Source organism: Medicago sativa, chromosome 3, assembly GCF_051527215.1.
Source record: "Medicago sativa cultivar Bolivia chromosome 3, Bolivia_mono, whole genome shotgun sequence".
Lineage (NCBI taxonomy): Eukaryota > Viridiplantae > Streptophyta > Magnoliopsida > Fabales > Fabaceae > Medicago > Medicago sativa.
In genome coordinates this window covers 35,033,060-35,105,148 of record NC_140751.1, presented here as the reverse complement: position 1 = coordinate 35,105,148, position 72,089 = coordinate 35,033,060, and the positions used below count along the sequence as shown (strand labels likewise).

General features: G+C 35.3%; 4 long non-coding RNA genes and 1 pseudogene across 6 annotated transcripts; 3 read left to right on the top strand and 2 right to left on the bottom strand.

Moving 5' to 3' along the window:
* Positions 1–25,825: 25,825 nt before the first annotated feature.
* Positions 25,826–27,997, top strand: LOC146937328 (uncharacterized). Of its 3 annotated transcripts, none has more exons than XR_015030916.1 (3): positions 25,826–26,016; positions 26,139–26,473; positions 26,875–27,997. It is a non-coding gene; the product is annotated as an uncharacterized LOC146937328 (long non-coding RNA). The 3 variants fall into 3 exon arrangements; XR_015030915.1 differs by having other exon boundaries at positions 26,126–26,473; XR_015030917.1 differs by having other exon boundaries at positions 25,848–26,016; positions 26,266–26,473.
* Positions 27,998–28,608: 611 nt separating this feature from the next.
* LOC146937327 (protein FAR-RED IMPAIRED RESPONSE 1-like) lies at positions 28,609–41,605 on the bottom strand (annotated as a pseudogene).
* A 9,539-nt stretch (positions 41,606–51,144) lies between these two features.
* Positions 51,145–54,594, top strand: LOC146937326 (uncharacterized). Its single transcript, XR_015033270.1, has 2 exons — positions 51,145–51,844; positions 54,361–54,594. It is a non-coding gene; the product is annotated as an uncharacterized LOC146937326 (long non-coding RNA).
* A 4,520-nt stretch (positions 54,595–59,114) lies between these two features.
* On the top strand, positions 59,115–60,381 carry LOC146937325 (uncharacterized). Its single transcript, XR_015033269.1, has 2 exons — positions 59,115–59,262; positions 60,091–60,381. It is a non-coding gene; the product is annotated as an uncharacterized LOC146937325 (long non-coding RNA).
* Positions 60,382–61,840: 1,459 nt separating this feature from the next.
* On the bottom strand, positions 61,841–62,533 carry LOC146937324 (uncharacterized). Its single transcript, XR_015030914.1, has 2 exons — positions 62,393–62,533; positions 61,841–62,202 (listed from the first exon to the last, which is right to left on the bottom strand). It is a non-coding gene; the product is annotated as an uncharacterized LOC146937324 (long non-coding RNA).
* Positions 62,534–72,089: the final 9,556 nt, after the last annotated feature.

Sequence of the window (72,089 nt, the reverse complement as noted above, 5' to 3'; positions counted from 1 at the left end):
GCTTGGAGGAAACATCTTCTTGCAGCTTCGATGTCTCCGCTGAGAGAGGCGATGATGTCGTCCTTCGCATGGTATTTCAACTTCAGATGAGCGGTTGAACATGCGGCCCCCAGCTGGGCAAACCCGGTCCTCCCTATAATGTAGTTATAGAGAGAAGGGCAGTCGATCACCAAGAATGGGACCTTTATTGTCTTTTTGGCCTCCTCTACGCCGAAGGTGACCAGTAGCTCTACGTACCCCCACGGTTGAGTAGATGAGTCGTTGAAGCCATAGAGTTCATCCCCAACGTAGGGAGAAAGGTTTTTCTCTGTCAGTTGGAGCGTTCTGAACAGGCTGGTGTACATGATGTCGCATGAGGCCCCTGTGTCTATCAGGACTCGTCTGACATCTGCGTTGGCCATCAATGCTCGCACTAGCAACGGGATGGCAGAATTTGAAGCTCCACCAGGCAGTTCGGAGTCGTAAAATGCCAAAGGTGGCCTTCCTCCTCAAGTGGAGGGGGCCATGGCATTGACGTCCATGAGCTCCTGAAATTTCCTCTTCATGCTGCCCATGGAAATGTTCAGCGTTCCTTCGGTGATGATGTCGGCGGTCGGGAACTGTTCCCAGGTGCATGAGTAGGGGGTGATTTCCACGTTGTCAGGGAAATCACCGAGATGTTCCACGGACATGGCGATGGTCCTTCCGGGCTCAGACCCGTCGCCTATGAGCTCGACGGCTTTCCATTCTGCTTCCGGATTTTTCACGTACTGCTTGAGCCGACCCCTTTGGATGAGGAGTTCGATGGGGTCCTTCAGATGGATGCATTCGTCGGTGGTGTGTCCGTGGCACTTGTGGAACCGACAATACTTTGTCTTGTCGATCCCTTTCCTCTCCTGAGATGGAGCCTTTGGTGGCTTGATGCCAACTTCTGCTAGATCGGCTACTGCGATCTCGGCGAGGATCTTTTTCCTTGACATGGCCAAAGGAGTGTACTCGGAGAAGTGACCCCTGGGCCTCTTGCTCTCCCGAGTAGCTTTTCCTTCCTTCTTTTTCTCATGGAAGGGCTTTTTGGAGGATTCAGCAGTAGGTTCCTCCTTCCTGACCTTGTTGAGGCTGTTCGCGTACAAGGCCTCTTCGCAGGCGATGTAGATCTTAGCGATCGCTAGGAACTCGTTGAGAGTCCTTGGGCGATCCAGAAGGACAACTTTCTTCACGTCCGTCTCGTCGCGTAGGCCCTTGGCAATGAGGTACAACTTCATTGTCTCATTGGCGCCCCGGACCTGGACGGCTTCTTTGTTGAACCTCTCGATGTAGTCTCGGAGAGGCTCGCTTCTTCCTTAGACGATGGCTTCGAGGGAAGTCACCGTTTTTGGTTGCGTCCTTGACGCGGTGAAATGGGTGGTGAACTCGTTGCAGAGGTCACTCCAAGAGTTGATGGAGTTTCTCCTCAAGTTCTTGAACCACGTAACGGCTCCTCGTCTCAGAGTAGTGACGAAGAGCTTGCATTTGACGGCGCCCCGCACCGATCGGTAAGTGAGAACTGCTTCGATGTTCTCGATGTGCTCATCCGGATCGGTAGTCCCGTCGTATGAGTCCATTTACGGCGGCTTTTCCAGTCCGCGAGGGATAGGAGCTTCCCGGATACGCCGTGTGAATGGACCGTAAGCGTTACGATATGTTCGGGTATCGCAAGTGTCCAATGAACTGGAAGGTGACCGTGAACGCCCGTTGCGTCTGGGCGGAGACCTCCTGGGTGGAGTTCGACGTAGAGGGGATCTTCGCGACGGGGCCCTTCTAGGAGGGGATCTCCTTGGTGAAGACCGTCTTGGAGGAGATCTTCTAGGTGGAGACAGCCGGGGGGATCTCCTTGTTGACCTCCTGGTGAATGAAGGAGATCCGATGCTCACCGAGTACCGGGGGGATCTGGATCGTGATCGGCTGGGGGTCTCTCCTCTTCTGTTACGTGTTGGGGAGAGAGATTGTCGGGTTTGGATGGTTGGACATGCTTGCTCCAGATCCATCAGTCGGCGATTCTGTTCCTCGATTAACGACATATGTTGTTGAACCGTGCGGATCAGGTTACCAATGAGCACGACGGTTGATGCATCTTCAGGTGTCTCTGTAGGTTGATTGGGACCTTGCAGAGGCCTATGTTGGAGAGGAACTATTTGAGTTGGTTCCTCCCTGGGTGTATCCACAGGTGAAGGTGAGGATGTCATGCCATCTCGTTGAGGAATGCGCACTTCACTTCGTAACTGGGATTTGGCACCGTTGGCAGCCATTGTAGTTTTTTTGTGAAAAGCTTTGGTTTTTAGGGATAAAAACGGGGAAGCTTATAGATTTCCCACAGACGGCGCCACTGATCGTACCTGATCAGAAGGAGACTGTCGGTGCTTTGAATGCGGTGGTTGTGACGGTGGTGGAATGCGTCAGAATGCTTCTTGGAGCGGATGGGGGGTGTGTACCTGCAGGCACTCCGACGCTCAAGTCAGTAGAGATCAGAGAGTGAGGGTTTTTAGGAAGAAAAGATTTCTACCTTGGGGACTGCAATGAGTCCCTATTTATAGAGGTGGAGAGCTGCAGAGCCGTTGAGGAGGCACACCTGGCTCTGGCGGTTACGAAATCATGGGAAGTGTAACCGCCAAAGATTTTATTGTGGGAACGTGCACAAGGTGCAAGAGAGACGTTGGGGTTCGTTTGAACCGGTCTCTTTGCTTCGTGCACCTCCGTTCAGGAGAGGGGGTATGTTGTGAGCAATAATGCGAAACGTAGGGTTTGGGCTTGGAGTGATATTGGGCCTAAGCGAATGGGCCAAGAATCCTTTTGGCAGGTCCAGAACAAGTTCCTAATATATAAATATATCGGTAAGAAAAATGAGTACAATATTTAAAAAAAATATACATACAGAATGTGGTGAGCATGAAAGACAACCAAAGTAGCGAGCTTAACATAAGTCATTGTTTGATCAAAAGAAATAATAAGCTAAAATTATTTGTTGTGAACTTAGCTTAGTTTTTTTGAGGGTTTAGGTTGTTTTAGTTCCTAACATATAAATATATCGTTAACTGTGCCCTTGAATTCTTTTGGGGACGTTTTCTTAGCACTATATTATTTATTTGGCAATATTTGATAATTGTCCCCTTATATACTTTTTGGGACAATTTTAGGTTGCCACTTTAGTTCTAACAAAAGACAAAATTTCTTCAAACTAGTATAAAAATATCAGCAACGTAAAATTTTTTGGGGCAATTTTTTCTACAAACTTGTTCGCCGCTTCAATGACGAGATGGAGGAGAGAAAAATTATTATTGTTATTTATTTATATTTATAAATTATTTATAAATTTATAAGTATGTGCGTTTTGTGATTAATTTTTTATTTTGAAAATTTGTTATAAATTTATTAAATGTAATTAGAAGACATAATTTTATTTTGATATTTATGTTATAATTAGTAGAATAAAATGTTCTAATGTATTAATTTTATAGTAAGAAAATAAATTATTACCATTTATAGAGAAAAATAACTATTATTGTGTGTAATTTATTTTATCTAGTTGAGTTTTATATTTAATTTGATTTTAAAATTACTCTTAATTATAGTAGAGTATCTCAACAAATGTCATCCCAATTAAGTTTAGCTCAGTTGTTACAGATAATGCATAATATATGCAAGGTCTGGGATTTGAATCCCGACCACCTCTAAAAAAGAGTATCTTAACAAATATTATAAATTTTTCTTGTCAAAAAAAGTATATTGTAAAGATTTTATTATTATTACTACTATTACTAGCGAAAAGACGACCACTTCTACTCTTTTTTTGCGCTAACGTTTGAAAATTATGTACGGTATTTTTTTAATGAAATTTTGATTTTAATTAAAAGTAAAAATATAAATGATTTTTTCTTTCAAATTATAACAAATAAACTAACATGATTAACTATTTCAATGACACTAACCATATAACAAAAAATATATAATCTAAATTCATATTTATTTTTAATGACACCAATAACAATCTTTATTATAGAAAAAGTTGTTCAAGGGGTATAATCACGATAATAAAAAAGGAAGTATAAATATACTTATCTTGTTTGTTAAACTTTTTAAATTATATTGTAAAGATTTTATTATTATTACTACTATTACTAGCGAAAAGACGACCACTTCTACTCTTTTTTTGCGCTAACGTTTGAAAATTATGTACGGTATTTTTTTAATGAAATTTTGATTTTAATTAAAAGTAAAAATATAAATGATTTTTTCTTTCAAATTATAACAAATAAACTAACATGATTAACTATTTCAATGACACTAACCATATAACAAAAAATATATAATCTAAATTCATATTTATTTTTAATGACACCAATAACAATCTTTATTATAGAAAAAGTTGTTCAAGGGGTATAATCACGATAATAAAAAAGGAAGTATAAATATACTTATCTTGTTTGTTAAACTTTTTAAAGATAAAGGAATAAAAATTGAACATATATATACTCATATCGTGTTTGTTATATTTTTTAATATTTAAATTTATTCTTATCTATATGTTACATGTGTTATTTGTATTGAAAATTAAGGGCATTTTGAAGTATATTGTAAAGATTTTATTATTATTACTACTATTACTAGAGAAAAGACGACCACTTATACTCTTTTCGTTGCGCTAACGTTTGAAAATTATGTACGGTATTTTTTTAATGAAATTTTGGTTTTAATTAAAAGTAAAAATATAAATGATTTTTTCTTTCAAATTATAACAAATAAACTAACATGATTAACTATTTCAATGACACTAACCATATAAAAAATATATATAATCTAAATTCTTATTTTTTTTAATGACACCTACAACAATCTTTATTATAGAAAAAGTTGTTTAAGCGTATAATTGTAACGCCCTATTTCTATTAAAACGATAAAACACGCGAATATAACAAATATTCAAGAAATAGACGCTACATCTCATCAAATAACAACAGTCATGCAAATATATATATAATATCAGTCGCAGCGGATATAATCATACATCTCCAAATCAAAACAATACATATGTGATGGCCAATCATCAACATCAACATAAATTCCTCCAAAGTCTCAACAATGAGTACATCTCAACATAAATAAAATCCAACAAAAGTAAAGGGACATCGACTCGACCTAATCAGAGCCCTAAACTATAACTCCAAAATGATAGTGGAGATAGCTCCCACTATCCAAGCAAAATATCAAGCAACTCACTGAAAACTAACTAATCCTGCACAACGTCTACCCATCCATACAGACAGGTAGGCGGTCAAAACCACCGAAGGTTAGCATTACATTAATCATAATCAATGAATAATAATTGAAATGAATAAAACAAATTCAATTTCCAAATAGTTCACATAACAGTTAACCTCCAGATAAACATTCATACAACGAATCCAATATCACAACAAGCAACCATCATTGCATTTATCACCAACAACATTATTCACATTCACAACCATCAATATGCAATGCGCCTAAACTTGACACATATGCATGCGGTACCGAAACAACAGTCATTAGATGCGAACCGCACATCTATGTAAGAGTACACCTCCTCTTACATGTAAGAGTACACCTCCTCTTACATGTAAGAGTACACCTCCTCTTACAACAACTATGTGAAAGTACACCTCCTTTCACATTTCAACATATGACTCAATATGATATGATGCATGGACATACAACAACGACCCGATAATGCACAACAACTACCAATGACAATGTAAAAGTACACCTCCAATTACATTGACTATCTCAACAACAATTGCATTATCAAGTATTCATGTCCACACACATTCAACAAATCACAATTCACATATGAGTCATCATCATCGCATAAATCATCATCAACCACACAATATCTCACAACAATTCCACATACTTCTCATAAACCAAACAAAGTGGAATGATACAACATTTATGATAAACATCATATTCAATTAATCATATAAGGTCATTCACAAAAGATTTACAAGGTAATTGGTTCAAGAAACAGTTTTCAACAAAGTTCGTCTATCGATATCTCATTTTCAAAATATTTGAAGTTATTGAACCAAACCAAGTAAACAAGATTCAATGCCTCAACTAAGTATACCTTTCAACTACATATACATGCAGTAGAGCATACCTTGGCGTTTCACCGGCTAAACACGACGAATTCATGAAAATTACAAAGTTCGTCTCTAATATTCATTTTTCCAAAATAATGCTATTTTCAAAGGAAAACATGTCAAAACTTGATGAAACCAATCACAACCATTTTTAGAAATCATATAAACATTATACAACTTTAATCCTACTTTAATTTCCAAAGAAAAACGAGTTTCCGGAAAAATCGGCGTTCTTGGACCATTTTTCAAAAGTTAAGAGAATTTCACAAATCCAAGTCCAATTCGATTCAAATGAAGTTCCAGTAGGTTTAATTCTATAAATAGAGGTTAAAAAAGTCAAGAGAAACATTTTAGAAAGCCCGGATTGGTCCCCAAGTGCACAACGCGAAGAAATAAAAATGACTGAACTAGGACTTGCACGCTTAAGCGTCCTCTGCACGCTTAAGCGTCCAACTTCCAGAAACTCCAGGAAGTGCACGCTTTTGGTACGTTGTTGGCTCGCTGGTGGGTCGCTTAAGCGTCCTAAGCACGCTTAAGAGTCCTACACCAGAATTTCAAAACTCAGTTACGGGTTCCAACCCATTTTCATCCAAAATCCCCATTTTGATTCTTCCAAACCCCAAGACTTAATCCCAAAGATGTTTATAGGTCACATATACTTCAAAACACTTAAACATGCATAAGTTTTGAGATTTAAACATCAATTTAACAAAATTCACCATTTCACCAACACTTTCTCAACTTTCAACAACAACAACAATTTTCACCACCAATTCATCAAATCATGATACCCAATGTATCAATTCATGAACAACACATGTTAAAACAACAACAACAACATTTGAACATGATTTCATCAACAATTCAACAACCACAACATTATTCATCATCAATTTCACCCAAAGCCCATCATGTTCATATATACCCTTTTTTAACATACAAATTCAACAACAACAACACAATTATCATTCAATTCATATATATAATCATATCATCACAACTAAGCACAGATTTCTACATCTAAAATCAATTAACCACTTAATTAAGGAATTAGGGAAGAACAACTACAATTAATTATGATTAAAGCCTAATCCCCTTACCTTAATTCTTCAAATTCAACACTAGGGCTTCACTTTAGCTCCAATCCTAGCTCCAATTCTTGAAGCTTGACCTCCCTCTAGCTCTTTCTCTCTCTAGCTCTCCTCTTGAAACCCTTGTCTTCTCTCTACCTCTATCTCTATCTCTTCTCAATTGTGAAATGTTGGTGAAAACCTATTTTCTCTACTAACAAGAGTTTATATAGGTCCTATTTAATTGGGCTCAACTCACAACAACTTAATGGGCCTAACTCATTACTATTCTAACCCAAAAATGTTACTACTCACTTAACTGTAAAAATGTAATACTAACGGTCACTTACCGGTAAATAAATAATTACTATACTCCGTCTAGCACTTAGTAAAATAACCACTCTCACTAAACACTAAAAAAATAATCCTCTGCAAAATTACAAAATTACCCTTACTCTCAAAATGACCAAAATACCCCTAAATCCAAAATGACTAAAATACCCTTCTAACACCGAATTCTATAAATCCAAACCAAAAATACACACAGAGGCAATTAATCACATAAGAGCACATATAACACACATAAATAAATAATAAAATAAATCTAACGAAAAATCGGACTGTTACAATAATCAGGATAACAAAAAATGAAGTATAAATAGACTTATCTAGTTTGTTAAACTTTTTAAAGATTTTTTTTTTGATAAGCAAGGAGCATGAGCGAGCATCAAGCGGTATCATCGACATCCCAACTAGGTTGGCACTCCGAGACACCTCCATCCTCTGCCGCCACACTCGAAAATATTATTAAAAAAGGGGGAAAAATAATTACAAAAGGAGGGGGGACTAGGCCAAAACCCTCAAAAGAAAACAACAAAAAGAAAACAGAGAAATAAACAGAAACAAAGCCCCCCAAAAAACAGTTCAAGGGAATCTGTAATTTGGAAGTCCACATCTATCCCTAAAAAAAATCTAGGGGCACAACCGTGGGAAGAGTATATGTCCAAAAGACACTAGCTATGGAATGACCCATAGATGCCAACTTATATGCCCAGCTGTTTCCTTCACGATAAACGTGAGAAGAGATGACCTGAATACCAAGAAGTCGAGCATTTTGCCAACGGTTACGTAACTAATAGGAACTAACATAGGCTTAGAAAAAACTTGAAGAGCACTAGTGGAGTCACTCTCTAGCCAAATATTCCTCCACCCTTGACGGGCAGCATACTCAATCGCAAGAATAATACCTAGCACCTCTGCATAAAAAACAGTCGGTATACCAATATTACAATAAAAAGCACCGCGAAAAGTGCCTAAACCATCACGAAACAGCCCACCACAGGCCGCATACCCCCCAGTAACAGATATGTCCATATTTACCTTTAGCCAAGGAGTGGTAGGGGCCGTCCATAACACCAAAATTATTTCCTTGACACTTCGGCACTTATGCGAAACGCAAAGGCATCAAGAAAAGGGAAATCCGTGTTCAGAGACTTACCCTTAGAGATATTACCCGACATTGCAATAGAGGAATGAATACGGACCTTGGCTGAATGCAAAGTCTTCTGTACATCTGAAAATCTAATTGCATTACGAGCCCACCAAATTGTATGAACCGTATGCACGATCGCTGCGAGGAAAATATCCAACACTTGAGAGGAACACCTAGCTGGCCGACAATGAAGGAGCGATTCAACAGTAGAGAAGTCAATAACACAATTAAGTTTACTCCCAATCCAATCCTAAAGCCTAGAAGCAAAGAGACAGCGAAGAAATAGATGCTCTGAAGATTCATCTGATATCAAGCATAAACTACAAACCGACACAACAACGCAACCCTGAGAACGAAGATTTTCATCAGTGGGCATCCTTCTATAATAGAATCTCCAATAAATAAATGAGTGCGAAGGTGGAACAACAACACTCCAAATTGAATCCGCCCAAGGAAGCACCGGTGACATAGGACGCAAGAAATTACAAGCAATTTTCGATGAAAAAGATCCATCCAAGAAATGCTTCCAAACCAATACATCCAAGAGCTGATTATGAGGTATAACAATAGCATCTAAGCACTCTTTAATATCCCCAAACTCAGAAATTGCTTCACGTATGATCCAATTTCCATTTACAATAACTTCCGACACCATCCCTTTCAATTGACCGTGAAACTCGACATCAATATTCATCAAATCCACCAGAGAATCTCCTAACTAATTATCAGTCAAATGAATATTTTCTCCCGTGCCAACAACCCACAAAGAATTACTCAAAACTACGCCAATGTGGATTTTAATGCCCGACCAAACCGAGGACTTAAAATAGCGCATGGAAGGCTGCCCATTTGAGAAATAACGCTTCTTGAATAAAATTGACCATTGTGTTTCCTGTGCAATTAAATCCCATGATAATTTCATAATTAACGCTTCATTGATCATGTGCGTAGGTTTGATGTCTAACCCACCTTTATCCGACGGTTTACACATAGTTTCCCACGCAACTGTGCAAACTTTTTTTGTAAGGACATCACCACTCCAAATAAATTTTTTGATCCAAGAGTCAATAACTGGAGCAGCCTTCGAAGCCAAAGGTACACATGAAAAGAGTATACAAGCATACCATGAATGATTGATTTAATAAGCTGCATCCTGCCCATAATTGACAGAATGTTTCCCTTCCACGTAGCTAATTTATATTTTATTCTGTCAGTAATTATTCGAAAGTGGATTACCTTTGGCTTACCTACAAAGATGGGTCAACCAAGATATTGAAAAGGTATCGTTCCCATAGAGAAACCCAACACAGAAGCAAACATATTTATCCGAGTTCCAGACACTGCACCTGTCAAGAAATGACATTTAGCATTTATTATTTGCCCCGAAACCTCGTAGTATCTGTGAAAAATACTAAGAAGCTCCCAGATATTACTCTTCAGCCCTGTACAAAAAATCATAATATCATCAGCATACAACACATGCGTTGGAACAAAAGTTCCATGACAAAAAAGACATAGGAATAATCTGCCCCCTATTTGCAGAAGCTGAGAGAGCTCGACTCAGGACCTCCTCTGCGAGACAAAATAAAAGGGGAGATAGAGGGTCTCCTTGACGCACCCCACGAGCACAAGAGAAAAAACCAACTGCCTTTTCGTTAACCAAAATAGATAACCGGGCTGATTTTAAAATAGCAAGGATCCAGTTGATGAAAGTAGTGGAGAAACCGAAATTATGAAGCACCATTATCAAAAAATTCCAATCTAAAGTGTCAAATGCCTTCGAAATGTCGACCTTCAGTGCAATATTCCCAACATATTGCCTTTTGTCAAGAGAATTGATTGCCTCAGATGCAATAATAACACAATCAGAAATATTACGGTCTCGAATGAAGCCCCGTTGCTTAATAGAAATAATCCGAGAGGTGATGGAAGCAAGCCCATCCACCACAATTTTAGTGACAATTTTGAACTGGAAGTTCGCAAGTGCTATAGGTCTGTAATCACCAATAGTCCTAGCCCCTGGAACCTTTGGAATCAACACAATCATATTAGAATTAATGTTAGGGGGCAGCACACCACCTAAGAAAAATTCTTGAACAGAATGAACCACATCATTGCCAACAATGTCCCAAAAAGTTTGGTAAAAATGACCACCAAACCCATTCGGGCCCGGAGCCCCATCAACATTGAGAGCAAACACCGCCTCTCTAATATCTTTATGCGAAGGAAAACTCAGCAGCATATTATTATCAACGGGGCACCAAAGAAGGAATATTTTATATTTTTTTAATATTTAAATTTATTCTTATCTATTTGTTACATGTGTTATTTGTATTGAAAATTAAGGGCATTTTTGGAGTATATTGTAAAGATTTTATAATTATTACTACTATTACTAGCGAAAAGACGACCACTTGTACTCTTTTTATTGCGCTAACGTTTGAAAATTATGTATGGTATTTTTTTAATGAAATTTTGGTTTTAATTAAAAGTAAAAATATAAATGATTTTTTCTTTAAAATTTTAACAAATAAACTAACATGATTAACTATTTCAATGACACTAACCATATAACAAAAAATATATAATCTAAATTCTTATTTATTTTTAATGACACCAACAACAATCTTTATTATAGAAAAAGTTGTTTAAGGGTATAATCAGGATAACAAAAAAGGAAGTATAGATATACTTATCTAATTTGTTAAACTTTTTAAAGATAAAGGAATAAAAATTGAACATATATATACTCATATCGTATTTGTTATATTTTTTTAATATTTAAATTTATTCTTATCGTTTTGCTACATGTGTTATTTGTATTGAAAATTAATGGCATTTTTGGAAAGAAAAAAAGTCATCCCAAAAGAGCTGAAAGAGGTTATTTTCTTTCTATATAGTATAGATTTTATAACAATGCATTGTATCTGTCAACTGAATTATGCTGACAGAGACATTATTATTATTATTATTATTATTATTATTATTATTATTATTATTATTATTATTATTATTATTATTATTATTATTATTATTATTATTATTACTACTACTTCTTTTTTTTGAAAGAATCATTACTACTACTATTATTAATATTATTATTATTACTACTACTACTACTAGCGTTCAGACGGAACACCCGTGCCTGACTTCCTGCTCTTTTTACCATGCTAAAATGTGAAAATATTATTTTCAATTTTTAATCCACAACTTTATATCTGAATTGGGACAACCATTTCTTCCCTCTTCTGTTGAGATAAAATTAACAAAGAGCGAAAGAGGGTGAGGGGGAGAGAGTAAAGCACAATGTCAGTTATAAGAAGACATAATTAGAAGAAAAGCATCCCTTTACTTCTTCTCTCTGTTTACGCATGCATAACGTCTTCTACTTCCTTTAACACCACGACAAATACACCAATCACCATAATTACTCCATCGTTAGACCTTCTTTGGCCACAACAACATGTGCCCCAAGTAGTTGAACCTTTAATACAAAGAGATGCTATTAGAAACCCATAAGTAGTTTTCGTCAATAGGAAACAAGATACTGAAGAAATAGTTAGAAGTGTCCATCAAAATAACTTAGGAGGACACAGTAACTTGGCCCATATGGTCGAAAATATTTTATTCCAAAATGTCCTTAATGTAGGCCTACATAGACCAAATCTTGTGTCGGCTTTATCTTAGTTTGTGTTACAAACTGAACTCCCTAGGGGTGGAAAATCCCTAAGTTCACAAAATTCATTGAGGATACTAGTAAATAGACTATCAAACACAAGAGGAGTTACAAGTAGTTATTTTTTAAGAGATGCATGTTCGTTTTTGAAAATCTCAAAGTCACCTTTTAATAGTTGCAATTTTGGCTTCCAATTTGAGAATGGTTCTCTTTTGGTTTCCGATAGTTTTGAAAGCATTCATTTTGTCACCGTGCATTTCAACAAGAATATTTTGTAACTCATCATAAGATGGTTTATGTTTGGAGTTTTGCTCACTAATCTCAATCGATTTCTTTCTTTAATTTGTCCCATGAAGCATAGTTGTGCAATTATTTCATCATTTTTGGAGTTGCTTTTTGTAGAAGGTTCTTCATCTTCTTCCCATGCTATGTAAGCTCTCCTTCCTTTAGACTTATCAGATGAGATGACCTTTCCCTTAGACTTGATTAAATCGGGACACTCATTTCTTAGATGGGCAAATTTACCACAACCAAAGTAACTAGGTCCATTTTCATCTTTGCCATTTTCTTCTTTTGTTTGTGACCTTCTAGAGTGTTTGTCGCTACGTCTTAGTCCATGTTTTTTGATGTAGCTATTAAAACCTTCACAAAGAGTACCATATCCTCATCATTTGATGACTCTCCTTCGGAGTCACCATCATTAACACTTGAAGAACTTGCTTTGGATGAAGAGGCTTTAAGTACAACCTGTTTCTTGTATCTCAACTTGCCATCTTCTTCACTAGACTTGAAACGATTAATCTCATGCTCATGTTCTTTTAGCTTTCCAAAGAGTGTGATCATGCTAAGAGCGTTGAGATTTTGTGACTCCTTGATAGCGGTAACTTTGGGATGCCATTCCTTAGTCATACATCTCAAAATTTTATTAGTCCAATCTTGGTTTGAAATTGTTTTTCCAAGGTTTTGCAACTTGTTTACAATATGAGTAAATCTCATTTGCATTGAAGAGATGGTTTCACCATCTTTCATGCAAAAAAGCTCATATTGGTGCACAAGGGTATTAACTTTTGATTGTTTAACTTCATTCGTTCCTTCGTGAAGGGTTTCCAATGCATCCCACATGTCTTTAGCGGTCTTACAATGAGAGACAAAATGATTTTCATTAACCCCAAGAGAGGAGATGAGAATATTTCGTGCTTTCAAATCGTAATGTACCTTCTTTTTGTCATCATCACTCCAATCCGCTTTAGATTTGTCTAGGAGGACGCCGTCTTCACCGTTAGCGAAAATTTGCAGTTGAAACCGCTCATTGGCAATGACGTCCCAAACATCCATATCCACAGAATGAATGTGAACACTCATGCATTCTTTCCAATAGTCATAATTTTCTCCTTCAAAAATAGGTGCTCTATTGTACGCCCCCTTGGGCTCCTTACTAGCCATATGGATCAACTCTTCCGGTACTTAGCCGTAAGAAGAGACCAAACTCTATGATACCACTTGTTGGTCTATATGGCTATAGAGTTACCAAGTTAGAGGGGCGGTGAATAGCGTTTTGAAAATATTTCAGAGATTTAATAAAAATGGATTTTGATAAAATTGACTATTGGAATTTTGCTTGAACGATCACAATTAATGAAACAACAAGAAGCAAATATATGTGGAATAAGATTTTATCTTATAATTGAGAGATTCACAATACAAATCTTTTTACACAATCAATTATTAATAGTCGTTGAACAAGGTACAAAACAATACACAATTTCAAACCAAACCTATGTGAACAAAAATGATATGCTATCAAATCTAAACACAATGCAAGTGTATTTGAAGAACTGAATGAAATTTGCTATCAATTGATATAAGCAAGTTATGTGAAACCTAACTCAATGAATTAGGTTAATTTTCAATGAAAAACAACTTAGATCAATTCTAGCAATTAACCTATCAATTATTCAATTAATCACAAGCAATATCAAAATGTAAAAAAGATAGGGAAAGAGAAAGAGAACACCGGTGTTTACAGTAGTTCACCTTTTTACGTCCTCGCTTAGGGCTACGTCTACTCTACTTGATGAAGTACGCCTTCACCAAGGTCATCCACTATGTAACAAATGTTGATTACAATATTTACAAGAGTTCCTTCAAATTAAATCTCTAATTCTTCAACTCCTATGTAAAACACTCCCCCAAACTTCAAGTACCCCTTGAATTTGGTGCTCCTTGAATCTTTGGATCCTTGAATACCCGTGCACTCCTTCGACCTCTTCACTCGAGTCTTCAACGATACGTCAGGTAAACGAACCCCCCTTCGACTTCAAGAACGGTTAGAAAGACCACCAAGTCCTTTGGAGGTGGAATGAGATTATTAACTTCTTTTGAAGCCTTGATTAAGCCCAATCAATCTTCTTGAGAGAACCAACTTACAATCCCTAATAGCACCCTAGAGAATCTATGCACTCAAAGAACAAAGTGATTCTAAGAAAAAGTGTTTAATCTTGAAGAATGTACGAACAATGAGTTTTTGAGACCTAGAGAGAATAGATGCAAAAGATTCAATGCTTTTGGAGTTATGAGAGGAAGAGAATATATAGTGAGGAGTAGAAAGACACAATTTTCGCACAAAAAGAACATAGTGTATCGATTCACTAAATGGATGAATCGATTCAAACATCAAGAAAACAAACCCAGCAGAGCAAGAAAAATGAATTGATTCAGAGTGTGATTGAGTCGTTTCAAGTGAACCCAGAAAAGAATGAATCGATTCATATATATTTATGAATCGATTCAGTGTATGTCATAGATTTTTGTGAGACAATTCAAACAGAAAAGAGACGATTCATACATGAATCGATTCAAGTAGACGATTCAAGTAGATGTGAATCGATTCACATGAAGTCAGAGACTTTACTGAATCGATTCAGACTATAATGAGTCGATTCAAACTGATCCAAAATGATTTTTGACACTCTTTCCAAAGGACACAAAGCAACAAGACCAAACCACATAGACTCCAGGGTGCTTTAACATGCTAGCTATAAGACAATCATTAAAACAATACACTAGTCTAAACTAAGCTAAGGAACATCATCAAAAACATATAAACTAGACAGTGTACTCTTCAGACATTGCTGGTCATGTGGCTCTACTTCATTGGCAAATATGGGATGCACGTAATAATGTCATTTGGAATAATGTTCATCACAATTCAATGAGCACTCGGAGGACAACACTAAATGCATGGCAGCAATAGTAACAGTTTTATAAACATCATTCACCACTGGTTGTGCAACATAAGAAGAATATAGTCCAAGTTTGGGAGAAACCGACCGAGACGTGGTTGAAGTGCCATGTGGACGCCGCGTTCCATGATTGTAACCATATTACATCTTTTGCGTGTTGTGTTGGAGACTCCCGTGAGTAATTTATTCTTGCTCAAACGAAATGACAGCGGGCAAATATGACAGTTTTGAAGGGGGATGCATTAGTCTTACTCGAGGCCCTTCACTTTGCTGATGCTAACAGATGGGACCGGGTTGTCTTTGAGTCCGACTCATCTACTCTAGTACAAGCTCTATACTCTTCGGGCCACGGTGATTCGGAAGTCTATGCTATTGTTTCTAGTATTAGTTATCAGTTATCTTTACATTCCAACTTCAAGGTGAAGCTTGTTAGGAGATAAGCGAACATGGTTGCTCATACTTTAGCTAGGGCGGTATGTTCTTGGGGCTAGTCACCGTATTTTTTATTCTTATCCTTCTTTTATTGAACATCGATTGATTAATGATAATATTTAAAGTTGTTTCTGTGAAAAAAAACTCCAATTTAAATTTCAGTGGCAAACGAAGTCCGATGAAAATTTAAATTGTGAGTATATCATGTCTGTTTTCTCGATATTCGATAAAAAATTAGTTTTTTTGTCAAAAAAAAAAATAGTTTTGAAACTCCAACATTTCATATAACCATTTATCATCAATGAAAGTACTAAAACAACTTTTCATTGACTAAATCACACAGAATTTAGCAAATTATAAAATCAACAAATAACAAGCTCGAAAGCAAAGTATTAGTCATCGCTAAATTAGGTTGACAGTTTGGGTGATTATGGTTGTTAGTCGAAATCATTCAGGTTGAAGGGACTAGACCAACTATCCGGTGTTGATGATGAACAACTATAAATTTATTGTATTGATATTTTCTTTCTCGTGTCCTTTGTATATTCCCTCCGTCCCTAAATGTGAGAGAAATTTTTTTAACTTTCACTATCCCAAAATGTAAGTAAAAAAGATAAACTTTTATTTATTCTCATGAAATTAAATGCAAATTACATTTGTTCTATTTTCTTCATAATCAATAGCCAATGAAAATTGTTTTTACATCTTCTTATAAAATTTATTCCAAAGAAAACACAAAAACTATACTCCAAATTTTTATGTTTTAGTTTTCTTAATAAGTGTGATTTGATAACAATAACATGCATGGTTGGTTTTTAGTTTTTGAGACATATCATTCTGAAGTGGCATCAATTTCCAAAGCCATCTTCAAATAGTCTTTTTCATTAGAGTTAGTGGCCATGATCTTCTATGTAAAAGTGTCACCGCAAAAACCGCCTCCATAAAAACCCCTACTTCTTCGGCCCAAATGGTAAACAAAATTAGGGAAGGATGGACATTCCCCTACTTCAACGTTTGTCTGGACGATTACTGCAAATGGCAAAGGAATTTAAAGTTGGAACCAATACACATCTATGCATATAACGTATATGTTTAGGAAAGTTTGGCATTAAATTGAGCATGTAATATAATAATTTTCATTGATTAAGAGTATAGATCCTAACATATATAAATATATCGGTGAGAAAGATGAGCGCAATATTTTAAAAATATACATACAGAATGTGGTGAGCATGAAGATAGCCAAAGTAGCAAGCGAAACATAAGTCATTGTTTGATCAAAAGAAAGAATAGGCTAAAATTAATTATTTGTTATGAACTAAGCTTAGTGTTGCATTAGTTCATTGTTACATGCAACAATTTATAGAGTGGTGCATATACTAGCTGACACTATAGCTCCCTACGTTAATTGAAATGGGTATATTTAACAATTTATAGAGAGGTCCGTATACTAACTGACATTATAGCTCTCTTATTAAATTGATGGTGATAGTTAACAATTTTTTGGTATCCTCATGAAATTAAAATTGTTTCATTCCCTTTCATCAATAGGAAAAATCTTCCTTGCACACAAACATAACACGTCATCCTTGGACACAACAAATAAAAATTTGACACATGTCAAAATCTTTTGAAACCAGTTTTCACAAAAACCGACTTAGAAAGTTAAGAATATATAAAATAAATCCAAAAGGAAAAAAGATTCTATTACCATTTATTTTAAATCCAAATTATCAGGATATTACTCTGGTAAAAGCACAAATTAGATGGTGTGAGGAAACAGCTCGGTATTATCTAAGAGAAGATTTTGATTATTTTCTCTTCAAGGAAAATGTGGAATTAGCTTATTCGTTGAAAGAAAACCTTAAAAATTTAGTTAGATAATTCATGGATGGATTAATAGATCCGTTTGGAAAAATAATACCACAACCATTCATATTAGAACCTAATTATAATAATATAATTAGAATGAAAAATCAAAATAATTGGTTAAGAGAAACAGCATTTTGGTTCCTAATAATCGAAGATGACTACTTCACATACTGGGAGTATGAAAACTTAGCAAATCTTTTAAGCCTTAGAATACAAAAGTTTATACATGGCTAATAAAGGTGTAAGTGAAAAAATACAAGATATTCTTGAAAATCTAACAGTACTTCAGAAACAGTTAGATAAAATAGTAGAAGTTCTACTAGAAAAAGAGTTTGAAGAAAAACTCAATGAAAAATGATCTAATTTAGAAGAAAATCAAAAATTATTAAATGAAAAATTATGCGAAAAATTAGACGATTTAATCGATCTAATAAGACTTTTGCCTAAAGGAAATAAATGTTTAACCTTAGAAGAATTACAAATTCTGCTCAAAGAAGAGGGGGGAGATACTATAAAAACACTAGAAATCCCAGAAAAATCTAAAAAATCAGAACAAAACTCTCACTTTTTTGCTCCAAAAGCATAATGGACGAAACAGAAGAAGAAATAGCCAACCAATTACAAGAATTACAAACCCTAATGGCTACTTTAAATATTAGCGATAAAGGGAAAAACATCGAAGAACCAGAAGATGAAAGCAAATTCGTTTATGACTTCGATTCAGAAGATTCCCTTGGGAGTTTTGAAGAAGAAGAACAACAAGTAGAGCTTGTTAAAACTGATAACCCAGAATCATCAGACCAAGGTCGTAAAAGAGGACGTCGTGATGGTAAAGAAGAGTTTGTTGACCAACAGATTATTCAAGAAAGAATGAATGATAGAAAATATGCAAATATACCACCAAAATATATTGCAATAATAAGTCAAAATAAAGCAAATGATTTAGACTTAGACTGTAGCGCAGATGCAGCAAAAGAATTAAGAGAATGGTATCGTAATAATATGTTAACCATTCAATTAGATCCACAGTTAAAAGCCTTAGGGCCAAGAGATATTTTCAATTATCTTAAAAGTAAAACTATAGGAAATGTCTGGAATTTTCTTTCAGAAAATCCAAACCCAAATATACCTGGAACAAACACAGAAGTAATTACCCATGTGTTTGAAATACTGAGAAGAGAGTTTATTGGCTATGATTCAATTGATGGACAAGCCGATCTTGAAACAACTAATATTCATAAAATCTTTAATCTAAGAATCTGTAATATGTGTCAAATAGAACCATTCATTTTTGAGTTTGGAAAATATTACTATTCAATTAACTCAGCTATAAGAATTGAATATAATCTTCTTGGTTTGTTCTATAACAAACTTCCACCAACAGTAGGAACAAAAATGGAAAAGATTTTCCAAGAAAAATTAAACACTGTAATGGGAATGGAAAATACCCTAGGTGCTAGGATAACTGCACTAAGACAATGGAGATCTGAACAATGTATAGATAAAATGAAAAAAAGAGAAGCACAAATAAATTGGTGCTGTAATGAACTTTAGGACAGGGTTGACAATTATGGTTGCAATAAGTCTAGAAGAAAAAGGAAAAGGAAAATCTTTAAGAAAATTGATCGATCGGAGTACAAGAGGAAAAAGAGATTTCCTAAGAAATTTAATAAACAGAAATATTTTAGGAGAAAGAAAAAATATCCTAAAAAGAACTCATGCCCCAAAGGAAAGAAAACATGTACATGTTGGTTATGTCATGAAGAAGGACATTATGCGAATGAATGTCCCAAAAAGAAAGATTCTAAAAAAGAAACCCTAAAACTAATTTGGCAGGTAGGTTTCGAACCAATAGAATCGGATATAGATTCTGATGGAAGTAGTATCTTTGAATATACTACTGAAGAAGAATTTGAAAAATGAGTAGGAAAATCCTAAAAAATGGGAATCCTAATGCAACATTTATTCAGGTTATTTTGAATAAAAAGAAAATCATGGAAAAAAATCTATATCCAATGAATGGATTAGACTGAAAAAACCAAAAGAAATAATTATTGCTGATAAAAAAACATACAAGTTATGGTTTGTTTTGAAAAATACTTTTATAAAAATTGAACATAGATATTTTTATATAAGGTCAATATATGAACATGATTCTGGATTAGATTTGATAATAGGAAATAACTTTTTAAAGTTATATAATCCTTTCATTCAAAAACTTGATACTATAACATTAAAATGGTTTGATGTAAATAATCCAGAAGAAAGTGAATTTGTTACAACAAATATTGTAACAAAAAATGAAATTTTAAAGGCAATTTCATATAATCTCAATGTACTTAGGAGTATGTGGGATAAAAGAAAGTTTTATTTAACAGTTGAACAAAATCTAGAACATTATTTAGATCAGGTTTGTTCTGAAAATCCATTAGATTCTGTAGTAAATAAAATACAGGAATCAATTGTCATAAAACTCAAGGATCCTAAAAAAGAAGTAAAGGTTTTATACAAAATCCCTTATTCACCAGAAGATAAGGAAAAATTTAAAAAAGAAATAGCAGAATTATTAGAAAAAGGTCTAATAAGAGCTTCTATCAGTCCACACTCAGCGCCGACTTTTTATGTCAGAAAACATAATGAGATAAAAAGAGGTAAAGCTCGAATGGTAATTAACTACAAGAAACTTAATGATTCAACAATAAGTGATTCTTATAAGTTACCAAGAAAAGATTACGTTTTTGAAAAAATTAAAGGATGTAATTGGTTTTCATCTTTAGATGCAAAATCTGGATACTGGCAGCTAAGGTTATCAGAAGAAACAAAACCCTTAACAGCTTTTAGTTGTCCAGAAGGACATTTTGAATGGAATGTTTTACCATTTGGTTTAAAACAAGCACCATCAATATATCAAAGGTTTATGGACAATACTCTTAAAGGTCTTGATCATATTTGCTTTGTATATATCGATGATATTTTAATTTTTAGTAAAGGAAGTAAAGAACTACATGTTAAAGATGTTACAACTGTTTTAAACAGGATAAAAGATAGAGGTATTGTTCTATCTAGAAAAAAGTCAACACTTTTGAAAGAAGAAATTGAATTCCTTGGTCTTATTATAAGAGAAGGAGGTAAACTTGATTTATCACCACATGTTCAAGAAAAAATTCAACTTTTTCCTGATCAGTTAGTAGATAGAAAACAAATCCAAAGATTTTTAGGATGTTTAAATTATATTGCTAATGAATGGTTTTTCAAAGACTTAGCAAATGATAGAAGAATTTTACAGAAGAAAATATCTGAGAAAGTGCCATGGAAATGGACACAGGAAGATACTGAGGCTGTAAAATCAATCAAAGAAAAACTAAAAGTTTTACCACAACTATACAACCCAACAGAAAGTGATTTTTTGGTTGTAAATGTTGATGCAGATCAGTTTACTTGGGCTGGAGTTATGAGAGCTCTACCTAATGGTAAACAAAAACTGGGATTAAATCTCAGTGGATATGTTAAGGATGAAACCCCACAACAATCCTATACCATTGTGGGTGCAACCCCACAGTTAAAATCAGATATCCCTAACGGGCGATCAGATATAAAAACAGTTTCGACTAATACAAAACTTGATTATTCAAGTAATAACATCTGAATTAAGGATAATGAACTTGTCTTGTGCAAGTATATTTCAGGATCTTTTAAGGATGCTGAAACAAGATATCATATCAATGAGAAAGAAACTCTTTCTTGTTTAAAAGTTCTAGAAAAATGGAGAATGGATTTAATTCCATCAAGATTTTTATTAAAAACTGATTCAACTTATGTTAGCGGATTTTGGTGCTACAATTTAAAAGTTGATTATAAACAAGGAAGACTTGTTCGATGGCAAATACGCATCCAACAATTCTATCCTTATATTCAACTAATAAAGTCAGAAAACAATTGTTTTGCAGATACATTGACAAGAGAATGGAGCAAGCTTTAAAGGTTCTCCAAAATAGCCTAAAGCAAAAGGATGAACAAATTGAAATCCATAGCCAAAAGCTGAAACAGCTCTCTTCAGAGAGGGGGGGAGATGATTAAAATGATTGAAAGCTTAACTAAAATCATAAATGTTGAACCTCCAACAACAACAGGTAAAAATCCAAAAAAGACTTTGGATGAACAACAAAGTTTTTCATCAACATCTTCAGCAGGTTCCATGCCAGAAGAAGATACAAAAAATTCATGGGCTGACAAAGCCGAAGAAGAGAATGAAGAGCCAAAAAATGGTTCAGACCAACCAAACGTTGTCGTTGATCCAATCAACGAACAACTAGGGAAGAAGGTGTATGTCATCTTTGATGGTCCAATGAAAGGCATCTATAGCAATTGGGCAATTGCAAGTCTTCATATCAACGGCAAAAATGTCAGACACAAAGCTTATCCAACCATGGAAGAAGCAAAAGAAGCTTACAAGGCCTCTTACAAAGAAATGACCATAGCAAAAGACATTGGTCAACCATCAAAAATGGAATCAAAAAAGAAGGTTTCAGCAGGATCTATTATAAACCTCCAAAAAGAGAAAAATAAGATAAAAACCCTTGATGATTTCATGGGAAAATGGAGATGGCTAGCAAACTTCAAAGAAGAATTGGCACTTGAATGTTTTTATCCGGTCAACACCAAGCATGGGGTAAAAGCTAATACAGTTCCAGGTATATCCAAGGAAATGCTCAAAGAATTCTATGACTATGGGATGCTCAAGACTGTGTATCTTGATGAAAAAGAAGGTCGTAGATTCCAAGAACTCGCTGATCTTCCAAAAGAGATTGGTGACACAGCAAAAAGATTCAATGATTTTCTTGCTAAGGGAAGAGAAATATTTCTCCAATTCAAACAAACATATCCATGGTTCGAAGAAGAAAACAATCAAATGGCTGTAAGGCCAAGAACAATCATAAAGATAGGCATTTCAAACAAAACCTATCTAGAACCAAATGCAACAAGTGTTGGATGGACGTTAATTTCATTCGTTCATCAAATGAAGCGTTTTTATGATTACTTGATCAAACATGGATCATCCATTATTAATTACAAAGTTTTATACGTCTCAGACTTTTGTTTTATGGTCTGTGACTCAAAGAAGAAGGTCTCAACAGAGCATCTCAAACAAACACTTCAATTTGAAGAATTATTCTCGGGATTCGAAAATGGTCTTTACCGAATTCCAGATGAAGTACAACAGAAGTGCTGCCAATACTTCTCACTCTACAAAGGGAATATCTGTAAATGGTGTGCAAAAAACAAAGTGTCGGCAGAAGAAGACAAAGTACCGACAACTTCAGCATCTGAAGATAAGGCAAAAGGAAAAGCCTAAACACGCGTCATGTAAATGACCGTAGAAATAAAGTTGTAATAATGGAACCTTATCATCTGAGTCAGATGGGGTCCATTTAGGTAAGGAATCTTATCACCTTATGTGACAATGTGTTTACTTTTTTCTTTGCATGTTTTGGTTGTTTTTCTTTTTAGCTGGCTTGGACAAGGACATGTAAACCACTTGCAATTCCTTTCCGCCTATAAATAAGAGCCTTGAAGCTCATTTGTATTTACAACTTAAATCAATGAAGTAAGTACCATATAGTTTGAGAAACATTGTTGGGAAAGGACTTTGCAGGATTTGAGGTTGTCATAACCAAATCAAAAGATTTTAAAGCTTCAAATATCAATAATCGAAAGATTATTTCAAAATTCAAAAGATCGAAAGATCAAAGTCATCTAACCAAAGTCAGGTATAATTTTAAATATTTTACAATTTACAATTTTTTGTATTTCATGATGGAATTTAGTATGAAAAAAGAAGATTCATCTGGTTTTATAGCAGATGTATTAGTAGATCATATAGAAAAGGTAGATTTTACCTTAAAACCAGAAGAAAACTTCAAACAAAAAAGTATTTTTTCTTTAATAAAAGAAAAATTATCAAGAGAAAACATTCTAAAATATGGAATGATGATAGGAAAAGTTGTCGTACCAATGGAATCAACAGATGGATCTGTTGTAATATCCATAATAGACAAAGATCAAATTAATAATAGATTAAAACATTTATCATTAGAAAAAAGACAAAAGATAGGATATATTCATATATCAACTATCCAAATAATCATAAAAAGCACTATTATGAAAGGAATAGATTCAGAACTAGAACTTCTTATAGAAGATTCTAGAATGAATAATAAACATTCACTAATAGCTCAAGGTGAAGGAAATTTAAAATGTGGAAAAATAAAATTCGACATAAATCTACAAATAGGCTTAAGTCTAAATGATGTAGATCTGAACAGATCTTTAGTAATTCATTATAAACTTAAGGATCAGGACCTTATGAGACCAGGAAATCATCCTTTTAGTGTAAGTTATAAAATGAATTATGCACTAAGTAATTCTCATTATAGTATAGAGTTTAGTGGAAAGGAAAAAATACAAATAGACGAATTATTTGCACCACTAATAAAATTAGAATCACCAATTCTAAAACCATTAAAAAGATCAAAATCTATTATGACAATAGAAAGAACACCTCTTCTAAAACAAGAAGAAAGTACTAGTGAATCAAGGTTTTTACCACCAAGAACTTCATTAGATAGTTATGAAAAGAAAAAGTTTGATAAAACTTTATCAGAAATAAAAACCGAACTTGTGAAAATTAATAAAAAATTATAATGTCTGGAATAACAATAAAAAATGAATTAAGATTATTCAAAATAAGGCTAGAAAATTTAGTTAATAAAATAGAAGGAAATTTTCTAAAAATAGAAAGGAAAAATACACTTTGGAGAATCCGTGATTTAATTATTCAACATATTTCATACGTGGAAGAAATATTAGAAGAATTGGAAGAAATAAAAATTATTTCCACCCAACAAAAAGAAAAAGCTGAGACCTTATTATGGCCTGCTGAGAAATTAAGTTACTTAGAAAACCTTTTGAAAAAGGTTGAAGAAGACTTCATCAATAATTCCGTGTCTAATCAATAATGCCCGGATTAGGTCTTATAACAGAACTAAAATTCTTTAAGAAAAGACTGGAGAATATAGTCTCTAAAATAGAATTTTACAATGAAAGAATTGTTTTAAGACAAGTTCTTTTCCATGCTAAAGAATTTGTAGTTTATCATATAGAATATATTGATGATCTACTAAGAGAAACAGAAGATTTAGAAAATCTTACTAATACACAAAAAGAAAGAGCTAAAACGCTCTTAAAACCATTTCAAGGGTTAAGAAAAATCGAACAAATGTTAAACGAAGTTCGAGAAAATTCTGCGGGCGATTCTGCCCCAAACCTGGTATCAGAGCCAGTAATACAATCCTAAGGGATGAGAACAAAAATAAAAACGAAAATAAATATATTATATTTCCAAAAAAGGCAAAAACTTTTTAACATTGCTTTTTTGCTCAACCGACTTAAAAGAGTCTTATATGATAACAGTTAATCTTTTATCCGATTTAAAAGCTCATAAACATGAATTGTCAAAGTTCTATTGGCTGTGCCCAAAAGACAGGTGTTAGGTCTGTGCCTATGCAAGTGTTCCTCTCATCAATAAATATTCACTTCGGCGTTTATATAATCTCTTTTCGGCGTGTTTTCGTCTTATAACTGAAAAGGCAAGGCTTGTGAATAATGACGTTATTTTTACCTTTTAACTCATAAACAACTTTGTCAAAAAAAACAAAAAAAAAACTCTAAAAACAACATTCAATCGAATACATCTAATGACACAAATTCAAAATAGCTTTGCTATTCAACACGGAAATTTCCGTACGAAATTTCACGGACGCGTGTGAAATTTAATCATTCACGCACTGCAGTTGCTCAATTAATTCCTACTTTTATTTTAAATAAAAATAAATTCTTTTTTTATTCAGTTTTCAATATCTAACAAAATATCAGAAGCGTTCTCTCCTTTCCTTCTCTCCGTTGTCAATCATCACCATCCACCATATGTAGTTCTCTGAAAGGAGCAATTTCTCCGTTGATCATTTTCGTCCTCCGCCGCTCAGTCATCGCCAACCACCGCGCCGGAACTATAGCTCCATATTCGTGTTCTCTTTTCTTCAGGGTAAGTCATCTTATTCAACAAATTTACATGTTAATTCTAAAAATTGGGAAATCCCCTTCTTCCTCGACATCATGTTAATTCTTAAGATGTGTGTTCTGAATCGAGTTAGATGTTGAGCATAGGTCTATGGAAGTTGATGGTGTTCATGGTGATTTGGATTGTGTCTCTGATGTTGTCAAATCAGAGGAATTTCGTGTTTCGGTTGAGAATATAGCTGAAGGTGCTTCTTTGTGTTTGATTGCGGAAAAGGAAAGTCATGATGGCAAAGAAAATGTGGCGGCTGTTGACTTTGCTATGGTTCTGGATGGTCTTTCTGCTACTTTTCATTCAGCATCAAATTATGAATATGAAAGGTTGATGTTTCACTTGATTTGAATATGGGATAGGACCCGTTGTCTATATTTCAATTACCATAGATTGCGAGAGTTGAGTTCGACAGATTTAAAATAGATTTGAGGTAGATTTACAGTCCATTACATTATCAATGTTCATTTATAGTCTCTTATATATCTACCAGAGATTATTTTATGTTGGTTTTCACTTGGTACTGTTATTATTTGAATGAAGATATGCAACCAAATCTCTTCTCTTTCATTATTTATTACAACTGATATCTCTGTTTTTAATTTGTTCTCTGTGTAAGATAAAATATCTTTTCAGTTTTAAAATAAAGTAGATTGCTTTAGGAATTGAACACTCTTTTTAGTTTAAAACTTTGATTAAAGTTGGAAGTTCATTTTTTTGGTATTATCATGTTATTATGATTTTAAATCAATATAGTCTCCATTGATCTTGGATTGACTTTGGTTTTAAATTACATCTCATTATCAACTTAATATTGTTTGACATGTGGTGCAGGTTTAGGTTACAGATTAGCCTTAGATATCTGTGAGATGAAAGACAGTGTAATAGTTGAGAATGATGTCAGAGGAAGAGAAGAAAAGTGTCAAATAATCCAAAAGCCACCCAGGACACTACTTTGAGGAGGAGTTCTCGCAGGGTGTCAGCTAACCTTCAATGCCTGGAAGTGAGAAATATGAACAGTGCAATGTTCCTATTCCAAAGCTGCAATTACCCCCTTCTTCTCAAAATTTGCATTTAGATGACATTCCTGTTGAAATTTTTCTGTCTATGCTTATTTAAGATCATTCAATACCTTCTTATTTTTTAGTCCATTTGAGTTGGAAAATTTTGTAGCTGCACTTAAGTCTGAAATCCCTAGTGTATTAATTGACAACATTCATGTTTCTATTTTGCAAACTTTGAGAAAGCATTTGGAATTCCTTTCCCATGAGGGTTGCCAATCTGCATCCATTTGCCTGCGGTATATTGTATTTTAAATTTTCATTGATCATGTCTGTAATATGTTCTCCATTTTTATACTTTTCCTTCAATGCAGGAATCTTAATGGGGATTTTTTGGACCTTGTCACATGGCCCATGTTCACGGCCGAGTACCTTCTGATTCACAGTTCTGAATTTATAATTAGTTTTTGATGCTAACCGCTCAATGTTCAGAACTGACTACTACAAACAACCTGTCAATTTGAAGCTTGAGATTCTTCAGTACCTTTGTGATGATATAATTGAAACAGACACCAGGAATGAATAGCAGCAGAGAGCCTATACCAGAGTCCTCAAAAGGTTGGAAAATCCCTCCCTTGGGTGTTTTGAAAGTTAATATTGATGTGGGATGCTTTCAAGATGGGCACACATGCTGGGGTCTGATCGTTAGAAACCATGAGGGTGTGGTCATTACGGCAAAAAGAAAGATTGAAAAGGTGTCCATGACTCCAATCCTAGCTGAAGTTGTGGGACTGTGATGGTGCTTTAAATTGGCTTTTAGGAAAAAGAGAAAAATTTATAGTGAGCATTTGGATTTTAGGAGGTCTGTGTTAAGACTATCCATGTAATTTAATATTACTCATGTCTATGTTATACATGTCAATGAATAAAAAGTACATTTAGCATCAATTTGTGTACTTCAAGTTTTAATATTCTTTAGTATTTCTTTTAGCATCAATAACATGATATTCCTTCCAAATAAAAGACTATAGATTATTTTTTTAATCGGCAAATATTATTCTCGTCGAGATTGTGTAAGGAACACGAAAATCTTGCGGATAAAATCAAACAAGAAGTAACGAGTACACATGAACACTAATACAAACAACTACCAAAACCACCCATAACAAAGCTAAAAACATAAGCTTTATATTCCAAATTTAGTTGCTGCTAAAGGGTCAAAAACACAGAAGCAGCAACACAGCCGCACACTTGCTTGAGCAAAATAGCAAACACTAAACAACATAACAACATATTCCAACACAATTTCAAGCAGCCACTCACTTTGTTGAGCAAAACAGTAAACACTAAACAGCAGAATAGCAATCACTAAACAGCAGAACAACAATCCTGCAGACCCTCATGCCCTGACTGCAGAAAACCAGACAGCAGTTCAAACCAAAAACAGCAGTGTTATGGTCTTGTGAGCTGAGAATAATAAGGAGTCAGCAAAGAATATATACTTAATCAGTTATGTTCATGATATAAAAGTTCAAATGAAAATAAAACACAACAAATTCCGGAAAATAAAACACAACAAATTTTGTTATGATATTAATTTTAAATAAAAATAAAACAACCCAAAAATCTATATTTGCACCTTGTTTACTTCACCAAGATGTTCTTGATTTGGATTAAAGGGAGCTACATTATTCACACTACCATTTTCACTGCTCCAGAAAAAGTTCTGCTCATGCTAAAATATTTACATAGAAAACATTGATGCTTAGTATGCAATGTAATATCGTGTACATTTTATATAGACAGAGCAATGAATTATCAAATAGAAATAGGCAGAGCAATGAATCTTATATATGCACCTGATTTACTTGACTATTATATTGTTTGTTTACTTGAATGCTTTCTTGTGTGTCAATTCCATCACCAAGTTGAGATCTGTAAAACACTGCATGTTCAATTTCTTGACCTCTAGATGTGCATTGGCCCTGCATAAAAAAATCTTAAATTAGACATCTCAACTATTAAATATAACATCAATAAATACTATGAATTTCATGCTCACCTCTTCTTGACCTTGAATCTTTTTACTATTTTGGTTCCTTTTTTTAGTTTTCTTTTGTGCAAGCTTCTTCTTCACATTCTGATCAACTATAGAAGTCTTCCTTTTTGAAGGAGGACGCCCTTTACTTCGAGCTAGTTTAGGATCAAGAAGGGTAGCTTGGTTTTGAGCCGAACAATCTTCTTCTACAATTCTAGGAGATGTTTCATTACATGGTAACTCAATTTTCATGTTTTCAATCAAGTTCATTACTTTCACTAAATCATCTTCACTATTTATCCTTGTTGAAGCAAATTCATAAAAGGCATCACAAGCTTTACCTACACGTTGCAATTCAGTTTTTCCAGCCAAATTATTAAAACCACATTTAATAAGTGTATACCTCCGCTTTATATCCTTCCTCCACCGTGCCAAAATATAATTAGATGGCACGAAATCTGTTTTCCCTATGAGCTTAAGCACACAAAGGATGTGCCTACATAAAATGCCTTTAAATTCAAACAAGCAGCAGGTGCATTTTAACACAAAGTCTTTTTCATAGAAGAACACCATGAACACAATATCTTTCATCTTGTCATATACATTCTTACTTTCTGTAACAGAAAATATTGAATCCAAACCCTCCAATCTGTTGAAACATGCATAACAGTACATCATAGAAGCTATTTCCAGTTGGAATTCCTTAAACTTTGCATTGGTAAATGCTTTTTGGAATTGGAACTCAAAGCCAAAGTGACTAATACAAGAAATAACTGTATTAAAAGAACGAAAGTCAGCAATGTTTTCCTTCTCAATTTTATCTTTCAATGCATTATCATATTGCTTAACAAATTGCTTCAGTGTTGCCTTTGAGCTTACATATCCATCAAAAAACGAGTTCATACTTTCACTTCGTTGTGTAGTTGACATTCCATCCCAAAATGTGTCCCTTACATATGCAGGGACCCAACGATGTCGCTCAACAAATAACCCTTTCAGCCATTCGTTATCCTGTAGTTTGTCACACTCAATCATATTTTCCCACCTCGTCATAAAATCACTTTTGGTAAAAGAATCATATACAATATCATGCAAAAGTGTTTTGATAGACTCGTAGTCAGAGTGGCTGCCAAACTTTTCTGGAATCTTTTTCATTAAATGCCATAAGCACCACCGATGACGAGCTTTCATAAAGACAGTCTCAATTGCATTCTTCATTGCTCTGTCTTGATCAGTGATTATGGCATTTGGAGAGCGGCCATGCATACATTCCAACCATGTCTTAAATAACCAAGTAAAAGTTTTAGTATCCTCACTTGACAACAGAGCGCAACCCAACAACATAGACTGACTGTGATGATTTACTCCAACAAAAGGAGCAAAAGGCATGTCATATTTATTTGTCAAGTAAGTAGTGTCGAAAGTTATGACTTCGCCAAAATATTCATATGCAACCCTACATCTTGCATCTGCCCAAAACACATTTCGTAACCGACTTTCTTCATCCACATCCATCACATAATAAAATTGACTGTTTTTCTTTTGCATCCTCACAAAATATTTTTGTATTGCTTCAGCATCTCCTGTCCCAAGTCGTAGTCGTCTTACTTTGTCTATGTAGTTTCTGTAGTCTTTTTCTCCAAATGTGAGATTTTCATACCCATCTGCTTCAACGACAAAGGATCAGAAATTTCTACTTACATTAATCCCAGCTTGATCATTGAGTTCTAACCTCCTCTTCATTTGTGCCCCTATATTCTTGTTCGATCTAAAATATCTTGCTTTCCCTGGACTTAGATCAAGATTATGCTAAAAAAAACACTTTTAATTTTAGTTGTCCCGTCAAAATAAACACACGCATTCAATCTGGCCTTCGCTGCATTTGAGTTATAGGATTCGGCTCTAACAAATTATTTGGGCGACTCACATACTTTCTAGCTCGACTACATGCAAAAGTAAAATACATTTTCCCCTCATCTCCTTTCTTAGAACTAATTTTTTTAACTCCAAAACCCACCGTTTCAGCATAATTCTTGTAATACTCAGTAATTTCCTTTTCAGATCTGAATGACATCCCATCACAAGGTGTTTCTTCTTCACAAGTACCATTTGCTTCTAAACAATCATTAGTTTCCAATTCATCACAAGACTCAAATTCTTCGTGCACTAATACAACAAATTAAAGAAAAAAACTATATTAATTGACTAACACAGTTAAATAAATGAAAATAAATGAAAAATGAATCAATCTGCACAAAATTCCTTCTAATGATCTATAAAAACAACAAATACACAAAATACTTACTTGTAGGTAAATTAAAACTGAAATACTCTGCTTTAGTGCTATGAATCAATGGAAGCTATGATGGTAGGCAAAAACAGAGTTACATGAGAATGAATATGAGACCTGATTGAAAGAGACAAGAGCGTGATAAAGAGAACGACGACCCTATATCACAACAATTGAGATTGAATTTAAATCAGATTATTTGATTAGCGGGAAAGAGGAGATAATTACGGCAGGAGTGGTGAACGTGGGTTCTTTTCTCTGTTTTTGTTTTGGTGCTCACTTTCATTTCTATTAAGGGGTTTCATTATTTATTTAATTTAATCTTGTTTTTTTTTTTTTGGACAAAGAAGCAGCTCGTAGCGATAACACGTTTTCACGCGTCCGTATCTTTTCCGTATTCAAAATTGTCGTACGATATATCTTTTTGCAATTCAAAATCATTAAAACCGAGCTCAATTATTGGTTAGATTTTACTTATCTCTTAGTCGAACTCAGATTATCGGCGTCTCTTTTTCCTTTGAATTGGAGGGTTGCACAAGAAAAAAATCAATAAAACCAAAAAATATGAATTTACAAACTTATTCACAACATCCACGTTAATAGAATATAGCAGCGACATGTTTACGAATGTGACAAAGACTACAAATATGACAATTAAAGTGTTTGGAATATTCATGCATCAGGATCTTTAATGTTAGTGTAACGCCCTATTTCTATTAAAGCGATAAAACACGCAAATATAACAAATATTCAAGAAATAGACGCTACGTATAACATAATCCAAACATCTTAACATGCATATATATAATATCTCAACAGTCACAGCGAATATAATCAATACATCTCCAAATCAATACATATGCCATGGTCAAATAACATCAACATCATAAAATCCTCTAAAGTCTCAACAGTGAGTACATCTCAACATAAATAAAATCCAACAAAAGTAAAGGGACACCGACTCGACCTAATCAGAGCCCTAAACTATAACTCCAAACGATAGTGGAGGCTAACTCCAGCCATCCAAGCAACCACCAAACAACTCACCAAGCGACTAATTTTGCACAACGTCTACCCATCCATACAGACAGTTAGGCGGTCGAAACCACTGGGGGTAAGCATTACATCAAACATAATCCACATATGAGAACATATCATTCAAGGATTCATACATATCACATATACATAACCATCCCTCCTAGAATACTAGCATCACATGATTATTATCCCCCGTTACTTGCACCTCAAGCTATCACATTATTATCATAGCATAGCAGACACATTTAAACAAGTCATCGATAGAGTTCATCACTTATCAACATCAATCGATGGAAATATTACTCAGCTCATTACTCTTCTAGCATGCTTGATTCAACAAGTACAATCCATAATTTCAAAGTTATAAGCAAGCAATCATCATTATCAAAGAAATCACCACATCTTATATACATATACAACTCCCACCTCATTATTATTATCAAAACTGTTATCATCAATTGATTCACCAATTGTATAAGCACGATCAAGTAATACATGCAATTAGAGCATAATTCAATTATTCACAACCGTCAACAAAATCCACCAAATTTCACCAATACACAAATTCACCAAGTCATATATTCAATTATGACACGACTCATCAATTAATCAAATGCATATGATGCTCTAGACTCTTCTAGATGCATGCGGTACCAGATCACCTCAAGGTTATAAATAGTTACTACACTCTCTAGCACTTAGGAAAATATCAACTCTCACTAAGCACTAAAATTAATCCTCAGCAAAAGTACAAAATTACCCTTACTCTCAAAATGACCAAAATACCCCTGAGTTCAAAATGACTAAAATACCCTTCTAAAACTGAATTCAACGAATCCAAACCAAAAATACACACAGAGACAAATAATCACATAAGAGCACATATAACATACATAAATAAATAATAAAATAAATCTATTGAAAATCGGGCTGTTACAACTCTCCCCACTAAAAAGAATTTTCGCCCTCGAAAATTACCTGAAGGAAACAACTCCGGGTACGAAACCCTCATCCTACTCTCTGATTCCCAAGTGGCATTCTCACCAGTCGGTCCAACCCAAATCACTTTAACCAAAACGATCTCCTTGCCACGCAAACGCTTCACTTCACGATCCTCAATCCTGACTAGCCAAGTCTCAACGGTCAAATTATCTCTTACTTCCAAATCATCCACTTGAATCACATGAGACGCATCATACACATACTTCCGCAACTGAGACACATGAAACACATCATGAAGATTCGACAAAGATGGCGGTAACACAATCCGATACGCTACAACCCCAACCTTCTCACTGATCTCAAATGGTCCAACAAAACGAGGAGTCAACTTCCGACACTTCAAAGCACGACCAACACCGGTTACATGATTCACTCTCAAAAACACATGATCACCAACCTGAAACTCAATGTCCTTCCTCCTCTTATCATGATAACTCTTCTGCCTACTCTGAGACGCTCTCATCTTCTCTTGAATCATCTTAACCTTTTCCGTAGTCTCTTGCACAACTTCCGGTCCTAACAAAGCATTTTCTCCTCACTCATACCAACACAATGATGTCCTACACCTTCTACCACACAAAGCCTCAAACGGTGTCATTCTGATACTAGAATGAAAACTGTTGTTGTAAGTAAACTCAATCAACGGTAAACATTCGACCCAACTGACACCTTGCTCTAACACACAAGCTCTCAACAAATCTTTCAAACTCTGAATAGTCCTCTCTGTCTGACCATCAGTCTGGGGATGATAAGCAGAACTCAACCTCAACTTAGTTCCGAAAGCAACTTGCAAACTCTCCCAAAACTTAGAAGTAAACCTCGGATCCCGATCCGACACAATACTAGAAGGAATACCATGCAATCTAACAATCTGCTCAACGTAGATCTCAGCCAACTTCGCCACAGACATACCGGTCTTGATAGGAACAAAATGTGCCGACTTCGTCAACCGATCAACAATCACCCAAATCGAATCAAAACCCTTAACAGTCTTCGTCAACGCTCCAACAAAGTCCATAGAAATACTATCCCACTTCCACTCTGGCACGAACAACGGTTGCATCAAACCTGACGTCTTCTGATGTTCAATCTTAGACTTTTGACAAACCAAACAAGCATACACAAATTCCGCGATCTCTTTCTTCATTCCAGGCCACGAAAACAACCTCTTCAAATCCTGATACATCTTAGTCGCTCCTGGATGAATACTCAAACTACTTCTGTGACCTTCTTCCAAAGTCCTTCTATTAAGCTCAAGAACAACTGGTACACAAACACGATCATGAAACATCAAAACACCGTTCTCATCCAATCTGAAATCTCCACCCTTACCTTGGTTAACTAACACCATACTATCAACCAATTCCAAATCTTCCTTTTGTCCATTCTTGATCTCTTCCAAAATATTACTCGTCAGCTTCAACATTCCCAACCTCACACCATCCGGCGTTAACTCACTAACCAAACTCAAGTCTCGAAACTGCTCAATCAACTCCAACTCTTTCACCATCAAAGCAGACATATGCAACGACTTCCTACTCAAAGCATCAGCAACAACATTCGCCTTTCCCGGATGATAACTCAACTGAAAGTCGAAATCCTTAAGATACTCCAACCATCTTCTTTGCCTCATATTCAACTCCTTCTGGTCAAACAAGTACTTCAAACTATTGTGATCACTGAACACCTCAAACTTAGAACCATACAAATAATGACTCCAAATCTTCAACACATACACAACGGCCGCCAATTCCAAATCGTGAGTCGGATAATTCTTCTCATGCACTTTCAACTGCCTCGAAGCATAAGCCACAACCTGATGATTCTGCATAAGCACACCACCAAAACCCATTTTAGAAGCATCACAATACACAACAAACGATTCCTTCGGATTCGGCAAAATCAACACTGGAGCTGAAGTGAACCTTATCTTCAACTCTTGGAAACTCTTCTCACACTTAACATCCCAAACATAAGCTTGCCCTTTCCGAGTCAACTGCGTCAATGGCAACGCCAACTTAGAGAATCCCTGAATGAACCTCCGATAATAACCTTCCAACCCAAGAAAGCTTCTAACCTCAAAAACAGACTGAGGTGATTCCCACTGCAACACTGCATCAACCTTCGACGGATCCACAACAATACCACCTTTAGAAATCACATGACCAAGGAAACTCACTTCACGCAACCAAAACTCACACTTCGACAACTTAGCAGACAACTTCTTCTCCTTCAAGACTCCCAACCAAAACTCACAAAACGGTCTAGAAAAGGATGAAATATTCTATTCATATATTCCATGAAGACACCTGGCACATTAGATACTCCAAATGGCATCACAGAATACTCCTAGTGTCCATACCTCGTTCGGAACGCAGTTTTGGATATATCTTCCGTCTTCACTCTAATCTGATGATATCCTGATCTCAAATCAATCTTGCTGAACACTTCCGCACCAACCAACTGATCCATCAAATCATCAATCCTCGGAAAGCGGATACCGATTCTTGATCGTCACCTTGTTCAACTGCCGATAATCCACACATAACTTCATACTCCCATCCTTCTTTTTAACCAACAACACTGGAGCTCCCCACGGCGAAACACTCGGCCTGATAAACTGTTTCTCAAGCAACTCTTCCAACTGCTTCTTCAACTCACCCAACTCTGATGCATACATCCGATAAGGCGCAATCAAAATAGGACTCGTTCCTGGCACCAAATCAATTGCAAACTCAACTTCCCTCTCCGGCGGCAACTCGATAATGTCGTCCGAAAAAACTTCTGGAAACTCTTGCACTACCGGCAAATCATCAACTCCTTTCTCACTACTCTTCTTCAAAGAAGCAAACATCATAAACACACTAGCTTCGCCGCCCAAAGACTTATTAACTTGCTCCGCGGTTAAGAACCTTCCATCTTCCTCAACTACCCGCTTTGAAAACGTTATACTCTTGGTCAAACAATTAATGTTAACACCAAAAGTCAACATCCAATCCATACCAAAAATCACGTCCATATGCTACAACGGAAGACACACAAGATCCAACTCAAAATCGACATGAACCTTAACACAAACCACAACAAACTGAGCTTCCGCAGCCACAGATACCTTCCCTTGCCAGACTAACACACTAGAAGCAACCTGCTACTCCCCCACTACGCTCAAACCCACATAAAAGAACAGAACAACACAACAAGTACCGACAATACTTCCGTACATGTCGCATACTCACAGGAAATTCAACGAATACTAGTCCGGACAAGACTAACCAGGCTCTGATACCAACTTGTAACACCCTATTTCTATTAAAGCGATAAAACATGCGAATATAACAAATATTCAAGAAATAGACGCTACGTCTAACATAATCCAAACATCTTAACGTGCATATATATAATATCTCAACAGTCACAACGGATATAATCAATACATCTCCAAATCAATACATATGTCATGGTCAAATAACATCAACATCATAAAATCCTCTAAGCTCTCAACAGAGAGTACATCTCAACATAAATAAAATCCAACAAAAGTAAAGGGACACCGACTCGACCTAATCAGAGCCCTAAACTATAACTCCAAACGATAGTGGAGGCTAACTTCAGCTATCCAAGCAACCACCAAGCAACTCACCAAGCGACTAATCCTGCACAACGTCTACCCATCCATACAGACAGGTAGGCGGTCAAAACCACTGGGGGTAAGCATTACATCAAACATAATCCACATATGAGAACATAACATTCAAGGATTCATACATATCGCATATACATAATCCCTCCTAGAATACTAGCATCACATGATTATTATCCCCCATTACTTGCTCCTCAAGCTATCACATTATTATCATAGCATAACAGACACATTTAAACAAGTCATCGACAGAGTTCATCATTTATCAACATCAATCGATGGAAATATTACTCACCTCATTACTCTTCTAGCATGCTTAATTCAACAAGTACAATCCATCATTTCAAAGTTATAAGCAAGCAATCATCATTATCAAAGAAATCACCACATCTTATGTATATACATATACAACTCCCACCTCATCATTATTATCAAAACAGTTATCATCAATTGATTCACCAAGTGTATAATCACAATCAAGTAATACATGCAATTAGAGCACAATTTAATTATTCACAACCGTCAACAAAATCCACCAACGTACATATACACCAATCCACATAATCACAACATCCACCAAATTTCACCAATACACAAATTCACCAAGTCATATATTCAATTATGACACGACTCATCAATTAATCAAATGCATATGATGCTCTAGACTCTTCTAGATGCATGCGGTACCAGATCACCTCAAGGTCGTCACCTTCGATGCAACAAAAACATTGTAATCACCTCAATTGGATATAAAATCCGCCACTATCAGTCATAAATACATGAACATATGACTCGACTACAATGCATATGTTCACACAAACAATAATCACCTCAATATCACCAACATTTAGTATATATGCATCGACAACAATTCACCACCACTTGACATATATACAATCACCAACAACATCCACATTTCAATCAACATATAGTTGTCACATATAATTATACATCAACAACATCCACCACTCAATCAACATATAGTTACCACATCTCCACATAATTTCTTACAATCCAAATAAAGGAACAAAACCAACATATGGTCACAAATATCATATTCATCACCTACCAACCATTCATACATCATCTCATAATCATATCAATCTATTCATAAAGGATTTATAGGACAATCGGTCCTTAAAACCATTTTCAACAAAGTTCGTCTCTTAAAATCACAACATTAGAAATAATTGAGCAATTGAGCCAAAACCAAGTAAACAAGTTCCAATGTCTCAACGAAGTATACCTCTAGGCCACCTATGAGTGCAGTAGAGGATACCTTGGCGTTTCACCGGCCAAATGCGACTAAATCATGAAAATTCCAAAGTTCGTCTCATTTTATCAGTTTTCCCAAAATTTCCATTTTCAAAGCAAAACAAGTTCAAACTTGATGAAACCAATCACAACCATTTTTAGAAGTCATATAAACATCATACATACTTAACCCTACTTCATTCTCATGAGAAACCAAGTTTCGGAAAAATCAGCGTTCTTGGACATTTCTTGAACAATCAACAATAAGCTTGATTAAATCCAAGGAGTCAAGTTCAACCCAATTCTTTTGATGTTTCCAAAGGTTTAGAAGACCTAAAAAATAGCGAAAAACATCAAAGGAATCGATTTTGGAAGTCCGGAATTGGTCCTGAAGCGCCCAATCAAGGAACAACAAAATTGTTGCCCGGAAGGGGCTGCCTGTCTGCGTTTAGGCATAGGTGTGCTGCGCTCAAGCGTGAGCAGCCAGCAACCTGACGCCTGTGCTGCAGTTCAGTGCAGTCCCGACTTTTCCGGTTCGCTGTTTTGTTAGTAAAATCTCGACCGTTAACCCAAATTTAATTCCGTTTTCGCCTACGCGTTCTACTCAGTTAATCCTATCATATTTTTCTGAAAAACTATATTTTCACATTCTCAAACCAGCTTATCCCAGAATCACTTATTTCCAAAAGCACTTAAAAATCACTTTTACAAGAAATCCTAATTTTCTCCCAAACGATTTCTCAAGACTAATCAATGGCCAAAATCAGAAAATCATTATACCATAACTCATCATAATCAACTTGTTTCATTCATTAAAAATCATCAACATCACAATTCAACTTTACTTCATTAAAAATTCACCAATTCACCAATTTTCCACAACTTTCAACAACAACAACAAACTCATCAATAATTCATCATTCCAATGACATCCATTGCATCAATTCAACAACAACATATGCCAAGATAACAACAACAACATTTGAACATGATTTCATCCACAATTCAACAACAACAATTTCATCCATCATCAATTTCATACAAAAACATATCATGTTCATATCTACCCATTTTGACATACAAATTCAACAACAACAACACAATTAACATTCAATTCATGCACATAATCATGTCATCAAAATTAAGCACGAATTTTCTACATCATAATCCCAATTAACCACTTAAGCAAAGAATTAGGGATAACTACAACTATTGATTATGCCTGAGTTCTAACCCCGTTACCTTAATTCTTCACAATCACCAACTAGGGCTTCACTTTAGCTCCCCCAAAGCTTGAATCTCTAGCCTCTTCTAGCTCTCTCTAGATCCTTCTCTTCAAACCCTTTTTCTCCTCTTGCTCTTTCTCTCTCTACCTCTTCTCTCTAATGAAAACGAAAATGTTGGTAAAATCCTATTTTCTCTACCAACTAGAGTTTATATAGGTCTCACTTAATTAGACTTAACTCACAACACCTTAATGGGCCTAACCCATTTCTATTCTAACCCCAAAATGTTACTACTCACTTAACGGTAAAAAGTAATACTGACGATCACCTACCAGTTATAAATAATTACTACACTCTCTAGCACTTAGTAAAATATCAACTCTCACGAAGCACTAAAATTAATCCTCAGCAAAATTACAAAATAACCCTTACTCTCAAAATGACCAAAATACCCCTGAGTCCAAAATGACTAAAATACCATTCTAACACCGAATTCTACGAATCCAAACCAAAAATACCACAGAGAAAAATAATCGCATAAGAGCACTATAACATACATAAATAAATAATAAAATAAATCTAGCGAAAATCGGGCTGTTACAGTTAGCGACGTCAAAGTCATCAAATGAATAGATCAAAGTTAATCTGACAATATGAGCCAAACTAACACTGTCACAAAGAAGAGAAAATAAACGAACGTTGCACCAAGACAACAAAAAACTCAATGTAAATGTCACACTAAGACGATGAAATCAAGAAGAAGAAGAAGAAACTAAATCTGCAAAGAACACTTATTTAAATAAAAAAAGAAGGAATGTAAATATTAATACAATGGTTTCAAGTCAAAATTTAACCATAAACTATCTTCTGTGATGGTGGATGAAGAATTATAACTACAATAAGGGACATATAAGAGGGAGGGAGGGAGGGAGGGAGGGAGAGAGAGAGAGAATCAAACTTGTTAATAATGATATGGTTCCACACCTATACAATCCTATTCTATCCAGAGCGTGAAAATTGCTAGTACCTTTTGGAATTGAAAATTACTCTTCTCACAACAAAATTCGCTCACTCTCAACCGAACTTCTCAAAATACCCCCACGTGACTTAAGTCGCGCAGGAGTTAAACTGGTCGTGACTTAAGTCATGTTGGAATACAACCTACGTGAATTAAGTCACGTTCGACACTCCTTCTCATTCGTTCTTTTTTCCATCCACTGCACAACCTAGTCATGTTGGGAGTATTGGAAAGGCTTATCTTTCCTTTTCATGAAGAGTAATATGCTAACTTGTGAAGTTCCTTAATCCATGGACTCGTTTATCAATCTCATAGCACTAGATTTGCATTACAACAACTTGTCTGGTAATTTTTCATTGCACCTATCAAATATAACAAATTTGCAATTAATTCATATCGGAGAAAACAATTTCTCTACAACCGTATCAGTGAAGATGTCACATAATATGGAGGTGATGATATTGAGATCTAACCAGTTTGAAGATAACATTCCACCAAAACTATGCAACATCTCATTGTTAATACAATTGGATTTTTCACACAATAAACTTTCAGGGTTCATTCCCAAATGCATAAGTAACATCATTGGCATGGGTTGAACAAAGAAAATGATTCATTTTCCATTGGAGTTCAAATTGTATACAAAAGGAACGATTATGTGTCTGTCTAGTGGATGGAAGAAAGATAAGTGACGTTGAATATCACTGCAACATCCCAGACTGCCTCAAGTCAAGCACGCTTAACTGTAGAGTTCTTATGGAATAAGTTATCGAAAAGAAGATGCATCTTGTTGATATAGGTAGTATCAAACAATTCTTATAAGCCTTCCTTCAACCATGTAGTCTCATACCTACATAGCCTCAGGATCCCTCTCATTCTGATGTGATTCAGTTCCTCTAGAAGTTATCGGGAGCCTTTCGTTGTCATGCCTTGTGCACCGGTGACCAATCCCCGTCCTCATCAGCCTTGGGTGTTACATGCCCACCAACTTCTGCTTGGTTCATCTCTGAACCACATCGTAGTTGGAGAGGTTTGCTCGGAATCGCATAAGGACGCATATTTCACAAATTACCGAATCACATAAGGACGAATATTTCACCACATCATGATAACAACATTTAATTCATCAATCAGACATTGATTCATTCTTAAGTCACCATGTTATGATTTTTACAAAACTGCTTACAAGTTATAAGATCATAAACATTCATTTCAACAAAGTTCGCATATTTTCACCAATTATCCGTTTTCAAGTATTTCACCAAAATAAAGCATTCATGTTCAAACACATCAACACGTCATGTTAACACCTTAAATAACGTCACGGTAGTGCAATCATGTTATCATCATTCCTCAATTCCGATTATTTCCAAAAATTCAACAAGTTCGTCTCATTTTCTTCATTCTTCAAAATTAAATCATTTTCAAGAAAAAACATGTTATAAGCTCGCCTATGCCTTACCTATCCTTTCTAAGTTCATTGTTACAAAAATCAAGTCTTATCCTCAACATTTGATTCAATAAAAACAAGTTTTCGGAAAATAAATGTCCAAAATGTCCTCAACATTTTGGTCAATAAATGACCAAAATGTCCTTAGTCTTAAAATGATTAAAATACCCTTCTAGGATAAAAATCCACTAATCCTAAGATAAGCACACAAGCAAACAATTAAACACATAAAAACACATATAAATAAATTATAAAATAATCCTGGCGAAAAACGAACGGTTACATTTTGAACATTTGATAGATAATGAAAAACAATTAATTTCTTCCCTAAAAAAACTTCAATTTAAATTTTAGTTGCAATCAAAGTCCGATAAAAATTTAAACAACGAGTATAACATATTTAGCAAATTATAAAATCAACAAATAACAAGTTCGAAAGCAAAGTACTAGTCATCGCTAAATTAGGTTGACAGTTTAGGTAATTTTGGTTTATGGTTGTTAGTAGAAATCATTCAGGTTTAAGGGACTAGACTAACTATCATGTGTTGATGATGAACAATTATAAATCCATTGTGTTGATATTCTCTTTTCCTTGTCTCCTTTATATAATCCATCTGTCCCAAAATGTAAGAAAAAAACTCATTATTTTTGTCCAAAATGTAAGTAAAAAAGACAAATTTTTATTCTATTTAATCTTGTTTTTTGTTTAATCATCTTTTTCAAGAAAAACTTTTGTTTATTCTCATGAAATTACATTCAAGTTTCTCTCTCTTCCATTTTCTCCATAATCAATAGCCAATAAAAATTCTTTTTACATCATCCTATAAAATTTATTACAAAGAAAACACACAAAAATTATACTCCAAGTTCTTATATTTTAGTTTTCTTAATAATTGTGATTTGAATTTTTTTGCTTATAATTTGAGACGGAGGGATTATATATTAATCTTGTTTTGAAAAGGGATTTTAGAATTTATATTATATTCCAAAGGATTTTGTAAATTACTCTGTCCGTGTTAAAATATAAGAAAAAATTGGTAAAAAAAAAAAAAATTAATGTATTTCATTAAAAATTTGTATCAAAACAATCGGCTTACATTCTCTTATTTTTCTTTATATCTTCGGACAAAGGGAGTATGTGTTGACATTAATTGCTCGTTCTTCTTTTTCTCTTGAAAATTTCATTCAAAAGCATTTTATGTCAATACTCAATAGTATTTATCCTTTTACAATCGGCCACTATCATGATTTGTTATAGAGATTGTTTTTTTGGTGTAATCCAGATATCCTCCACGCACAACTGTAGAGACTAATCCCTCGAGCATTGTGGGACCCAAATGGGCGGCAGATTCTCACTAAGAGTTTTAACGCTGTTGCATGCCCAAAGCTGGATTCGAACCCAGGACCTATAGAGATTGTTTTTATGTTTCGTTCCATTCCATATAAAAAAGAAATTTAAAGATTGTAAGAATGAAAACAGCAAACAAATTATAACGTGCAAAATTAAAAGAACGAGTAATGTACAAGTCAAAATCACCACACCCATGTATATGCATCATTAAAATCCAAAGGAATATCGAAGAAATCTAATTGATCAATTGGTAACAAAGGTTGTTTTATTTAAAGTAGATGCAGGATAACAATAACATGCATGGTTGGTTTCTAGTTTTTGAGACATATCATTCTTAAGTGGCAGCAATTTCCAAAGCCATCTTCAAGTAGTCTTTTTCATTAGAGTTAGAAGCCATCGCCCATATAGTCAACGCAGGTATTTCCAAATATCTCGCCCAAATAGACACAACGACACGTTATGGTGTTGCCGCATGGATTCGTCTCAAATATTGAACAACCCCAACCGACTCTTGCACAATGCCTTGCTTCAACGTTCTTCGTCTGGATGATTACTGCAAATGGCAAAAGAAGTTAAAGTTGGAACCAATATATATAACGTATATATTTAGGAAAGTTTGGCATTAAATTGAGCATGTAGTATAATAATTTTTCATTGATTAAGAGTATAGATCCTAACATATATAAATATATCGGTGAGAAAGATGAGCAATATTTAAAAAAAAAATATACATACAGAATGTGGTGAGCATGAAGACAGCCAAAGTAGCAAGCTTAACATAAGTCATTGTTTGATCAAAAGAAAGAATAAACTAAAATTATTTATTGTGAACTAAGCTTAGTGTTGCATTAGTTCATTGTTACATGCAACAATTTATAGAGTGGTGGATATACTAGCTGGCACTATAGCTCCCTAAGTTAATTGTTAGGAAAAGTGAAATGGCTATATTTAATAATTTATAGAGAGGTCCATATACTAAAATTGATGGCGATAGTTAACAATTTTGTGGTATCCTCATGAAATTAAAATTGTTTCATTCCCTTTTGTAACAACCTGATTTTTCGCTAGATTTATTTTATTTATTTATTTATGTGTGTTATATGTGCTCTTATGTGATTATTTGCCTCTGTGTGTATTTTTGGTTGGGATTCGTAGAATTCGGTGTTAGAGGGGTATTTTAGTCATTTTGGACTTAGGGGCATTTTGGTCATTTTGAGGGCAGTGGCAATTTTGTAATTTTGCAGATAGTTTTTTTTTTGTGTTTAGTGAGAGTTATTATTTTACCAAGTTACTAGAGGGTGTAGTAATTATTTTATTTACCGTTAAGTGACCGTTAGTGTTATATTTTACCGGTAAGTGAGTAGTAACATTTTTGAGGTTGAAATAGAAATGGGTTAGGCCCATTAAGGTTTGTGAGATAAGTCCAATTAAGTGAGCCTATATAAACTAATGTTAGTGAAGGGATAGGGTTACAAACATTTTCATTTCATTTCATTTGAGAAGAGAAGAGATAGAGGCTAGAGGGAAGAACAAGGGTTAGAGCTTGAAGAGGGAATTCATCATCTAGGAGCTAAATTGAAGCTTTGGGTTAGAGAATCTTGGTGCTAGAGGTAAGATGGTTAGAATTCAACCATAATTCATAACTTTTTCTTTCTTACCCATTTTTGTGAAATTGATGAATTGAATCTAATTGTTATAAAATTTGTGCATGATTGCTGTTGTTATGATTGAGAACATGATTCATATGATGATTGCATGTTAGTATGTGAATTAACATGTTTAAATGCATAGTTGTTGGTGCTTTGTGTTCTTGAGCAAGTTTGATGAGAATTGAAGATGTAGTGTTGAATTGTGCATGAATTTATGTTCAAATGTTGTTGTTGTTATCTTGACATATGTTGTTGTTGGATTGATGCAATGGGTATCATTGAAATGGTGAATTGGTGATGAATATGTTGTTGTTGTTGAAAGTTGTGGAAATTGATGAATTGGTGAATTTTGATGAGATTAAGTTGAATTGTAGTGTCAATGATTTTTAATGAATGAAACAAGTTGATTATGATGAGTTATGGTATAATGATTTCCTGTTTTTGGTTGTTGTTGGGTAATGAGGAATGGTTTGGGAGAGAATTGGGATTTTGAGAAAAACAGATTTTAAGTGTTTTGGGAAATAAGTGATTATGGGATAAGCTGTTTTGGAGATTGTGAAAATATAATTTTTCAGAAAAATATGATAGGATTAATTGAGTAGAACGCATAGGCGAAAACGGAATTGAATTTGGGTTAACGGTCGAGATTTTAAGAACGAAATGGCAAAACCGGAAAACCGGGACTGCACAGAACCGCAGCTCAGCACACTGGCTGCTGCCCATTTGCGCCTGGGCGCAGGAAGCCATGCCTGGGCGTGGCTTGGCAGCCCCTCATGGGTGCCTGCCTTGTTGTGTTGTGCTGGGGTGCTTTGGGGTCAATTCCGGACTTCCAAAACTGATTCTTTCGATGTTTTCACTATTTTCTAGACTTTCTAAACCTATGGAAACATCAAAAGAATTGAGTTGAACTTGACTCCTTGGATTTAATCAAGCTTATTGTTGATTGTTCAAGGAAAGTTCAAGAACGATGATTTTCTGAAAAAACTTGTTTTCTCAAAAGAATGAAGTAGGGTTAAGTATGTATGATGTTTATATGACTTCTAAAAATGGTTGTGAATGGTTCCATCAAGTTTGAACTTGTTTTGCTTTGAAAATGGGAATTTTGTAAAAAAGTGATCAATTGAGACGAACTTCGGAATTTTTGTTAATTCTCCATATGTGGCCGATGAAATGTTTATGTAACCTCTACTGCACGTATATGTGACTTGTGAGGATACATGGCATAGGCGATTGAGCTTGTTTACTTGGTTTTGACTCAAATGTTCAATTAATTTAATTGTTGTGATTTTGAGAGACGAACTTGACTAAAGATGACTTTGAGAACCAATTGATTGTGAATCCTTTATGGAGAATTGTTATATGGTATGTAAAGATGATTGGTGGTGTGATTATGTGACAACTTTATGTTGTGTGATTTTTGAATGTTGTTGGTGATTGTATATATATGATATATTGGTGGAGAATTATTGATGATTGCATATATACATGTATTGGTGATGGTGAGGTGATTATTGTTTGTGTGAACATATGCATTTGTAGTTGAGTCATATGTTCATGCATTCATGACTGATGGTGGTGGATTTTATATCCAAGACTGATGGTGGTGGATTTTATATCCAAGACTGATGGTGGCGGATTTTATATCCAATTGAGGTGAGTACGATGTTTTTGTTGCATCGAAGGTGACGACCTTGAGGTGTTTTGGTACCACATGCATCTAGAGAAGAGTCTAGAACATTGCATGCATTTGAATAGTTGATGAGTTGTGTCATAATTGAATATATGACTTGGTGAATTGTGTGTTGGTGAAATTTGGTGAATGTTGTGATTGTGTGGATTGATGTATAAGTACATTGGTGGATTTTGTGGATGGTTGTGAATAATTGTATTATGCTCTAATTGCATGTCTTAATTGTTTGTGCTTATACACTTGGTGAATCAATTGATAATGGTTATTTTAATAATAATGATGAGGTGAGATTGGTATATGTATATATATATATATATATATATATGATGTGGTGATGTTCTTTGATAATGATGATGGCTTGCTTATAACTTTGATATGACGAATTGTACTTGTTGAGATAAGCATGCTAGATGAGTAATGAAGTAAGTAATGTTTTCATTGATTGATGTTGATAAATGATGAGCTTTTGTTGATGACTTGATTAGAGGTTGAATATGCATGCTATGCTATGATAATAATGTGATAGCTTGAAATGTAAGTGATGGGGGATAATAATGATCATGTGATGCTAGTGTTCTAGGAGGGAGGGTTATGTATATGTGATACGTGTATGATACACTTGTTGATATGAACTTGGAATGATGATATTGAATGATATAAGTGTTGTGAATACTTGTGAATACATGTATGATTTATTGTCCTTTGTTCTTGAATATATCTTTCATTTCCAATGTTCTCGTTTAAATCTTTTATGGATTTTGATGATGTAATGCTAACCCTCAGTGGTCTGTGGTGGACCGCCTACCTCTCTGTATGGATGGGTAGACAGCGTGCAGGTGTAGTTTAGTTGTTGCTTGTTGATGCCGAGGAGTGGAGTTCCTCTTTTTCATGCAAGTGTCTAGATTAGGGCTCTGATCTAGGATAGTCCTTGCATGTTGTTTATTTGACTTTGTATTTTGGAGTTGTTGAGATATTCTGTTATTTGAGATTTGGAGGATACATTTTGTATTTTGTTGGAGATCCAGAGATGTCTATGAATTATATGTTTTTCCGCTGCTATGTTGTGTAAACAGGATCTTTATGCATGCATTTTTGTGGTTTGATTTGAAGACGTAGCATCTATTTCTAGAATATGTTTGTATATTCGCGCGTTTTACCGCTCATTAGAAATAGGGTGTTACAAGTTGGTATCAGAGCCGTGGTCGGTCTTGTCCGGACTAGTATTCTTTGAATTTCCTGTTGTATGCGACATGTATGGGAGTACTGTCGGTACTTGTTTTGTTTTTCCGTTCTTTTAGGTGGGTTTGAGCGTAGTGGGGGAGTAGCAGGTTGCTTCAGGTGTGTTAGTCTGGCAAGGGAAGGTATCTTTGGCTGTCGAGGCTCAGTTGGTTGTGGTTTGTGTTAAGGTTCCTTTGATTTTGAGTTGGACCTTGTGTGTCTTCCGTAGAAGCATATGGACGTGGTCTTTGGTATGGATTGGATGTTGACTTTTGGTGTTAACATTAATTGTTTGACCAAGAGTGTAACATTTTCTAAGCCGGTAGCTGAGGAAGGTGGGAAGTTCTTGACCGCGGAACAAGTGAAGAAGTCCTTGGATGGCGAAGCTAGTGTGTTCATGATGTTTGCTTCCTTGAAGGAAAGTAGTGAGAAAGGAGTTGGTGATTTGCCGGTAGTGCAAGAGTTTCCAGAAGTTTTTCCGGACGACATTATCGAGTTACCGCCGGAGAGGGAAGTTGAGTTTGCAATTGATTTGGTACCTGGAACGAGTCCTATTTCGATTGCGCCTTATCGGATATCCGCATCAGAGTTGGGTGAGTTGAAGAAACAGTTGGAAGAGTTGCTCGAGAAACAGTTTATCAGGCCAAGTGTTTCGCCGTGGGGAGCTCCTGTGTTGTTGGTTAAGAAGAAAGATGGAAGCATGAGGTTGTGTGTGGATTATCGACAGTTGAATAAAGTGACGATTAAGAATCGGTATCCACTTCCGAGGATCGATGATTTGATGGATCAGTTGGTTGGCGCGGAGGTGTTCAGCAAGATTGATTTGAGATCAGGATATCATCAGATTAGAGTGAAGGCGGAAGATATATCCAAAACTGCGTTCAGAACGAGGTATGAACACTATGAGTATTCTGTGATGCCATTTGGAGTGTCTAATGCGCTAGGTGTCTTCATGGAGTATATGAATAGAATATTTCATCCTTTTCTGGATCGTTTTGTGGTGGTGTTTATAGATGATATTTTAGTGTATTCGAAGTCAGAGGAAGAGCATGCCGAGCATTTGAGGATTGTGTTGGGAGTGTTGAAGGAGAAGAGGTTGTTTGCTAAGTTGTCGAAGTGTGAGTTCTGGTTGCGGGAAGTGAGTTTCCTTGGTCATGTGATTTCTAAAGGTGGTATTGTCGTAGATCCGTCGAAGGTTGATGCAGTGTTGCGGTGGGAATCACCTAAGTCTGTTTATGAGGTTAGAAGCTTCCTTGGATTGGCAGGTTATTATCGGAGGTTCATTGAGGGATTCTCTAAGTTGGCGTTGCCATCGACGCAGTTGACTCGGAAAGGACAAGCTTATGTTTGGGATGCTAAGTGTGAAAAGAGTTTCCAAGAGTTGAAGAAGAGGTTGACGTCAGCTCCAGTGTTGATTTTGCCGAATCCGAATGAATCGTTTGTTGTGTATTGTGATGCTTCTAAGATGGGTCTTGGTGGTGTGCTTATGCAGAATCGTCAGGCTGTGGCTTATGCTTCGAGGCAGTTGAAAGTGCATGAGAAGAATTATCCAACTCATGACTTGGAATTAGCGGTCGTTGTGTATGTGTTGAAGATTTGGAGGCATTATCTGCATGGTTCTAAGTTTGAGGTGTTCAGTGATCACAAGAGTTTGAAGTACTTGTTTGACCAGAAGGAGTTGAATATGAGGCAGAGGAGATGGTTGGAGTATCTTAAGGATTTTGACTTCCAGTTGAGCTATCATCTTGGAAAGGCCAATGTTGTTGCTGATGATTTGAGTAGAAAGTCGTTGCATATGTCTGCTTTGATGGTGAAAGAGTTGGAGTTGATTGAGCAATTTAGAGACTTGAGTTTGGTTAGTGAGTTAACGCCAGATGGTGTGAGGTTGGGAATGTTGAAGCTGCAAGTAATATTCTAGAGGAGATCAAGAATGGTCAGAAGGAAGATTTGGAACTTGTAGATCGAGTGGTGTTGGTTAATCAAGGCAAAGGTGGAGACTTTAGATTGGATGAGAACGGTGTTTTGATGTTTCGTGATCGTGTTTGTGTGCCAAGTGTACTTGAGCTTAAGAAGCAGATTTTGGAAGAAGGTCACAGAAGTAGTTTGAGTATTCATCCAGGAGCGACTAAGATGTATCAAGATCTGAAGAGGTTGTTTTGGTGGCCTGGAATGAAGAAAGAGATCGCAGAGTTTGTGTATGCTTGTTTGCTTTGTCAGAAGTCTAAGATTGAACATCAGAAACCGTCGGGTTTGATGCAACCGTTGTTTGTGCCAGAGTGGAAGTGGGATAGTATATCGATGGACTTTGTTGGAACGTTGCCGAAGACTGTTAAGGGTTTTGACTCCATTTGGGTGATTGTTGATCGGTTGACAAAGTCGGCACATTTTGTTCCTATTAAGACTGGTATGTCTGTGGCTAAGTTGGTTGAGATCTACATTGAGCAGATTGTTAGATTGCATGGTGTTCCTTCTAGTATTGTGTCGGATCGGGATCCGAGGTTTACTTCTAAGTTTTGGGAAAGTTTGCAAGATGCTTTGGGAACTAAGTTGAGATTGAGTTCTGCTTATCATCCTCAGACTGATGGTCAGACGGAGAGGACTATTCAGAGTTTGGAAGATTTGTTGAGAGCTTGTGTGTTGGAGCAAGGTGTCAGTTGGATTGAATGTTTACCGTTGATTGAGTTTACTTACAACAACAGTTTTCATTCTAGTATCGGGATGGCACCGTTTGAGGCTTTGTATGGTCGGAGGTGTAGAACTCCTTTGTGTTGGTATGAGTCAGGAGAGAGTGCTTTTTTAGGACCGGAAGTTGTGCAAGAGACGACCGAGATGGTTAAGATGATTCAAGATAAGATGAGAGCGTCTCAGAGTAGGCGGAAGAGTTATTGAGGAGGAAGGATATTGAGTTTCAGGTTGGTGATCATGTGTTTTTGAGAGTAAATCCTGTAACCGGTGTTGGTCGTGCTTTGAAGTGTCGGAAGTTGACTCCTCGTTTTGTTGGACTGTTTGAGATTATTGAGAAGGTTGGGGTTGTAGCGTATCGGATTGCGTTACCGCCATCTTTATCGAATCTTCATGATGTGTTTCATGTATCTCAGTTGCGGAAGTATGTGTATGATGCGTCTCATGTGATTCAAGTGGATGATTTGGAAGTAAGGGATAATTTGACCGTTGAGACTTGGCCAGTGAGGATTGAGGATCGTGAAGTGAAGCGTTTGCTTGGAAAGGAGGTCGTTTTGGTTAAAGTGATTTGGGTTGGACCGACCGGTGAGAGTGCCACTTGGGAATCGGAGAGTAGGATGAGGGTTGCGTATCCAGAGTTGTTTCCTTCAGGTAATTTTCGAGGGCGAAAATTCTTTTTAGTGGGGGAGAGTTGTAACAGCCCGATTTTTCGCTAGATTTATTTTATTTATTTATTTATCTGTGTTATATGTGCTCTTATGTGATTATTTGCCTCTGTGTGTATTTTTGGTTGGGATTCGTAGAATTCGGTGTTAGAGGGGTATTTTAGTCATTTTGGACTTAGGGGCATTTTGGTCATTTTGAGGGCAGTGGCAATTTTGTAATTTTGCAGATAGTTTTTTTTTTGTGTTTAGTTAGAGTTATTATTTTACCAAGTTACTAGAGGGTGTAGTAATTATTTTATTTACCGTTAAGTGACCGTTAGTGTTATATTTTACCGGTAAGTGAGTAGTAACATTTTTGAGGTTGAAATAGAAATGGGTTAGGCCCATTAAGGTTTGTGAGATAAGCCCAATTAAGTGAGCCTATATAAACTAATGTTAGTGAAGGGATAGGGTTACAAACATTTTCATTTCATTTCATTTGAGAAGAGAAGGGATAGAGGCTAGAGGGAAGAACAAGGGTTAGAGCTTGAAGAGGGGATTCATCATCTAGGAGCTAAATTGAAGCTTGGGTTAGAGAATCTTGGTGCTAGAGGTAAGAGGGTTAGAATTCAACCATAATTCATAACTTTTTCTTTCTTACCCATTTTTGTGAAATTGATGAATTGAATCTAATTGTTATAAAATTTGTGCATGATTGCTGTTGTTATGATTGAGAACATGATTCATATGATGATTGCATGTTAGTATGTGAATTAACATGTTTAAATGCATAGTTGTTGGTGCTTTGTGTTCTTGAGCAAGTTTGATGAGAATTGAAGTTGTAGTGTTGAATTGTGCATGAATTTATGTTCAAATGTTGTTGTTGTTATCTTGACAGATGTTGTTGTTGGATTGATGCAATGGGTATCATTGAAATGGTGAATTGGTGATGAATATGTTGTTGTTGTTGAAAGTTGTGGAAATTGATGAATTGGTGAATTTTGATGAGATTAAGTTGAATTGTAGTGTCAATGATTTTTAATGAATGAAACAAGTTGATTATGATGAGTTATGGTATAATGATTTCCTGTTTTTGGTTGTTGTTTGCTAATGAGGAATGGTTTGGGAGAGAATTGGGATTTTGAGAAAAACAGATTTTAAGTGTTTTGGGAAATAAGTGATTATGGGATAAGCTGTTTTGGAGATTGTGAAAATATAATTTTTCAGAAAAATATGATAGGATTAATTGAGTAGAACGCATAGGCGAAAACGGAATTGAATTTGGGTTAACGGTCGAGATTTTAAGAACGAAATGGCGAAACCGGAAAACCGGGACTGCACAGAACCGCAGCTCAGCACACTTGCTGCTGCCCATTTGCGCCTGGACGCAGGAAGCCATGCCTGGGCATGGCTTGGCAGCCCCTCATGGGTGCCTGCCTTGTTGTGTTGTGCTGGGGTGCTTTGGGGCCAATTCCGGACTTCCAAAACTGATTCTTTCGATGTTTTCACTATTTTCTAGACTTTCTAAACCTATGGAAACATCAAAAGAATTGAGTTGAACTTGACTCCTTGGATTTAATCAAGCTTATTGTTGATTGTTCAAGGAAAGTTCAAGAACGCTGATTTTCTGAAAAACTTGTTTTCTCAAAAGAATGAAGTAGGGTTAAGTATGTATGATGTTTATATGACTTCTAAAAATGGTTGTGAATGGTTCCATCAAGTTTGAACTTGTTTTGCTTTGAAAATGGGAATTTTGTAAAAAAGTGATCAATTGAGACGAACTTCGGAATTTTTGTTAATTCTCCATATGTGGCCGATGAAATGTTTATGTAACCTCTACTGCACGTATATGTGACTTGTGAGGATACATGGCATAGGCGATTGAGCTTGTTTACTTGGTTTTGACTCAAATGTTCAATTAATTTAATTGTTGTGATTTTGAGAGACGAACTTGACTAAAGATGACTTTGAGAACCAATTGATTGTGAATCCTTTATGGAGAATTGTTATATGGTATGTAAAGATGATTGGTGGTGTGATTATGTGACAACTTTATGTTGTGTGATTTTTGAATGTTGTTGGTGATTGTATATATATGATATATTGGTGGAGAATTATTGATGATTGCATATATACATGTATTGGTGATGGTGAGGTGATTATTGTTTGTGTGAACATATGCATTTGTAGTTGAGTCATATGTTCATGCATTCATGACTGATGGTGGTGGATTTTATATCCAAGACTGATGGTGGTGGATTTTATATCCAAGACTGATGGTGGCGGATTTTATATCCAATTGAGGTGAGTACGATGTTTTTGTTGCATCGAAGGTGACGACCTTGAGGTGTTTTGGTACCACATGCATCTAGAGAAGAGTCTAGAACATTGCATGCATTTGAATAGTTGACGAGTTGTGTCATAATTGAATATATGACTTGGTGAATTGTGTGTTGGTGAAATTTGGTGAATGTTGTGATCGTGTGGATTGATGTATAAGTACATTGGTGGATTTTGTGGATGGTTGTGAATAATTGTATTATGCTCTAATTGCATGTCTTAATTGTTTGTGCTTATACACTTGGTGAATCAATTGATGATGGTTATTTTAATAATAATGATGAGGTGAGATTGGTATATGTATATATATATATATATATATATATGATGTGGTGATGTTCTTTGATAATGATGATGGCTTGCTTATAACTTTGATATGACGAATTGTACTTGTTGAGATAAGCATGCTAGATGAGTAATGAAGTAAGTAATGTTTTCATTGATTGATGTTGATAAATGATGAGCTTTTGTTGATGACTTGATTAGACGTTGAATATGCATGCTATGCTATGATAATAATGTGATAGCTTGAAATGTAAGTGATGGGGGATAATAATGATCATGTGATACGTGTATGATACACTTGTTGATATGAACTTGGAATGATGATATTGAATGATATAAGTGTTGTGAATACTTGTGAATACATGTATGATTTATTGTCCTTTGTTCTTGAATATATCTTTCATTTCCAATGTTCTCGTTTAAATCTTTTATTGATTATGATGATGTAATGCTAACCCTCAGTGGTCTGTGGTGGACCGCCTACCTCTCTGTATGGATGGGTAGACGGTGTGCAGGTGTAGTTTAGTTGTTGCTTGTTGATGCCGAGGAGTGGAGTTCCTCTTTTTCATGCAAGTGTCTAGATTAGGGCTCTGATCTAGGATAGTCCTTGCATGTTGTTTATTTGACTTTGTATTTTGGAGTTGTTGAGATATTCTGTTATTTGAGATTTGGAGGATACATTTTGTATTTTGTTGGAGATCCAGAGATGTTTATGAATTATATGTTTTTCCGCTGCTATGTTGTGTAAACAGGATCTTTATGCATGCATTTTTGTGGTTTGATTTGAAGACGTAGCATCTATTTCTAGAATATATTTGTATATTCGCGCGTTTTACCGCTCATTAGAAATAGGGTGTTACACCTTTCATCAAAAATAAATATTCACTTCCCTTACAATAATTGAGTTGTTTGACAATGTTTATATAATCCCTTTTCGGCGTGTTTTCGTCTTATAACCGAAAAGGCAAGGATCGTGTCTTATAACCGAAAAGGCAAGTTTTGTGAATAATGACATTATATTTGCCTTTTAACTAAAAAAACAACCTTGTAAAAAAATACTATAAATACAACATTCAATCGAATACATCTAACGACACAAATTCAAAATCATTAAAACTGAGCTCAATCATTGGTTTGATTTTACTTATCTCTCGATCGAACTCAAATTATCAATGTCTCTTTTTCCTGTGAATTGGAGGGTTGCACAAAAAATAAAATCAATAAAACCAAAAAAGATAAATTTACAAACTTATTCGCAACATCCAGATTAATAGAATATAGCAGCGACATGTTTACGAATCTGACAAAGACTACAACAACAACAAGATGGAACACTTTTTTAAATAAAAAAGAAGGAACAAAAATATTATTACAATGATTTCAAGTCAAAAATTAACCGTAAACCATCTTTTGTGATAGTAGATGAAGAATTTTAACTACAATAAGGGACATATAAGGGAGGGAGGGAGGGAGGGAGGGAGAGAGGGAGAGGGAGAGAGGGAGAGAGAGAGAGAGAGAGAGAGAGAGAGAGATGAACGTTCACACAAGAATCAAACTCGTAAATAATGATATGGCTCATCTCCTATACGATCCAATTATATCCAGAGCGTAAAAATTCCTAGTACCTTTTGGATTAGAAAATTACTCACTCTCAACCGAACTTTCCAAAATACCCCCACGTGACTTAAGTCGCACAAGTGTTAAACTCGTCGTGACTTAAGTCATGTTGGAATACAACCTATGTGAATTAAGTCATGTTCGGTTCTCCTTCTCCGTCGTTCTTTCATCCATCCACTGCACATTATGATTAACTGTTTTGTTGGTTTTTGGATGTCATTTACTTCATTTTTATATTAAATATAAGTTTTTGGATGTTGTTCACTTTCATGCACTATTTTTTAATCAATCTCTATTATTTCAAATTTCTTCACTTTTGATCATTGGTTGGATTTTACTATAGAAAAATGTTGAGTTGACATAATTTGTTGTTATTAAAAAAATGTGGTGACATTTTTTTAATTGAGTCTAATCTTTATAAATTAATTACCCAAAAATCTTCAACTTCATCAACACACCCATAAAATTACCACCATATCACTTCATTCCTTATAACCTCATCGACAAACATACAATTTTTTTTACTGCTATCATTTACCTCAATATCAAATTTATTTTTCACGTTCTTTCCTTTTCAATTTCCTTTATTCCCTCCATTAAATTACAATCAACTCATTTTTTTGACCATGTTGTGCCTTCATTTGACCATATATGACTATGCAACATAATTACAAATGTGGAGACTCGCATACTTGACAGAAAGATGTTAATATATCAAATATGAGTTAAAATTCTACAATAGATAGATATATGGTTTACACTGAGTTAAAATGCTTAATAAGATATAAGTGTTTACACTGATTTTTGGTAAACAACCGCTGGTTTAGAATTAATTACCTGCAAGATCAACCAGTAAATCTTAAGGACATTTCGTGTTTGTTATTTTCCAGAAATTTGTGATTGTTCTTGAAGAACATAATAGAATGTATGAATAATAACTGTCGAACTTGACCCAGTCAAATCCGTTGAAGTTACTTTGAAGTAGAATTAAAAGGAAATGTTTAAAATAAACAAGTAAATTGCAAAGACATTTAAGAAAATAAAATTAAATTGCATTGATTGAATGTAAATTGGTACACATGTTCATACATTGTAACTTGTTACTCGTTTTTCTCTTGAATGCGGATAGTTTGAGTGTAAGTTTTGTGTATGATTGGTTTTTGACCCGTTTTTTCCTATGAAAAACTACTATTTATACTTAGAAATAAATACTTACATTAAGATTCGAAACTATAACTTCTAAAAACGGACAAAGACGCCTCCTCGATTTGAATTTCAAACATTTGAATCTTCGAAGTGTCCATTGCTTGACCTCGTGTAGAATCAGCTCCTCTTCGATGCTCCTTTGGTTTATCGAACTGAAAGTTACACTTTGAGCTATGTCTATGAATCATATCTTCTCGACGAACCATTTGCACTTAGAAATTAATGTTGACTCTTTCGATCATAAGGTCAACTTCTTTTGACTGCATTTATTATAGCCTGTCAAAATATAGCCTAACAAATTGCCCCCCAAAAAATGTCATTTTCGACCAATCTTCTCTAATAAAGAGAAAAGGACGTTTTTTAACCTTCTAAGGAAAGTAATCGAAGATCATCTTGATGACATCATCATTTTGGAGAAGCAGTTCAAAAGAAACCTTTTTGGTGTCCCCATCATGGTTAGTGGGCCACGTTCCAGACAAAGGGAACTGCCACTTTTAGTATTTTAAAGGAAAATTGTCAACTAAAGATGTTGACATTTGTCAAGATCTAAAAAAGGTATAAAGAATGAGTTTTACCTTTCCCTTTGTCCCCTCATTTCTAATTGATTTTTTCATTGTTCCTCGTTCTTTTTCTTCTTATTTTTTTACCAAGTACGAGTAAGAGAGGACTCATTCTCTAAACCTTCAAAACTTTAAATTTTCCCCAGAAAAATTTCTAATTCCTCATTTGAACACTGTTCGTAAGTCATGATGAACCAAAAAGGATCTTCTTCCCAACCTCAAATCAACATTGAATCCATCAATTTCTCAAAAGACGTTCAAATCTCTAACCCTCAGTTTGTCTTGGAACCGATTGTTAAAGAAGCTGAAGACATAATCTGGAAATCCTGTGTAATGATCCCATGCCCTAACTCAACTCATGCATACTTAGGGCCTATTCCTGATGACAGGGATAATGATAAGGCACTCAATGCCATTTTTCCTTGTTATGAGAAACATTCTCCCTTAGTTTTCACCAAAGGTCCGTATAACTTGAGTTTCATGAAATCTAAGTTTAGAACAGAATCCAAACATGAAAGAAATGAAGATTACCTTCTTTGGTTGAATAAGGTAGAAGCAAAAAGGGGGCGATTTTGGAAAGACATAGGTATTTTTGACCTTATTCAGTTGTCTAGGGAAGGACCTAGATATCATAATGAAATGTTGATTGCTGCCCTCCACTTTTGGAACATTTCGACCAACAGCCTCCACTTAAAGTGTGGAATGCTCACACCTACTCTTTTAGATGTCGCCGCTATTGCATGACTAAAACCTATTGGCGAAACCTTTGATCCTGATGAAGATGATTCAAAAATCTCTTTTGATTTTAGTAGATTTGCCTATGGCGGTTTCATAATGGATCATCATGATACTGAAAATGCTAAAGTAAGTGCTACAGAACATGTAGCCTTTTTGTCTTATTGGTTATCCATGTATATCCTTTGTACCAGATCAATACAAGTGGCCAAAGGGAATAAGACCTTAACCATCCAGTTTCATGAAGGAAAAAACATTTGTTTGAGTAAACTCATTCCAGGGTTCTTGTATGAGAGTTTACACCTAGGGGTATCTGGCATAAGATCATACCAATCTTGGAGCAGTTTGATTATCCCTGGCCCTATTTGGTTGTTTCAATTATAGCTATTAGCCACTTTCAGAGAAAATCTAAAAGTTTTTATTCCCACTGATCTCGAAAAGGCCCATGAAAATAGGGAAACTGAAGGTTTAGGCTTTGCCATGCTGAGATGTGAAAATTGGGGTTCTAAAGATTTGTTCAAGATATCTTATGAGGCTCTATCAGGGTGTGATACTTTTACCCTTTTGCTAGCTCCTTTCTCAAATAGGACTCCTGGACCAGATTGGTTCACCAGAAAATTTCCAGCACATAGGGTCGAAGATAAGGAACAAACCAATGCTATATGGCAAGCCTATATCTTTTCTATCGAGCAGAGTCAGAACTTCTGATTCTTAAGGAGTGTATGGTGTAACAGCCCATTTTCCGTTATTTTATTTTTAATTGTTTTATGTGTTTATATATGCTTGTGTGTGATTATTTATCTTTCAGTGTGATTTCTTGGGTTTTCGTGTTAGAAGGGTCTTTTAGTCTTTTTAGACTTAGGGGTATTTTTCTTTTGGTGAGCAAGGGTAATTTTGTAATTTAGATTGGAGGGTATTTTTACTATTTTAAGTGAGAACTATTTATTGTTGCTAAGTTGTTAGTGTGTTGTGGTAATTAAGTTAGAACCGGTGTTTACTCGTTATTTTTACCGTTAGTGAAATAGAAGTAGTGGTTTGGATTAATTAGAATTTGAGCTCATATAACATTTGGGGATTTAGGCCCATTAGTGGTGTGACTATATAACCTATATCTTAAGAGGAAACTATGGTTAGAGCAATTCATTTTCAAAACAATAGAAAGAGGTGGAGAGAGAAAAGGCAAGAGAAAAAGTAAGAAATGGTTTGAAGAGCTAGAGGCTTGAAGAGCAAGAGGGTGTGGATCTAGGAGCTAAAGTGAGGACTAAGCTAGGAATTCTTGGATTTAGAGGTAAGGGGGTAGTATTCAAGCATAATCTTTTTCTACCCATTTCTCATAAGTGCTTAATTGAATAAGTGATTATGTGGATAAGTGATTATTTGAGTTTGATTGTAGAAATTCGTGCTTAGATATTGATGACATGATTATGAATATGAATTGAATGATAATTGTGTAGTAAATGATGAATTTGCATTCCTAAATATGTAAATGTGGGTATGTTATGTTTTTGTGAAAAATTGATGAAGAATGAAGTTGTGGTTGTTGAATTGTGAGTAAATTCATGTTTAATTGTTGTGTTGTTGTTTTGGGATATGTTGTTGGTGAATTGTTTTACAAGCTATTGTTGTTGAGTTGTTGTTGTAAGCATGTAATGAATAAGTTGGTGTTGATTGTTGAAGTTGTGTGAACATATGCATTGTTGTTGATCGAGTCATATGTTCATGCATCATAACATGTTGTTTTTGTTGACGAATACTTTGTATTCACTATGCGGGTTGTATTCGGGTTGTTACGATGTTTTTGTTTCATCGAAGGTGACAACCTTGTTGTTGATTGGTACCACATGCATATAACGTCGTGTCTAGGCGCATTGCATGTAGTTGGTCTTATGTCATAATTGCCTATGTGCCTTGAATGAATTATGCATTTGATTTGTTGTGTGATTGGTGATTATTTGTGAGTGATGAATTATGTGCAAGAATCTTTGATTGTGACTTAGAGATTCATTTGAAATATGTGTTTATGATGATGCTTATTATGAATTATATAATATTGAGATGCATGATTAATCTTGTTTATATGTCTTTGATTATGATTGATGTGAAGCTAACCCCGTAGGAATGGGTAGACGACATGCAGGATTAGATGCTTTGCTTTGCTTTGCTTGTGAGTTGCTTGAGGATATGTTTTTATCGCACGTGTCTTATATAGGCTCTTATCTATGACAGTGTTTTATGTTTGATTTTGGATTATATCTGTTGTTGAGATTACCCTATGTTTGGGATTTATACATTATCTTTATGAGGTTGTATTTATATGATGATGACATGGCTACTTGAGTTGTATGTGATGTTCCACTGTGATGATTTAGTTGATGAGATATGTTTATGCATGTCTATTTGTGGATTATTTGGAGACGTGACGTCTAATTCTTGAATATTTAGTATATTCACGTGTTTTATCGCTTAAATAGAAGTAGGGTGTTACAAAGTTGGTATCAAAGCCATGTCGATCTTGTCCGGACCAAAACCCATTGAATTACCTGTTGTATTCGAATGGTATATTGAATATTAAAATTAACTTACAATTGGTATATTGAATATTAAAATATTACCCTATGTTTTGGTATATTGAATATTAAAGTTGGTATCAGAGCCATGTCTATTTTTTTTGAATTATTCTTACAATATTCAACACATATCTGCACAATTTTATTAAAAAATACTAAAATTAACTTAAAAAATAGGGACCAAAAGTAACAATTGAAAATTTTATAGAGACTAAAACGAAAATTTGGTATATTTATAGGGACCAAAAACATATTTAACCATAAAATTTATTCCAAAGAAAACACAAAAACTATACTCCAAGTTTTTATGTTTTAGTTTTCTTAATTAGTGTGATTTGAATTTTTTTGCTTGTAATTTGAGACGGATGGATTATATATTTATCTTGTGTTTGAAAAGGGATTTTAGAATTTAGGGCTAAATATGTGTTTGGTCCTTATAAATATATCAACTTTTCGTTTTAGTCCCTTTAAAAATTTCCTTCAACTTTTAGTCCCTATAAAATTTTCAATCACTACTTTTGGTCCCTATTTTTGAGTTAATTTTAGCATTTTTTTTTAATGAAATTCTGCAGAAATGTGTAAAATATTGTAAAAAAAATTTCCCAAAAAAAAATAGAAATTTTTAGCAAAACATAAATTTAATATGAATTTTTAACCATAAACAATATAAAAATTCATATTAAATTCATGTTTTTTTGAAAAATTCTAAATTTTTTTGGGAGAGATTCTTATAATATTATGAATTTTTCTGCAAAATTTTATTAAAAAATATGAATTCTACATATGAGTTTACTTTAAAGGAGGGACCAAAAGTGAAGATGAAAAATTTTATAAGAACTAAAAGTTGAAGGAAAATTTTAGAGGGACTAAAACGAAAAGTTGTTATATTTATAGGGACCAAAAATATATTTAACCCTAGAATTTATATTATATTCCAAAAGATTTTGTAAACTACTCTATCCGTCTTAAAATATAAGCAAAAATTGGTAAATAAAAACTAATGTATTTGATTAAAAATTTGTATTAAATCGCTAGTTCTTCTTTTTCTCTTGAAAATTTCATTCAAAAGCATTTTATATCAATACTCAATAGTATTTATCCTTTTACGGCCGGCCTCTATCATGATTTGTTACACATATTGTTTTTATGTTTCGTTCCATGTAAAGATGATATTTAAACATTGTAAGTTTTACAACAGCAAACAAATTATAACGTGCAAAATTAAAAGAATACAAGTCAAAATCACCACACCCATGTATATGCATCATTAAAATCCAGAGGGATATCGAAGAAATCTAATTGATCAATTGGAAACAAAGGTTGTTTTATTTAAAGTAGATGCAGGATAACAATAACATGCATGGTTGGTTTCTAGTTTTTTAGACATATCATTCTTAAGTGGCATCAATTTCCAAAGCCATCTTCAAATAGACTTTTTTCATTAGAGTTAGTGGCCATGATCTTCTATGGAAAAGTGTGTAATATTCCGATACTGACAGGCAGAACGGAATATTATCAATTGTCACCGCAATAACCGCCTCCTTTAGAATCCCAAAGACAACGACAATACATGATGCTGCCGCATGTATCCGGCCCAAATGGTAAACAAAATTTACCGAAGGATGGACATTCCCCTTCTTCAACGTTTGTCTGGACGATTACTGCAAATGGCAAAGGAAGTTAAAGTTGGAACCAATACACATCTATGCATATAACGTATATGTTTAGGAAAGTTTGGCATTAAATTGAGCATGTAATATAATAATTTTTCATTGATTAAGAATATAGATCCTAACATATATAAATATATCGGTGAGAAAGATGAGCGCAATATTAAAAAAATATACATACAGAATGTGGTGAGCATGAAGACAGCCAAAGTAGCAAGCTTAACATAAGTCATTGTTTGATCAAAAGAAAGAATAAGCTAAAATTATTTGTTATGAACTTAGCTTAATGTTGCATTAGTTCATTGTTACATGCAACAATTTATAGAAAGGTGCATATACTAGCTAGCACGATAGCTCCCTACGTTAATTGTTAGGAAAAGTGAAATGACTATATTTAACAATTTATAGAGAGGTCCATACACTAACTGACACTATAGCTCCCTTATTAAATTGATGGTGATAGTTAATAATTTTGTGGTATCCTCATGAAATTAAAATTATTTCATTCCCTTTCATCAAAAATAAATATTCACTTCCTGTACAATTAAAATTGCTTTATATAATCTCTTTTCAGCGTGTTTTCGTCTTATAACCGAAAAGGCAAGGCTCGTGTCTTATAACTGAAAAGGCAATGCTTTTGTTCAAAAAAAAACTGAAAAGGCAATGCTTGTGAATAATGACATTATTTTTACCTTCTTAACTAAAAAAAACAACCTTGTCAAAAAAAAACTATAAAAACAACATCCAATCGAATACATCTAACTACACAAATTCAAAATCATTAAAATCGAGTTCAATCATTGATGAGATTTTACTTATTTCTCGGTCGAATTCAAATTACCAATGTCTCTTTTTCCTGTGAATTGAACGGTTGCACAAACAAAATAAGTAAAACCAAAATAGATGAATTTACAAACTTATTTACAACATCCAGGTTAATAGAATATAGCACCATATATGAAAGTAAATAACTAGCAAAAATACAATTTTATCCTAATATTTTTTTAGCAAAAATACAATATCTGATTTATTTATAAAATCTCTAAAAAGAATCTCTAAATTATTGAATGTCAAAATATATTTTATTCTAATCCTTAACAAACAGAGCCTACAAGGTTTGTTATAGTTTTTAGGATTAAATATGTTTTTGACCAATATAAAATTGGGAACTTCTAAGTATAGTCCTTACTTAATTTTAATAGCTTTTTTAGTCCCCACAAAAAAAATTTACTTCAAATTTTAGTCCCTGCTAAAACAAAGTTTGTTTAATTATCCTTAAATTCTTAAATTTTTGAACGATTTTTTTCAGACAAGTTTAGAACACTATGAAATGTTCATATACTAAAATTTAGAATTTTTTAATACAAAACGAATTAAATACGAATTTTTTGAAAAGACAAAAGTTAAATATAAAAGTAATAAAATTTGGACGTAAAAATCATATTTTGCGATAATTTTTTCCTGATGAACTTTTAGTAATGTTCTTAACACGTCTACAAAAACTTGTTCAAAAACTTTAGACTTTAAACATAAATTAAACAAATTTGAATTGAGCAGAGACTAATACCAAGTGCATATTTTTTTGTAGAGAGTAAAAGAACTATTAAAATTAAGTAATGACTAAACTTAAAAAGTCTCAGTTTTATAACTCATGGAACTTCATTATAATGGCTACGTTCCATGCATCGTTTCATAAGTAAATTCATATACATACTCAAAATCATTAAAACTGAGCTCAATTATTAGTCAGATTTTACTTATCTCTCGGCCGAACTCATATTATTGATGTCTCTTCTTCCTGTGAATCGGAGGGTTACACATAAAAAAATCATTAAAACCAAAAAAAAAATATGAATTTAAAACATATTCACAGCATCCAGGTACATAGAATATAGCAGCGACATGTTTACGAATGCGACAAAGACTACAAATATGACTATTAAAGTGTTTGGAAGATTCATGCATCAAGATCTTTAATGTTAGCGACATCAAAGTCATTAAGTTTTTTTCGATAAGCCAAAAGCAAAATGACATAAAAAGAATAGTGTCCAATTGGATCCAACCCTGAACAGTTCTAACAAGCGATTATTACCAAGGGGGTCTGAAGTTTGGTGAATGAATCGATCGTCAACACAAAGTTGACTCACGTACCATCAACTCCCTGCAACAACGACAACAAGCATTAACAACTCTTGTAACACCCATACTAGACGTATCTAGAAGCCTAGCATGTGCGTTAGTTTAGTATTGGATGCATTAAATTTTACAACAATAATTAAAACTTCGAATGAATATCTTATACAACAAATGCTTTCGTACAATAGAATCACAACTCAACTTTTCTAAAATATAATGAATGTATCCTTGAATATCCATATCTTCCTGCGGCGGCACGAACGAACACTTACTGAATCATCCAATCGGCTACTAGCTTGCTAATCCAACCTAATATCTGAAACAAATATGGATTGGGATGAGACATAATGTCTCAGTGAGTTCCACCTAAACCTAGGCTATAGGTAACCTCGGGGGAAACCTACGGTCACCACATGTCTACAATACAACCTACCGGTTTATTATACGTGTGTGGGGACTTGCTTTCCTAGACGGTCGTGTTTACTAGGCCGTCATAGGCTCTTCTTAACTTGTTATAGGCTTCACTTCTTATACGTGTCATGGCGGTTAAGGGGAATCTAATATCGCAATGCCAAGATACGCTCTACGTATCGAGGCCTGAGCATAACATAATCATGACACGGTTCTAAACCGGATGATTAGGGAAACCTAAGATCGTCACCAGCATATCTTTCTTTACTTGCTTCTACTTGCTTGAATACTTTGTATCTAACAACATATCATCTCTTATCACAAATAGTGATTCTTGCTATCTTACTAGTTCTTGACGATCTACGTCAAGGCTCTATGAAATAAAATATGCATGCTCAATAAATATGCATAGTTAGATTCATTATCTAAGTTCATTTTACGGATTAATCCCGGGTGGAGTAACCCCAAAATTTAATCCCTTACTACCGGTGAAATGCCTAGCTAGGGCACACCGGACTCCCTTAGTGACGTGTGGGTCCCTTACGGCTTACCCCGTTCCCCTAGGAGAACCTTTTATATCCAACCTTGGAAGGAATACAAAAGACACGGCACCTTAACTTTGACTACTTAGTGACATGCGGCTCCCTTACGGCTTAACCGTTCCGCTTGGAGAACCCCTTGTATCCAACCTAGTGTGGATATTAAGAGACATGACACTTTCATCTTAAAAAGTCTTTGTCTTAAGCATGTATGAAGGTTAAACCTATTCATACTATCTCTTTTACCTCGGATCCTTAAACGATCCCACTAGAGGTAAACAATATGCTTGCTTAACTTACTTTGTGAATGGATATCTAATCAATTCACGTCTTGCCATACTCGTATGGTCACTTTGCTCCTATGCAAAGATAATACTCTATATCACTCCACGTCTTATTAAGCATATCACTAATGCGTAGCATTCTTTTCTTTACTAGCTATTCTAGTTCTTGACAAGCTATGTCAAGGCTCTACTTTCATTCCCCTTCTTAGTTCATCACTACCCGAACATATTGCATAACGCAACACTCTTGCGTATCATTTATCAACAAGCATTGTTAACGATTTACCATGCCTTTCCCTTGTTTACAACCTTGTTTGAAATTGTACTTTAAACACTTGGAATTGAGGGGTTTCAAAGTTTAATAAGGTACTGCAAGATCGTGCCTCGGATAGCCCATGCTAGCCACAAAAAGAATTGACAACACATGTTGTGCAGTCAATTTCGCCTGGCCAAATATCTCTCCGCCAGGCAAAAATTTTCGCCATGGCGAGCTAAATGGCGAGCTACTCCAAAGAGCACTGATCCCCAGCTCGCCTGGAGAACTGTAGTGTAACACCCTACTTCTAATAAGCGGTAAAACGCGCGAATATACAAACATATTCTAGAAATAGATGCTACGTCTTCGAGTAAACCACAATTCATACATGCATAAAGATCATGTTTACATAACCTAGCAGCGGAACATACATATAATCATAAAACATCTCCAGGTCTCAACAAAATACAAATGTATTCTCCAAATCTCAAATAACAAGTACCAACTCAACTCCAAAATACATAGTAAAATAAAACAACATGCAAGAACTACCCTAGATCAGAGCCCTAATCTAGACACTTGCATAAAAAGAGGAACTCCACTCCTCGGCATCATCAAGCAAATAAAATAAGCATCCTGCACTCCATCTACCCGTCCATACAGAAAGGTAGGTGGTAAACCACTGAGGGTTAGCATTACATCATCATAATCCATATAAGAAAATAGTAAGAACATTGGAATGAAAGATATATTTGAGCATAATGTTTGCTAAATTATACACATACTCACAAGTATCCACAACATTCATATCATTCATTACCATCATTTCAAGTTCATATCAACAAGTGTATCATACACATATCACAACTTCACCTTGTCAATCAACAATTAACAATTAACAATTCAATCCACAATTGCAATTAGCAAATCAATCACCAAACACATCTCCATGCAATTCAATTCACCAACGGTTTATGCAATCGCTCTAGACTCATCTAGATGCATGTGGTACCAAAACACCTCAAGGTCGTCACCTTCGATGCAACAAAAACATCGTAATCACCTCAATTGGATATAAAATCCACCACCATCAGTCATGTATGCATGAACATATGACTCAACTTCAATGCATATGTTCACACAAACAATTCACCTTAACATCACCAATATTTGTATATATGCAATCAACAACAATTCACCACCACATAACATATATACAATCACCAACTACATTCACAATACAAGCAACATATGGTTGTCACACACATATGCATCACCAATCATCTCCACATAAATCAACATATAGTTGCCACATTTGCACATAATTCTTTACAATCCAAAATAAGGAACAACTACAACATATGATCACAAACATCATCTTCATCACTCAATAACCATTCATACACCATTTCATAGTCATATTATTCTATTCATAAACGGTTGATAAGCAATAGGCTCTCAAAAATCATTTTTAATCAAGTTCGTCTCTCAAAGTCAAAATATTACAAGTAATTGAACATTTAAGTCAAAACCAAGCAAACAAGCTCAATTTCCTATGCCATGTATTCTCACAAGTCACATATATGTGCAGTAGAGGTTACATAAGCATTTCATCGGCCAAATACGATGAACTCATGAAAATCACAAAGTTCGTCTCACCGAAACACTTTTCAAGAAATTTCCCATTTTCTAAGCCAAACAAGTTAGACCCAACACATAGTTTGAAAACCATAATTGAACTTATAGTATCCAAGTTTGAAAGTAGGAAGCAATCCATAAGGTTTGGGTCGACTTAAAAGTGGTTATGCGGAGTTTCCGTAAAATTTCTCTAAGACATCCTTAGAGTGTTTTCCTTATAACTCAAAATCCATGAATCATTTTGAAGTCAAACCAAAGCCATTGGAAAGTTAACAAAATTATCTAAAACTTTCATGTTTACACCAAAGGCCAATTCAAAGCAGAAATGGGCGAAAAAGCACAAAAAACGCAGAAACCGAAGTTCTGTCAGCACGGCACGGCCCGTGCCATGCACGGCACGGCCCGTGCCATGCACTGCACGGCCGTGCCAAGGAAACAGAAAGTTAGCACGGCCCGTGCCATGCACGGCACGATCGTGCTCGACTGACAGCACAACTTTTTCTTCGTTGTTCCGTTTTCACCATTTCGCGCATAAAATTCAAACCGTTAATCGGATTTCGATGCCGTTTTCGCATACACGCTCCTGTCATTTAGCTCTATCATAATCTAAAGAAAAATTCAAGTTTCAACCATCCCAAAATCATTTCTCCCAAACCTCACATAATCACTTATTTGCAAAAACGCTTAAACACCGACATTTCACACGGAAAACCCGTTTTCTCCCAAACGACTCGACTAACACAACCACAACATGAAAAAAGAAATTATACCAAGTCCAATTCATCCAACAACATCAAAAACTCAGTCAACAACTTCATATTTCAAAAGTTCATTTTGGTCCTTCACATGAACATCTTAGCACAACTTCACCAATTCAAACAACAACTTCACAAAATGGAATACCCATGGTATAAATCAACAACATCAACATATCTAATTCATCAACAACCTCATTCAAACATCAATTCATCACTAATCAACCACAACAACACTAATTTATACCATTTCGAGCAAAATCAACAAAGTATACATATAAACATATATTGAGCATGTAATTTCATCAACAACAACTTGATTATCAACAAATCATGTCCTCAAACTAACAACAACAATCATGCACGAATTTACGCCAATTAAAATCAATTCATCAATTTCACAAAATGGGTAGAAATGAAAAGTTAGGGATTATGGTTGAAATCTAACCCTCTTACCTCTAGCACCAAGATTCTCTAACCCAAGCTTCAATTTAGCTCCTAGATGATGAATCCCTCTTCTAGCCCTTAGCCTTCCTCTTCAAACTCTTTCTTCTCTTTATCTCTATCTCTTCTCTCAAATGAAATGAAATGATAAATGTTTGTAAAACCTAATTTTCACCAACAACTAGAGTTTATATATGCTCTATCCAATTGGGCTTATCTCACAAACCTTAATGGGCCTAACCCATTTCTATTCTAACCCCAAATGTTACTACTCACTTAACGGTAAAATATATCACTAACGGTCACTTACCGGTAAATAAAATAATTACTACACTCTCTAGTAACTTAGTAAAATAACGACTCTCACTAAGCACTAAAAAAAATCCTCAACAAAATTACAAAATTACCCCTACTCTTAAAATGACCAAAATGCCCCTAAGTCCAAAATGACTAAAATACCCTCTAACACCGAATCCTACAATCCCAACCAAAAATACACACAAAGGCAAATAATCACATATAAGCACATATAACACACATAAATAAATAATAAAATAAATCTAACGAAAAATCGGGCTGTTACAACTCTCCCCCACTAAAAGAATTTTCGCCCTCGAAAATTACCTGAAGGAAACAACTCTGGATACGCAACCCTCATCCTACTCTCCGATTCCCAAGTGGCACTTTCACCAGTCGGTCCAACCCAAATCACTTTAACCAAAATGATCTCCTTGCCACGCAAACGCTTCACTTCTCGATCCTCAATCCTAAATGGCCAAGTCTCAACGGTCAAATAATCCCTTACTTCTAAATCATCCACTTGAATCACATGAGACGCATCATACACATACTTCCTCAACTGAGACAAATGAAACACATCATGAAGATTCGACAAAGATGGCGGTAACGCAATCCGATACGCTACAACCCCAACCTTCTCAACAATCTCAAAAGGTCCAACAAAACGAGGAGTCAACTTCTGACACTTCAAAGCATGTCCAACACCAGTTATAGGATTCACTCTCAAAAACACATGGCCACCAACCTGAAACTCAAGGTCTTTCCTCCTCTTATCATGATAACTCTTCTGCCTACTCTGAGATGCTTTCATCTTCTCTTGAATCATCTTAACCTTCTCGGTCGTCTCTTGCACAACTTCCGGTCCTAACAAAGCACTTTCTCCTGACTCATACCAACACAAAGGAGTTCTACACCTCTGACCATACAAAGCCTCAAATGGTGCCATCCCCGATACTGGAATGAAAACTGTTGTTGTAAGTAAACTCAATCAACGGTAAACATTCGACCCAACTGACACCTTGCTCCAACACACAAGCTCTCAACAAATCTTCCAAACTCTGAATAGTCCTCTCCGTCTGACCATCAGTCTGGGGATGATAAGCAGAACTCAACCTCAACTTAGTTCCCAAAGCAACTTGCAAACTCTCCCAAAACTTAGAAGTAAACCTCGGATCCCTATCCGACACAATACTAGAAGGAACACCATGCAATCTAACGATCTGCTCAATGTAGATTTTAGCCAACTTCGCCACAGATATACCGGTCTTAATAGGAACTAAATGTGCTGACTTCGTCAACTGATCGACAATCACCCAAATAGAACCAAAACCCTTAACAGTCTTCGGCAACGCTCCCACAAAGTCCATTGATATACTATCCCACTTCCACTCTGGCACAAACAACGGTTGCATCAAACCTGACGGCTTCTGATGTTCATTCTTAGACTTCTGACAAACCAAACAAGCATACACAAACTCTGCAATATCCTTCTTCATTCCAGGCCACCAAAACAACTTTTCAAATCCTGATACATCTTAGTCGCTCCTGGATGAATACTCAAACTACTTCTGTGACCTTCTTCCAAAATCCTTCTCTTAAGCTTAAGAACTCTTGGTACACAAACACGATCACGAAACATCAAAACACAGTTCTCATTCAATCTGAAGTCTCCACCCTTACCTTGGTTAATCAACACCACTCGATCTACAAGTTCTAAATCTTCCTTCGGATTCGGCAAAATCAACACTGGAGCCGATGTCAACCTCTTCTTCAAATCTTGGAAACTCTTCTCACAATTAGCATCCCAAACATAAGCTTGCCCTTTCCGAGTCAACTGCGTCAATGGCAACGCCAACTTAGAGAATCCCTCAATGAACCTCTGATAATACCTTGCCAATCCAAGAAAGCTTCTAACTTCAAAAACAGACTTAGGTGATTCCCACTGCAACACTGCATCAACCTTTGACGGATCCACGACAATACCACCTTTAGAAATCACATGACCAAGGAAACTCACTTCCCGCAACCAGAAATCACACTTCGACAACTTAGCAAACAACCTCTTATCTTTCAACACTCCCAACACAATCCTCAAATGCTCGGCATGCTCTTCTTCAGACTTCAAATATACCAAAATATCATCAATAAACACCACCACAAAACGATCCAGAAAAGGATGAAATATTCTATTCATATATTCCATGAAAACACCTGGCGCATTAGACACTCCAAATGGCATCATAGAATACTCATAGTGTCCATACCTCGTTCTGAACGCAGTTTTGGATATATCTTCCGCCTTTACTCTAATCTGATGATATCCTGACCTTAAATCAATCTTCCTGAACACCTCCGCACCAACCAATTGATCCATCAAATCATCAATCCTCTGAAGCGGATACCGATTCTTGATTGTCACCTTGTTCAACTGCCGATAATCCACACACAACCTCATGCTTCCATCCTTCTTCTTAACTAGCAACACTAGAGCACCCCACGGAGAAACACTCGGCCTGATAAACTGCTTCTCAAGCAACTCTTCCAACTGCTTCTTCAACTCACCCAACTCTAATGCAGACATCCGATAAGGCGCAATCGAAATAGGACTCGTTCCAAGGACCAAATCAATTGCAAACTCAACTTCCCTCTCCGGTGGTAACTCGGTAATGTCATCCGGAAAAACTTCTGGAAATTCTTGCACTATCGGCAAATCACCAACTCATTTCTTACTACTTTCCTTCAAGGAAGCAAACATCATGAACACACTAGCTTCATCATCCAAAGACTTCTTCACTTGCTCCGCGATCAAGAACTTCCTACCTCCCTCAGCTACTGGCTTAGAAAACGTTATACTCTTGGTCAAACAATTAATGTTAACACCAAAAGTAAACATCCAATCCATACCGAAAATCACATCCATATGCTTCAACGGAAGACACACAAGATCCAACTCAAAATCTACATTGCCAAAACTAACAGGACACTTAGCAAACACTAAAGAAGTAGTCACCGAACCACTAGCCGGGGTGTCGATAACCATCCCTTGAGACAACGGAGTCACAACCAAACCCAAACGCTCAACACAACTAACTGCAATAAAAGAATGAGTAGCACC